General features: G+C 37.1%; 1 protein-coding gene and 1 long non-coding RNA gene across 2 annotated transcripts; both read right to left on the bottom strand.

Moving 5' to 3' along the window:
* Positions 1-14,789: 14,789 nt before the first annotated feature.
* Positions 14,790-19,434, bottom strand: LOC145559762 (protein TPX2-like). Its single transcript, XM_081621076.1, has 20 exons — positions 19,284-19,434; positions 18,831-18,913; positions 18,637-18,719; positions 18,430-18,549; positions 18,268-18,344; positions 17,925-18,096; positions 17,735-17,834; positions 17,504-17,611; positions 17,308-17,412; positions 17,037-17,189; positions 16,893-16,955; positions 16,729-16,809; positions 16,474-16,632; positions 16,274-16,408; positions 16,109-16,192; positions 15,901-16,020; positions 15,648-15,814; positions 15,371-15,539; positions 15,201-15,295; positions 14,790-15,098 (listed from the first exon to the last, which is right to left on the bottom strand). The coding sequence occupies exons 1-20, from the start codon at positions 19,426-19,428 to the stop codon at positions 14,972-14,974; spliced, it is 2,346 nt and encodes a 781-aa protein (XP_081477202.1). The 5' UTR covers positions 19,429-19,434; the 3' UTR covers positions 14,790-14,971.
* A 12,154-nt stretch (positions 19,435-31,588) lies between these two features.
* Positions 31,589-49,627, bottom strand: LOC145559761 (uncharacterized). The gene is made up of 3 exons (XR_014092933.1): positions 49,567-49,627; positions 31,704-31,759; positions 31,589-31,621 (listed from the first exon to the last, which is right to left on the bottom strand). It is a non-coding gene; the product is annotated as an uncharacterized LOC145559761 (long non-coding RNA).
* Positions 49,628-72,089: the final 22,462 nt, after the last annotated feature.

Genomic DNA, 72,089 nt, shown 5'->3' with positions numbered 1-72,089 from the left:
GGTTACCGTGACTGAGACACTGAAGCTACTCACACTCAAGATCGATGATCCCGTGAAGCAACAACAAATGAACCTCTTCCAAGAAAGTCTAAGCAAGCTATCTAGTGACTATAAATTTCAGGGCATGAGTTCACAAGGGGTCTCGATGGGCAAGGAACTTCTTCCGCATAAGTTCAACGCCACTGACATCCCTAAATTCAAGGCAATAGATAACCCTTACTTCCATCTAAGAGCTTTTGAAACTATAATGAGCATTAAGGGTATCGATACGAAGGTTTTCCCTTCTCTGTTCCCACTATCTCTCGAAACCGTTTGTCAACAATGGTTGTTTTATCTCGAGAATGAAAAAACCTCTTCTTGGGAGTCGAGAACAAACGCTATCATAGATAGATATAAGTACAACATCCAAGACGAAACAGACCACAGACAACTTTAGATGTTAAAACAAAAGGAAAACGAAGGGTTCACTTCTTTCTTCAATAAATGGAGGGAAACTTCCGCTAATATGGTCAAGGCTCCTACCGAAAAAGAATCTGTGAGGATGTTTATCAAGAATATCCAAGGGAAGTATTCAAAACACTTAAAGTACCTAACACAATTTAAATACTTTCAAGGCTGTGTATAATATAGGCATTGACATTGAAGATGACCTTCTGAAAGATAATAGTGCGAGAGGAAAGAAGAACGACCATCCTTCTTCTTCCTCCCCCATTAATGAAGTACATGCCACGAACGCCTCTAAACCACGAATCCAAAGATCGAAAAGGGTGTTCACTCCACTTGGTATGAGTTATGAAACAGCTTTCGAGAAATTATACCACAAAGGTCTAGTCATGCCCATAGGGCACATCAAAGATCCAGTTCCAGAAGCCAGGCCACCCAAGTGGGACCCTAATAAGCACTGCAAATATCACCAAGGAAAGGGTCACGACACTTGAGGAGTGATGTAAACTCAAAGAAGCTATTCAAGATCTGATCGATAACAATGAAACTTCCGAGATTCTAGCTATTGAAGAAAATCAAACATCCTTCGATCCATCACTTCTTATCACACCTGTAGGTGACCCCATGATCGAGACAGCTTATATAACCTCTCTCGATGAGGTGGCCATAATTGAGGAGGATGAAAGTTTTTTCTTAGATAATACCAGGGAAGACTCGTCAAGTCTAAAAGAGGACGTTCGAAAACTACAAGATGTCATTGCCATGCACTTGAATGTGGTAGAAGGACTAGCAAATCGGGTAATGGTCATTGAACAAAATTCTCTCCAAGAGTTTCATGAAGAACTCAATGCTCCTAAGCCACAGGAAAAACGGACCATTGAAGAATACACACCAATAGGAATGACTTACAATGAAGCTTTTGACTGTCTTCACGATCAAGGTCAAGACCCTCCACCTGAAAAGCGTTTTCCCAATTAGGATCCGAATTCCTATTGTCGATACCATAAAGGTCGCGGTCACACTACTGAAAAGTGTCTCGCCCTCAAGGATCGTGTTCAAGACTTCACTGATTCAAATCTCCTTCATGTTCCTCCTTGCGACAAGAAGGTCAAGATTAGTAACAATAGTAATAGTGGCTGTAAAGGGAAAAAGAACGACTATCCTTCTTCTTCCGGAAACACCTACTCTAGTAATAGTGTTGGTACTTTCGACCTTAGTGAGATCCTAGCCATGGGTAATCGACTGAGAAAGGATTTCACCCCTATTGGAATTAGCTACGATAATGCTTTCGATTGACTCCATGCCAAAGGACTCATTACTCCCATTGGACCTATTCAGGATCCCCTACTTGAGAAAAGATTGCTTAGTTGGAATCCAGACGAACACTGCAAGTACCACCAAGGTAGGGGTCATGCTACTGAGAGCTGTTGGAAGCTAAAGGAGGCTATCCAACATTTGATTGATAATAACAAGCTTACCATGCCTCCAGTTAACAAGAAGGGCGAGTGATGATAAAGGAAACAACACAAGACAAGAGGCGAGCTTTAACGACGAGATTTCATGACATCATTTTTTCTTTTTTCTTTATTTACCCTTTCCCTAACAAGTCTAGCATAGGAACCTTTTCTTTTCCTTTAGATTAATTTTGTAGTTTTTTTTTCCTTTTCCCCTTTTTTAAAATGAGCATTTATTTCCTTATATATGATCATTTCATTATATTGCATTAAACAAACAAAAAACAAAAAAAAAAAATCCATACCAATGATTTGAGGCACCCCTTGTAGCCACGTCATATCTCCTTTCACCTTTCAATTTTACAATCCTTTCTTCATAAACCACTCTGAGTCTCGTCTAACGATAGACCCTTTATTTTTTCAACCTACATTTACCTAACCTTGGGATGGGATGGTGTGTAACTTATGCAATTCTAAAAAAGAGCTTGAATAATTCAAAAGATTAAAATAGCAAAAATAGCAAAAAATAAATAAAAGTGTACAAAAGGGCAAGTGTTCCAATGTCTTTGATATGAAAATGTCTTCGATAAGAACACGTCTCAGATTGCGTCTCTTATCGAGTGCTCGGTACCGTGCCTGAGAAACATGAATGCCAAGTGAGTGATAGACCGCATGATCGGGATTGCCCACACTTAATGAAACAAATGCTAAAGCAAAAGAAAAAATAAGAGCTAAAAAAAGAGTAGAAACTCAAGCATAAAAATACAAATATTCAAAAGCAAAGTTGCACACCTTGGGGGCTTATCTAGGGTCTTGAGCCTTTTATCCCCTTCTTCTTCATCCTTTAGCCTAACCACGTTACAACCCTTAAAAAGCCCTTTTTGAGGTATACACATACTTGTGCGAGGTTCGGCTAGAGCTACGTTCGGCCTGATTCCTAACGGATACGTAGGCAACCTCACATCGAGGTGCAGCCGTAATAAAAATGCATTCATATTCACATTCACATACTCACACCATGATCATATCAAGGGATCTCCTATGCTCATCCCTATCTACTTAGAGCTAGACTTGGGGGCTTGATCCCTACATCATTAGCTTACCTAGCCTAAGAGTCACCACCATTTGACTCTTTTAAAAATAATATTTTCCCACACTTAGCCTCTGCGGCCTAACTTTAGTGTCACTTTCACACACTGCACAGATACATGACCAAATATACTTTCCCTTAGGAACCCTTTGTCATGAAATCTTAACACAACGCTGAAGCATGCTTTGTCTCATCAATCATAATCATCCTTGCATCACAAAGTATGAAGTACTTAGCCTCCGCGCCTAAGTTACCTAAATACTTTCGTTATCAAGTCAACTAGGATAGTTTAAGATGTTACAATCCTTGTACTGTGAGAGACGACGTTAACGGATTAAGCTCATTCAACATGCACCTTCAAAAACTTCGCTTCTTTCTTTTTCACATCTTTCTTTTTCGGGAGAAAGTCGGTACCGTCCACAAAAATGACGGAAAATTTTTGCTTTTTTGCATTTTCAAGTCGCACTATGCACACACGGGTCATGAGTCACATGTGTCAAACACTTCGAGTCGAGTCAACCTCGAGTCAATCACAGCGAGTCAATTTTATACCTTGAGTCATGTCAAGTCAATGAGTTGAGTCAACACTAAGTCTTAGGTCAGCCCTAAAGAAAGATAAGCAAAATCCTATAATCAACGATATAAATGCAGGTGCATCCCAGCAAGCGAGGACATTCCCGGATTTTTTTCTAAAAAATCGCGAATATGATACAAGAGATTCCTCCAAGATAAGAGAAGTTACATGGATCAGTAAATTACAGATGAAGAGCTTTAATTTACAAAAGATTTGAGCGGATTTGGTTGAAAGGAAACGACCAAGCTCAAAGTTCGGAGCAAAACCAAGCAACAGCGGCAGCAAGAGCAGGATAGGGAAGACCCGACTCCAGCACCAGACGACAAGGTTGTCGTCTTGCAACAACATCTGGCGTCTGGCAGCAGAGTTGAGCGCCTGACTCTAGATCCCAGCGTTTGGAGACGGAGTCAATTCTTGGCGCCAGAGATATTTCAGCAACGATAGAGCTCGAAGCCTCTCAGAAAAGTGATTTCGACCTCATATAGCAATTTCGGGTTCCTTGGTACGCCAGTTAGCCCCTATAAGAAATTTGACATGATTAAGTAGTCAGTTTGGTTAGAATCACAATAAGTGGTCGACCTGATGAAAGATCGTCTCACTTAGCTTAAAGTGCCTATGAATAGGCTCATCACGGAAACACCAACATATTGGTTTTAGCGGAAGCAAAGTTCAGGCAAGCTTTAGAGATCGACAAACGTTGGTCTTTGGAAATTTTTCTTTAGAATATTATCGCAACAAACGTTCAAGTACCGAAGCTCTATTGTTCAGAGACGCGTGAACATCTTCATTCAAGCTCTTTTGTTCCAGAGACGCGTGGACATATCATCAAAGATTTTTTATTATCAAGCTCTTTCGCTCAGAGACGCGTGGGCATCCTATTATCAAGCTCTTTTGTTCCAGAGACGCGTGGACACATCATTCAGAAGTTCATATTAAAAAAGAATATAATAAAGAAGCTCTTTGTTCAGAGACGCGTGAACATATAAAAAAGAAGCTCTTTGTTTAGAGACGCGTGAACATATCAAAAAGAAGCTCTTTGTTCATAGACGCATGAACATATAAAAAAGAAGCTCTTTGTTCAGAGACGCGTGAACATATCAAAAAGCAGCTCTTTGTTCAAAGACGCGTGAACATATCAAAAAGAAGCTCTTTGTTCAGAGACGAGTGAACACCGAAACGACAAGGTGGTGTTCCCTAGATTGTGGAGGGTTGTCACAAACAACTGAGGATTGTTTCAAGAGAAATAATCTTCGATAATATTCCCTTGGACGTGGAATATTATCAATGCGGATGGGGATTGTTTCAAGAGAAGCAATCTTCGATGGTATTCCCTTGGACGTGGAATATTATCATAGCGGAGGAGGATCGTTTCAGGCGAAGCAATCTTCTAATTTGGAAGCAGTTACAGGCGTAGCGGTTTTCAAGCGGGATGGCATTCTCTAGCTTGTAGGAGGTCATCAAAATAATCGGTTACTTTCAGAGACGTGTGCTCGACAGTGCAAGATACGCGTTTCTTAACTCTTTTATCTGTTTAACTAACGTTAGTTTGCAGTATCGGCGTTGCAAGAGTGATTTAGGATCGCATAACGTTCTGAATCATTCTCCGTCCCTATTGATACTTTGACTTTCGTTTTCGAAACTCGCGTTTCTCCAAACTCAGTCAAAGTGGGGGCTTCTGTAGATACCCATTTGTGTCTCCCCAAAACCAAACCCAGTGATGAGTACCTTTTGCGTCGAATCATAATCGAATGAAGTGAAAGTGTGGAAAGTTTAGTGTTGCGGATAGTTTTAATTTCTTTTCTCTTCTTTCTGTTTTTTTGAAAACTTATTTTAAGAAAACAGTCAATCCAGTTTGGTTGGTCCATGATATGGGTCCAATAATAGTGTAGTTGGATGGGGCTTGACAAGACCTTTCCAACAATATATTATAAGACCAATTCCGATGAATATTGAGGAAGTTATGGCCAATTTACTAAACTGGGCCGGTTTGAGCCTTATGTGCGGCCCAATGATCTAGGGGAGGGCCTAATATGATTTATCATTCCTAAAGAAATTAGGAATGGTTTTAGTCTTCTAGATTCTTCTAGAAGGTTCTTTTCATTCCTAATTCAATTAGCATTGATAAATTGACTTTTGTTGACTTTTCAGAGTTTTAATTAAAATCAAAGAGCATTTTTGAGGAAAATATATATACGATTTTATCCTCCTGTACGGCAAAATTTATCTAATTTGGAAAAGCGCGTCAAAAACAGTGTTAGCGCCAAACGCCAGGCATTGGCCGCCAATAGCCTAATGTTGGCGCCAGCTCTATTTCAGTTGCGCCAGATAAGGGTGTACATAAACAGGACTGGACCTGAAAACCGACCTGACCTGGACCTGTTCGGACCGGACCTGACCCGGACCTGTAGATTCAGGATCGGTCCCGGTCCTTGAAAATCAAGGTTCCTGGTCCCGGTCCGGATCAGGTCCAAACTCGGGGTTTTCAGGTCTGGACCTGAAACCCGGTAAAAATGCCTTTTTTATTAATAAAAAAAAATTCCAAATTTCAAAACAAGTTTGTTCATTTTTGTAACCCACTTACCCACTAACCCTAACTCACTCCTCACTTACGCACTCTCTCTCTCAACCGACACCGACACCATACCAACACTCACTCCCTCACGCAGCAGATCTGCACAGACACCAGTCGCCACCGCCCACCAGACCAGCAGCACGGAAACCTCTACACGCTGCATCAGCCAGACTACCATCTTGGTCCACCTGCACGAACTCCTTCACGGTGGGATTTGTAAGTTCTTTTTTTTTTTTTAATTAAATCGAATTATATTTGAATTGGGTATTTTGTATTTGAAATGTTGAATTAAATGTGAGGCATTCATATGTTTATTCATGTTTTAATTGCTTATAATGATTGTTTGATGTTTGCATGTTGAATTTCTGTTTTTTAGTTCATTTTTTTTGAATTCATGTTTTTTTTTTAGTTTTTTATTTATTTAAAGTAACTGTTTTTGAATTTTTTTAGTTCAATTGTTTCGAATTCATGTTGAATTTTGGTTTCTTTCGATTTGTGAGTTTAAAATCTGTTTATATTGTGAATTTGCTGGGAGTAGATTGATAAATCAGGGATAGGCTACTCTACTTGTTGTATAACTTATGGGGTATTGTGAAAATGGAATGGCTAGTGTACTATTCTGTGAAAATGGAATGGCTAGTGTACTATTCTGTGAAAATATCCTTGGATGTATATGCAGTGTAGTATTCTGTGAATTTGTTGTAAATTTGTTGGACATTGTACTAATCAAATGGTGTAGTGCATGGTTTGTACCACATGCTAGTGTATTGTATATTTTGTATGTATTCTGTTTATTTTGTGAATTCAATTTGAATTGTAATTGAATTCTATCGTTTTATATGTTTAGGATCAACAAGAACCACGGATTCTTACTCTTGCAATATAAGTTGTTCTCACATTTATTATTTCATTGTTATCATTCATTAATATAATCTATATTGTTTTTTTTATTTAGAGGTGCAACATGATGTATCTAACGATGGAGACGATGAAGTTGTTTTCGTGGACTCATTAGTGTGAATCACGCAATCAAAGGGAAAGCAACTCGCCAAAATTCAAGTTGTCTTTGGATAATTAATGTATTTCTAGTATTTGAGACTTAGAGACTTTATGTAATTTAATGAATTATTTGTTATATTTGAGACTTAGAGATTTTATGTGGTTTTTGTTATTGATATTTTCAGATTTTATGTAAACAGGTCCATAAACAGGTCTATAAACAAGTCCAACAGGTTATTTATTTTCTTTAAAAAAAAAAAAAAAAAACACACAAAACAGGTCTGTTCAGGTCTGGACCTGACCCGGGCCTGATTGCTCAGGTCTGGACCTGACCCGGACCTGCTGAATCAGGTCCGGTCCCCGGTCCTCAAAATTGGCTAATTCAGGTCCCGGTCCTAACAGGTCCGGTCCAGGTCCGGTTCGGTTTTGGACCGGTGTACAGCCCTAGCGCCAGATGCTCTGTTTTGATATTTTATCTTTTTGGCTGATTTTCTCTATAAATAATGTCGTAAAAACTCCGTTTTCATTCACCAATTCTCATCAACATTCATCTAGATTCACCTACAACCAGTTTTCAATTCTCTATCATTCTCTTTAATCATTTATTCATCTCTCTCTTCTCTTTTTCTAAACTAGTCTTTTACATACAAAATTCCGCATTCATTAGATCTAGAAACATCTAGCCATATTCGAAGTTGCCTTCGCCCTAGACGTGAAAGGTTTAATTTCTGAGGGTTTGGTCCCAAATCTCTCTTTCAATCTCTTAATTTAATTGTTGTTTATTACTTTCCTTGAAGTTACTAACGTGAGTATTTTGTTATTAGAAAGAGGTACGAGGCATCCAAGTAAATACTTTAATGGTTTTTTATTGATGTTATGATGTAGACATCATGTTTATATTGTTATTATGATATTCCTAGTATCATGTCTAGGGTAATTTTAATATTAAATATGATTGTTACGATGCTTCCTATGTTCTTCCTAATATTTATTCATGCATGTTAGTATCATGTTAGGGTTAAAGATTTGATTGTTATTGCTTAGTGACATGCTAGGGTTTGTTATTAATCTTGTTAGTATAATGCCTAGGATCTTGCAATTATTATGCTTTAATATTAACATGAACATGATTATGATTATAATTGTTATAATTTATGATGATGATGATGATTATTATTATTATTATTATTATTATTATTATTATTATTATTATTATTATTATTATTATTATTATTATTATTATTATTATTATTATTATTATTATTATTATTATTATTATTTTTATTATTATTATTTTGATGATGATTATTTTATTTATGATGATTATTATTATGATTATAATTTTATTTATCATGATTATTATTATGTTGCTTGATTTTTATATTTAATGCTTGATCACACCTTTTTATGCATATTTAAAGGGAATTGGTACTTGTAATCACGATTAATAAGATAACTAATAATCTTGTTAGGGTTAATGTGATTATAATTCAAGTGATCGCCAATAATAGTTTTGTTTGTGCATTAATATTCAACCAATATAGATAAACAAGTTTAGGGTTAATCCTATTGATTGCATGTTAGTCAGAAAGCGCACATGAATACGATCAGAATAAAGTAGAGGCCTATTATTAAGGCAGGTTCAATCTCTTTTAGGTTGGATTTGTACCTTCATCCCCGTACCCTTATTTGGTTCTAGACCTTATGGAGTTGACGATCTCTTGGATCGTTAAGGGGTATAACCTTGACCTCGTGAACGGTTTACAAGTTCCTAAAAAAACTTGTTGGCGACTCTTTTGCTCTATCTTCTTCCCTTTTGGACGCCGCCGTACTTTAGTGTATGACCACAGTGGGGTTCAAGCAAGGGGATTACCAAAAATAAATTAATTCCTGCACAAACTCATCTAATACCTGACTAAAATATTCTTATTCCTGATTCAGTAAATCTAATTTCTAACCTAACCAATCTTATTGCTTTCAAACATATTTTAATTCCTGACAAAAATATTTTAATTGCTGACAAAACTTACATAATAAATGACAAAATAAATCTAATTCCTGAAAAAATAAACATAAAAAATTACCTGATGCACATCATCAATGGGTGAATGATGTTCTTCTGTAACTTTACTCTGAATTACATCATCAGATTTAGTAAAAACCTAAAAACATATGTATAACAGAAATAAAAAATATATAAATTTATTTATATAAAATATCAAATTTAAACACAATAATTATTTTAATAAATTATTCAGATAAAATATACATATTAGACCTTAGATGTGCTGTTATCATCTTTGTCATTTTTCCTTTCTTTTTCATTAGTTATTGGAACTTCTTCTTCATTAACTTCTGCATTTTGTTCTTGGGATGCTTGAGGAGAAGGAGGAGTAGGAGTAATTAAATTAAACTTTGGCATAGAATAAGCTCCCATGGAAAAACTCCTACCTTCTTGCACAACCCTAGCTTGATTATCATTCAAACCAGCAGAATAAAATTCATTGAGTCCCCTAGATTTCCTTGGTGTCCTAGGAGGTGATGTTCAAAAACCAAGAACACCCTCCCCACCAACTAAACTAACCACATTTTCTGATGGTGCTGTGCCTGGTTTAGAATTTACAGCAGCAACTTCTACACTAACTGAAATAGCAACATCAGTTCCTTTGTCAATAAAAGCAGCTTCTACACCAAGTGAAACATCAACATCAGTTCCTTGGTGAACAGTCAAGACTTTGCCTTGATCTGTATTTTTCTCTGGTATCTGTTTAGGCATACTAGTTTCAGGTATATTAGTTTCTTCTTCTACATTGAATTCTTTTTCTTTATTTGCATCCTCTATTTTATCACTTTCAGGTATATCTTGACTTAGGACTTTCTCCAAATCAAGATCAGCAATAACATTATTCACCAATATAAAATCAACATTGATATCAAACATAAATCTTAAATTAATTTCATATAAAAAATAATGATAAAGGTAATTAAACTTACAATTTCATCAAGCTTAAGCTTAAGATCAAAGTTATCCAACTCAGTGGATAAATTTTTGCTCTGCATAGCAGCCGACACTATTTCATCAATGTTTGCTAATTTAAGAACTATGGATTGGAATATACATCATCTTCTCCTTGAGATTGAGATTCTTGTGAAGTTTTTATTCCTTCATCTTTCAAATCAATAGAAAAATGAATTTGGTTCTCTAATACGAACTTCAAGTCACGACCAAATTTCATCATTTTCTTCTTCACAGCCTAATAAAAAAACAGATTAAAGAGTGAATGAGTTAAATATAATAAAATGTCCTACCTGCAAGAGAATTATAACATTCTAATTCCTGATAAAAATAATATGATTTCTGACTAAAACAATATTATTCCTGAATCAGATAACTTATTTCCCGACTTAAAAAAATTCATTCCTGGTAAAAATTAACACATTCCTGACTAAAATGTTGTTATTCCTGATAAAAATAATCTAATTTCTGATTGAAACAATGTTATTCCTAATTGAGATATAAGTTATGTCCTGACTAAAAGAATTTCATCCATGACCAAAATTCTCATATTCTTGACCAAAAATCTCATATTCATAATGAAAGTAATCTAATTTCTGACTTACAATATTAATGCTGACTGAGATAATTTATTTCCTGATATTAAATTTCTTAATCCTGATAAAACTAAACTAATTTATGACTGCAATTAATCCTCATTCATATTATATTAATCACTAAATTACTGACAAAAAGAGTTAGTACATAACAACAGGTTATACAGTATGAATTCTTGAATCAAAAGCTTTAAAAAATTAATAAAAAGACGATATTTTAAACTTACATCAATATCCATTTTATCAATCTCATCATCAGTGGGGTACTCTTTAGGAATCATGTACATGACATATCTAGCTTGTCATCTTCAGCATTCAAATCAATGGGGGCAAATTGTACACCCTGACCATCCTTAATTTCACCAGAATCTTCATCATCATCAGTATTTTCAAGTTTAAACTCAATGTTATCCAACTGAAAAGATTTTAGAAGCTCATGTTCACTTTTCCCAGCATACTATAATGGTAATGTATGAGGATACAATTTCACAGTACCGTAATCAATATTTTCAGCAACGGCTTTAATCCTCTCATTCAGAGTTTCACATGACCAATTCATTACAAATGGCTTCCTATCTAAAGTGGTCCCAAACTCAAACTTTTGCAAAAAAGCAATTATAAAGGCAGCCAAACAGCCATTTACTTGTTTTGATTTAGTTTTCAATTCTTCTCCTGCCTTCTTCTTCAAAACAAAAGCCTGAAACTCTGCTATTGAATTACATAACCAATCCATCACATAACTAGCCCTGTTGTAAGTCTTTATGAAACGTACATCTTACAAAAACTTGATGATGTTAAAATTAGGCGACTTATCACCAATCGGTGCCAAAAAATTAGATACAACAAACATAACATAGAGTCTCTTGAATTCATAACTTCCCCCTCCCCTATATTTCTCAAACAATGCTTGATAAGTAAGAAAATTGACATATGTCTTCTTCTTCTTACTTTGAGCTGCGTTTTCAGATTTCTTCTTCTTACTTTGAATACCTTTTTCAGATTCATCAATAGTTTTCCTCTTCTTTTTCTTGTTAGTTTCAGAGTCATTTCCTTTTTCCAATTCATCTTCTATATCCAAACCCAAAAACTTCTTCCACTCTAACTTCAAACTGTCATCAGGATTAAAGTCTTTCTTTCACAGGTACATCAGTATAAGGAATACCCAAAACATCAGCAATATCAGAACTATCAACATGAATGACATGTTCCTTTTTACCAACAATCAGACTTCTTGCCTTGGGATTATAATGAGTTACTATATAACCATGCAACTGATGGCTCATATTATATATCCTTCAATTTCATATTTAGCAACCCACCAATACCAATTTCTTGTACATCCTTCTTTTGCTGATCACTTAAATCTTCCAGAATTTTACAACGATGATTAGTACCAGATTTATTACCAAGCTCTAAGTCTTCAATATCATCTTCAGTAAGAGAACTGAAAATTTAAAAAGTAAAAAATCACATTAAAATTGAGAGTTATTTAAAACATTCTTATTCATGATAATAATTATGTTATTCATGATAATAGTAATCTTATTTCTGAGAATAAATATCTTTTTGCTGACAAAAATAAATCATATTTGACCAAAATAATCTTATTCCTAATAATAAACATATCTTTATTTTAAATATCTTTATCCAAACCACAAAGTACCGACAACCACTCTAAGTAAAATCAAAGACTATTAAATATTTTTATGCTTGATAAACATACACCAATAACTGACTAAAACGTGCTAATTTCTGACTTTTAAATTGTTATTCTTGACTAAAATACACCAACACCTGAGATGAATTTTCTAACCATTCTAATTCCTGACTAATATTATTTAATTCCTTATTATATTAATCTTATTTCTGACTTGAACTTGCTAATTTCTGACTTTTAGAATGTTATGCCAGACTAAAAATACACCAATAACTTAATTGAATTATCTAATATCTGAATAAAGCATGCTAATTCTTGATTATAATAATTTTATTTATGGCTTAAAATTGTTAAATGCAAAACTCTAAGTACTCACATCATCAATTGAATATTTAATTTTTGTATGCCTGATAAACATAGATCAATCCCTGATATAAGTAAGCTAATATCTAACTTAAACTTGCTAATTTCTGACTTATAGAATAATATGTTAGACTAAAATACACCAATACCTGAAGTGAACTATCTAATATCTGGCTAAACCATCCTAATTCCTGGCTAATAATGTCTAATTCCTAAAAATAACAATCTTATTTATGACTTAAATATATTAAATGCAAAACACTTAAGTATTCACATCATGATATAGCATTATGCATAGTGAAACAACCATATCCATACCAAAGGGAAAAACAAGAACAAGATAATCCTACAAAAATAATCTATTATCAAATTACAATATAATAACCAGATATGTATGTTTCCTAAGAAAAATGATTCTATATGAAACAACAAGTATAGAATGCTATGTCTTTTTGCGAAATAAATAGAATTTTACACCTAACAGGTCGACTTCGTTTAGAACCAGGTTTAGGAACACGCTTTCTTCAATGGAGGTTCTGAATTGACCCTACAAAACAAAATAATAATTTATAAAAATGGATTTTTTTAAAAAAAAGAGTATAACCTAAAAAATAACTGAAATATAATAAACCTTTCAGCCATTGCAACTATCTTCTTCTGCTTTCGTGCTTGTTTAGTTCGATTAAGATAAAATTTTAACGGAGAAGAATCTTTAATCGACGGAATGTCAGAAATTAATGGAGTCAAAAATGACGAAAGTTAGGGTTTATATAGAAGAAGTAAAAATTAAATACATGCAAATAAATTTTTAAAGCTAGAAAATAAAGTAGTGATGCTAATAATTCGGAAACGTGAAGTTAAGTCGATAGTAATGGAGTATAACTGATAAAAATGGAGTGAGAATGCAAAAAACGTGGGTGAGAAGGAGGAAGGCGGAAAGTTGGGTTTGGTTTTTTTTTTTTTTTCATGGTTATTTAAAGTTCAGTCCGCGCGCGGGCTGAACATTAAATAAACGGGCCGAGCACGGGCCGATTAATATGAGTCCGTTCTACACAATATTTTTCGTTTAATAAGAGATTCTTATTCATCAATAAGTAAATAGGTTGATTTTTACAAAAATTCTTAACTAGTGCAACCATCACGTGATGGAAGTATGAATTTTATACGAGTTTTTTTTTTTTTTTTTTTTTTTTTTTTTTTTTTTTTTTTTTTGACACCGTATACGAGTATATCTTTGATAGAGCATGAAATTTGTTAATTTCCTAAGAAGTTGGTTGTGCCATTTAAAGCATTTCAATTCTCATTATAGTATCATCAGGACTCAGGAGCAAAACATTCCACTAAAGACATCAAAACTAAAACTAACGCTGCATTGTTCAGTCATTGCATTTGCTCGACTTGTAATTACATGTTTGTCACTTAAAAGAGCTTGAAGACACCGACAAACTGTGAAAGTTTTCCCATCTGCATCAATTGACCTGAGGTCCTGGAGCACGAAGCAACAAGAGTTAGGAGGATAGGGCATGTTTTCGTAGGTCAAGTAAGAGTAACAATCTTGCATGTCAAATGTGGTGCCGATAATGCATTGCTGGTTAGTTGGCACACCATTTTGTTGCATTGGTAGTTCTGGTGGTATTCGTAGGTCAGAAAATGACATAAGGCTGTAAGCAACCTAATATACTGTAACAAGTTTTTTAGGTTGTTAATATATTGTGACTTTTGAGGTGTGTAAGGCTGTAAGCAACCTAATATACCAAGTTGGATGGCTAAAAAAGTTTCTTTTGTTTGGCTTTACGATATATGTGAATAAAGGTTGGTTGGTTAGCTTCTTTAATCACGTAGAAATCATGTACCACAAATTTCTATAAAGCCTAGTTCTTCTAGGTCATCATTTAGTTTGGATGTTATGCTACAAGTATGGAGTAATAATTTCCATAATTTTTGCAAATGTTGCCTATTCGATAATTTAGTTCAGGCATCGGTTGGATGTCAGATCCATGAAAGGGTCACGCATATTACCCAAAGTAAGAAAGTTAGACTATTTTCACTTTGAAAAATTACTGCTTTCATCATTCCTCCACAAACCTTTACAACTTAGATTACAATATGTATAATGAATAACAGAATAAATGAATGTAAGTCTTGTTGTACACAAATCCCCTTGAGGGTTCAAAGAGTTCTTGAACAGGACAGCACCCACACCTGATCACCTCATTAGTGCAGCTGCAGCAGATTGAGCAGCCTTTATATTGGTGCCTGCTGATTCCTTTCTTTCCCTCCGTCTGAGAACATGCAATTTTGGGGATTTTGGCTTTGTTGGATCCTTAAAAGATCTGCATATAACCACCACCGTATAAGAAATTTATAGTCAATGGAATAAAGTAACACCAATTGATAAATATTGATAAAATTTTAAGAACAGTTTAAGGTCCTACTTTTGTGGTACGAATGGGTTAGCAAACTTGGGTAAAGGTCTGGCATGGGGCACCAAGGTCCTCCTTAGGTGCTTCAGGGCCTTCTCCTCCTCCATCTAACGGATAAAAAATGTCAGTATAATAACTACAAAATTGCATGTATCTTGTATGACAAACGGAAGTACATGCACCTGTTTTTCAGCCTCAGCCTCTTCTCTATATCTTTTATACATCATTTCTTTTTCCTTAATTTTCTTATCAAATTCTGCTCTATCAACAGCTCGATGTTGTACGTGGTGGTTAAACTCCTGAACCTCAGTGAGAGGCATACGTTCTTTCTCAGGAAGAGGGATAGGATCCCTGAAATTGCAAAGAAAGAGGCAAGGAATCAATGTTAGCAAGAGGCTCTTTGTAACAAATTTATCCAGCTGATGTTTGAAAATCTATTCAGCTTATGTTTATGCTTACTTGCTCAGGACTGGTTGAGCCTTGAAGATCCTCATTTGAGACTCTTCTCTTTCCTTTCTAAGTCTTTCCTCCATTTCTCTTCTCATTTCATTCTCATGCCTAATTAGACTCTCGAGTTGGAAAGGCTCAGGTTGAGTACATTCTTTAGGACCAGGTTTAGGAGGAACCTGCAACATCAGCAAAAAAAACATTAGAGGAGAAAAAGGCAGGACAAAGTAAAAATAGCATTAGAAGATTATATTAAATTGCATACCACAGGGAAATCAGTGGTGTAAGGATATGGGGTAGCCTTCGGAACTCTGGCTTTTTCCTCCTCTATCTGTTTTTGCACAAGTTCAGTGATCAATCTTCGTTCTTTCTCAGCTCCCCTTTCCTGGTTTTATGCAACAAATTCTGTAAGTTACCAATTGCAATTTGAAATATTATTCCAATATTCCACATTATGGGAAAAACAAATATACCTCAGTGTAAAGATGGAATGGATTAGGCTTTGTATTTCTTGGAAGATGTTTCTCATGGTTTGATGACTCTGAACATAAAGACAGCTGAAAGAAGACATGGAAGGTAAGGAAAAGCTAATTTCCAACAAGCAATTAATGTACAGCAGAAAAACTGTTATACCGTACCTTGTCAAATAGATCGACAACACTAGAAGAAGGTGGCGGAATCCTCTCATCAATTGCAAAATGAAATTCTTGGGGTTTTGTAACTTGCTTTTTGCTGTTGCAGAACAACCCCAATTCCCCCTTACTTTCAAATATCTACACAAGTTCAATTAAAATTATAACTCTGTAATCATGCTTTGTAAAAGTAAATTGTATGCTACCTTTTTACTCAAAGGCCGAGCCTTAAATTTTGGGATTTTCTCTAGCTCTTCTTGCTCAATCTCAAGTGTACTTTTTATCTTTGTTGGGCGTGCTCGCAAGGATGTTTGCAGCACTGGAGTTTTTGGTTCAGTTAGATGATTAGATTTCCACTGATTTTTCTGGCAATGCAAATGGACGACTCGTGTTAAGCTTAAGCATTTTAGATTATTCATCTAACAGTATAAACTGAATAGTATTCTCAGACTATTCAATACCTGATGACCAGATTCAGTCGAGACCACGGAGGATACTTCTGCATTCTTGTTGGCCCTTTCCAGAGTCTCCAAGTGGAATTCCTAAATAGAATGCATAGTCAGATATAAGCTCTCAATAATGAAACTTGACAAGATGACAGTTAAACAATGGAAAAATATCCCACCTGAAATTCTGGTTTTCGAGGAAGGCTCTTGGGTAAAGGAGGTAAAGTTGGGGCCTCAAGAATCTGACAAAATGGAGGATGTCATTTCATTACAGTGCAGAAATGGAGTAAGATGTTTAATTGAAAATAGATCATTAACAGTACCTTTTTGTTCAGCAGCCGAGCTTTGAATTTTGGCATTTTAGTCATCATTTCTTCCTCAAGCTCAGCAGAGCTCTTCACCTTTATTAAACGAACTCTTTGTGAAGATACAAAATCAGGTTCTTTAGGCCTTGTCAATTGCAGTTTAGGCTTCCCCTGCACAGAACCACCACCATCATACTGAAATTTAGAATCAAGATGATAAAAAAATAAAATAAAATAAAAAATTTAATGAAACCAAAAAAATATATGAAAAATTATCTTGTCACAGTACATTTTGAGGCAGTGAAGAATCTCTAGTGCTTGACTGAAACTTCTTCATCAGTTCTGCAGTAGAAACGAATGGCACCGGCGGCAGTGGAGGATCCCTAACATACATCTTTATATGCAATGAGAGTGTACAATTTAGTACTAGGATTGGAAACAAGATAATCCAATATGTACATAGGATTGTTGTAAGAAAATCTTACTTTTCTGTCTTCTTTGGAGGGTTTAGCTTTAGAGCACAAATTGGAATAACTAGTGGTGGCACCTGGTCTTATTTTGTGGAGCAGATTAGGAGGCTTAATGTTTAGGATCTGTTTTGGTAATAATAAAAAGGATAAAAAATAAATACATTTCAACCAAAGTAATACTTGTAAGAAGAAAATTAGTAACAAAATTTTAGCTTTGAAAGTTCTTCCCAATAATGAAACACTGACCTGCCTAGTTTTTCCATCATCCAGTTTCTGCCTCTTGATGGCTTGGTTTTCCTGGACAAAATTAGGAGTCCCAACAGAGCTGTTTAGGTTTCTTCTATCTCTGTTGATTAATTAAATTATGGTTAGCACCAAAATTTGAGCAACAAACCAATAAATCAAAGTATATCTTGACTCTAACTGAATGTTCTACCTCCTAAAACCGTCAGGTTTAGTACTTCTTGTGTGTGACTGAATTTTCGATTTCAATTCTGATGGATTCTTTAGTGCACTTGCAATCTTCATGGTCGTCTGCTTCTTCTTTTGCTCGGTCGTTGTTCGGCCTTCTTTACTAGTAAAGGCAGGCGGTTTTGGGGTGCAAACATCTGTCATATTCAGCAAAATGAAAAGGCAATAACAACCACAACAAAACCTTAGTCCCAAGATGATTTTGGTCCGCTAACATGAATAGCCCATAAGGAACATAAAAAAAGTTATAAGCAAAATATATATAAAAAGTAAATGCCAGTTCCATGAGCTTGCGCTAGAAAACCAACCTTGAGAAGGGCAGGTTGCAGATTCCACCATGATTTCTGGTTCAATTTTCACATCTGGAGCAACTACTGTCACAGTACTGAAAGTAACAGACTTGTTAAATTAGACAATGTCCGAAGAAATTTGAGAAATCAACAGAAAAAATCAAACAAACAGAAACACACCTACTATCTTCTTTGCAATTTTTCTCACAAGATACTTCAGCAGGTATACTTATTTGTTGGCTACTGATCAAGTTCGGGTCCGAGTTTTCGTTCCTTTCACCAGGCATCCCCGTATGTTGGCTAATCATACAGCATCACATGTTAATCAATAAACAAATTTGGTGTTTTCAAGGGCTGATGGTAATGTAAATCACATCAAATACTCACCCAGAAGAAATCTGATCTAGCTTTGATGAAAATACTTCTGATGAAACTGATGATTCAGTTGTAGGCTTAAGTGATTCAGAGGCCTGTGTCATACAAGATCACCAATTCAACAAAATTCTAAGTTTCTAGCAATTATTAATTGGAAAAATCGAATATTATAGTGTCGAAATCGAAAATTAGAAACTGAGATTAACCTGCGTTGTCGTTTGAGCATCGCCAAAATCGCAAAGGCTGCTAAGTTGAACTGATCTAGAAGCCTTAATTCTCAGCATAAACGCTGCAATTAATTGGAATAAAGAATCATCAAGTTCTAACTTTGCATACCCACTAATTCACCAAATTGCAACAATCGCAATGAAAAACCACAGAAATCATCCACAATTACAAGTTTGCAACCCAATTATACCAAATTTCTGAAAAATATATATTCCCTAATTGAACAATTCGATCAAAAATGTTTGTTCCCAATTACTACTGATACACCTTCCTTAATTGAGGAAATTATACAGAATAACAACAATTAATGAAATATATTCCCTAAAATGAACAGATTATAGCAATTTCCGAAACCATAAATAATCTTTCAAAACCCTAAGTCAAACTTCATGAATCAAGAAAAACAAAGAATTGAGGGTAGAAAAACATACGAGAAGGAGCATGACTAAGAGCAGACTGAAACCAAAGTTCAGCGTTTCGAGTATCCTCCTCTGATTCGCCATTGATGAAGTCATAAAACCTTGGAGCAGAGAATTCGTAAGTTTGGTCGATCACAATTGAAGTTGAATCTTCCATTTTCGTCGCTTTGTTGGGGGGGGGGGGGGGGGTGGGAGAGAGAGAGACAGAGAGAGAGAGAGAGAGAGAGAGAGAGAGAGAGAAGTGATGTGGTATGTAAGAGAAGAAATGAGGAATTTTCAGGGAAAAGAGGATATTTGGGTTGGATGGCGTTTAACGGTAAAATTTTACAACGGTCGGATTTGGAGAGGGAGGGGAAGGGGGAGGTTATGAGTTTGTGTATTCCCACTTTGCCGGATTTGTAACGGCTAGTTTGGAAAGAAGAGCGCTACGTTACTACGTCGTTTTACGTTCATCAAAAGTAATACTTGTACGATGGTATGATACAAGCTTTATTTATTTATTTTTTTTAGGAAAAGTGGGGGAATTAGATTTTTTCATCCGAGGACAAATTGTCCATAAATACACAGAGTAATGACATTAGGATAACAACTATACCATAGTTGCTCCACACCATACGGGGTGACCTAAGCTACATGGTAAGCAACAAAATTTCCTTAGCTTTACATGAGACCAAGAAATAAAATCAAAGAAATAGCAAGTATCTAAGACATCGTCAAGCAAAGAGTCCAAATCCGAGAGGTAAGTAGAGGTGTTAGTTGAGACGAACACTACAAGGGGGGGTGAATTGTATGTGAGTTCCTAATGACTATTTTTGCGGAATAATAAAAAAAAATGTAAAGGAACTTGCAATGCACACAGTATTTTACGAGGAAATCTTCCAGGGCCCAACAAAAAGTAAAACCTCGACCCTATAAGGGATTTCAAAACCAAACCAATCCACTATAATAGGACAAACTCTCAAGTTACAACCTATTAAACTCATACCTTTACTCACAAGTTCCAGACTGAACTTGCTACACAGTAGAACCCTATTCTACCCAAGCTAAGTCCCTGACTTAGATTTACTCATACTTCCTGAGTACTCTCACTCAGCTTCAAAACTGTATGCAAAGATATAAACCACGCACACACACCTAAGAACCCAACCAATATAAATAATTCAAATCTAGTATATGAAAGGTAAGATACACATGAAATTCGAAACTAATATGACAAACAATGAACTTGGCAAACTTACACTAAGCACTCTTTGAATTCTTTACGCATAACTCACAAAAAATATGAAATCTGATTTCTACAATTTATACAAGACTAGCTTGTATAGAAAGTAGGGTTTTCAAAAGATAATTTTGTTAATTTACCAAAATCACAAAACACGATTTTATGTAAATCTTTTTAGAAAAACTTATCTAAGATAATTATGAAAAGAATAATATCTTTTAGTAATCCAGATTTTATGAAATAACATCTTTTTGATGAATCTTGTCACAAAACTTATCTTCCGTAAAACTTTCCTAATTTAAGCTTGCCATGCTTTTGTCACGTTTCTAATAAAACTCATGTGTAAACCTGCCAAACATATTTACAGTAATTCTAAAGAATAAAAACTTAACAAAATTAAATTACTTCATTAATTAATGCATTCCAGGATACTTGGGCTTCACGCAATCCAGGACTAAGTTCCTACTGTCACTTGACTTCCAGTTCTCAACTGGAATTTCGCAGACCAAGTTCTTGTGAAACTTATTGTCTTTAACGCAGGCCAAGTTGAGCTTCTCAACTTGCTGTCTTCATGTTCCTGTTATGGAACCCAGGTACTTCCTGGTTGGAATTCTTCATCTACCTTGTTTAACTTTCCTTGAAATCTCCTCAAATCTTCATAGTTAGGCTACTCTTCTACTTTCGAAATCTACTTTGCCTGTTTTAATTACAACACTTAGAGAATTCTTATTAACTGAAGTTTGCTAGTTTATATTCATTATCATCAAACCCCTTAAGCTTCAACAATTTCCCCCTTTTTGATGATGACAAACTTTAGAAAACTACTAAGGAAAGTTGATTCACATAGACGGACATACTTTTGTATTTTTAGTTATTGACAGAAAGTAAAAACACATAGAAATAAAAAAACAAAAACAAAAATAACTATAACAGAACAAAAATAATAGAACACAATAAAAACTGAAACTATTAAAATATTTTATACACAACATTAGAGAAGCTTCTGATACTTTATCGACTAGAACCCAAAGTAACTTCAGCCTTCAAGTTTGCTTCTTCTTTTCCCCCTTTTAGCATCAACAAAAAGTCTTGTAAATTTAAGTTATTAAGCATCTATCCACAGCCCCACAAGCAATTCATCGAGTGTGGGAAACTGAAGGCAGTGCTGCTAAATTCCCTTTAGTTAATTCCACTTTCCTGCACATGCTTTCATAATATAAAAAACACACATGCATAAGCAAAGTTCCAAATTATCATTAAAAATCAAAATAACATCCTATTTAGCAAATTTACAAACCCAAAATAGTTCAAAGTTTTAAAAACAGAAACTGAAAATGTTCATGACTTAGACAGCAGGAAGAAAAGATGAAATTAAGGCTAGGCTAGGCTAAGATAGGCTAAGGTTAAGATAGGCTAGAGAGATGTAAGCTGGATTAACTCAAAAAGAACTCTATAATCTTCTTGTTGTCCTCCTTTTGGTGCCCAATGCTTGCTTCCAGTTTACCTTCCAAGTTCTTGATAGCCTTTTGAAACTCCTTCTTCCATTCCCAAGACTCTTCTCAAGACCATGTACTGCTCTCTCCAACTTCTGAATTTTTCCTATAGCCTCTTTGAGTTGCTTCTCAGCAATCTCAACTTTGTTTGAAAGTTCAGACACCTGCCCCTCAAGCACATTTTCATCAGAATCCAACTCTAGGGGTTTCTCCATACATGTTTGAGGGAAAGAGCTAACTTACAATCTTCTGCTCTTTCTCAGTGGTTCCCCTAAGGCATCCCCTTATTTCTTCTTTCCACTAGGAGTGGATTTCTTTTATTCCAACTTATGAATACTCCCATTCACAACTTCTAGGCTTATACCTAACAGAGTTTCTTCATTTATCACATTTTCTGCCTTCTCCTTCTATCCCCCATATTTCCCTTTGAGTTCAACTCTAAGTGATTCAAATACAATAAATAAAATAGCTCCATAACCCACTTTGTTCTTGCCAGGAACACATTAAGCTAAATGTTGATACATAAGGGAGGGAAAGTTTATTTTTATCTTTTTACATAGACAGGAAATAACAGTCATGTCCATCGAATAGGCTTCCCCCTTCTTTTGAGTTCTAGGCTAGATAGTCTTTTTCACCAAATTAAACAACAACTTATTCATAGGGCTCAGATCATTGTGACTCATTGTGTTCTCCCCCCTTTTTCCTCCTAGAAACTCAGCTATATCACCTTCTAGAAAATTTCCTACCTTCACACTAGATTTTCCCTTCACATACATCTTACATCCCTCAGTTGGAACTTTCAAGATAGTTCATAGGGTTTCTACATTAAACTTAATTTTAATTTAATTAACTACACTTGAAAATACCCCTTGTTTCACTTGAAATTTTTTGCAGAATTCATTTATATCAATTGGGAGTAGTTTTAGAGTCATTTTCGGGCTTGATTTATCCTATTTTCCCTTTTATTCTCTTATTTTCCTTTTAATAAAGTTTCTTTTTACTTTCGTTATTTTGGCTTGTTTAGTTGATTTTCTTTATTTTCATATTTTATTCTATTTTATTGCGTGTTAGCTTTATCGTTTTAGTGTTGTTTCTCTTTATTTAATTTGTTATATTTATTTTCATTTTATTTTCATTTTACTTCTCTTCTCGGTTTTCTTCATGTGTGTAGGTATGCGCTTGGGTCAAGGTTCGTGTTCTAATTTAAGGCCATGTTCGAAACTCTAATGTTTGAGGTTTAATTCAATCACTCATTTACTAGGCTGCTGCCATTTCCTATCCTTCACCCCACCTTCTTAACCTCCACCCCACCTTCTTAACCTCACCTACTGCAGCCACTCAATTGCAGCAGCCACCACCACCACACTACATCTGCCACACTAAAACCAAACAACAACATCAACTATCCAACAATCGCAACACCCCTGTTTAGCCGCAACAGCCCGCATACACCTTAATCTCTCACATCGCTGCGACTCTCACCACCCTCTGCAGTCCACCATTAACACCGCAATAACTGTTGCATTACCTCTCGCCACCAAGTCACAACCCCATCAATTGCAGCGGCAGCCGCAACACCTGACCACCGTCTCCATACACCCTTAATTACCACTTTTGAACCTCAATTTTCCAGCCCCAATTGCAGCAATATTGAATCAGACTGAAGACCCAACCAACAATGATACGGTATTGGAAAGCTCCATTTTCGGATTAGATTTCAATTTGGGCACGCAGCTCTATCAGAAGGCGCACAAATAGAGTCCAAAAACAGATTTTAGGCAGTAGCAATTGTTATGGGTAAAAATCTGCAAGGGTCAGTCAACGACAGTCAAGTAAGGTCAATGACGAAGACTCCTCTTGACGAAGGTGTAGGCTCGACGACACACCCTCGGCATTGACAGAAGACGAAGTTGAATAACAACTCCCTATTTTTTAGGAAGAGATAAATGAAGACTTAGTCCAAGCTTAGCCAATTTAGTCCGTTAGAAATCAAAACAGAAAAAGAATATTCACAGCAACTAAAGTCCGAAAATCATGGGAACAATTCTATCTACTGGCAACGACTAGAATTAAACCTAGCAACCATCTATATAAAGGGCAGAGCAATGACGAGTAGAGGGCAGATTCATCTAGCAATATACACACTACATCCCATCTTGTAAACTGATATCATTATTTTTTGCATAGTGAAAGTTTGGTAGATCCTCATTCCACCTGCGGTTTTTACCTTCATTGGGTTTTCCGCGTCACCAATTCCTCGTGTCGTTTATTCTTTTTCTTATTGTGTTTTACCTTTGATTTCGCTTAGTTGATTCGTAGCCTAGATTTTGATATTCAATCCCACTCAACAAAAATTAGCATAAATAATTTGGCGCCGACCGTGGGGCTACAACTAGGTAAAGTCTAAAAAACTCCCTATTAACCCTTCAATATGTCAGCCGACGAAATGACCCCTGAGCCGCTAAAAGCAGCTTATGAGAAGATTCAAGCCAATCTTGAAGCAGCCAGGGAATCCAATGAGCGTCTCAGCAAGGAAAAGGAAGCATCAGAATCTGACGCAGCTACCCTCCGTCAGCAATTGGAGTCCGCCCAGAGCAATCGTCGTCGTCGGCCAAGGCAGTTAGACCTGATCCAAAGGATGCCGCCGCTGGATGACGTTGAATCTCCGCATGACACTGATACTGAATCCAGTGACGGAGATATGAACTTGGACCCTCCAGTTAAGAATGCCGGGCAAAGAATTACTCGAACTTCAGGGGATGACCAGGACAACCCGCAGCCAAATCAGACAGAAATCCTGCTCCAAAGGTTGGCTGCCCTAGAAAAGCAGAACTCTAGGGTGCTGTCAATGATGAAGAAGATGCCCGGCGTGCCGATCCCTGTTAAGAGAGAAGCTCCAGATGGATTCGCGGCGACCCCGTTTTGCGACGAGCTGGCCATGGCCTGGATTCCCAGAAGGCTATCGCTCCCGACGTCCACGTCGCTCTATGATGGAACAACCTTTCCCGAGCAACATTTCGAGTACTACAAGCAACTGATGTGGCAAGCTTCGCTCCCGTTCGAGTGTTGGGAGGCATGCATGTGCAAATCGTTTGGCGCGACGCTGACTGGCCTCGCTCTCAAGTGGCTCGGCAAACTCGAACCAGGTAGTATCACTAGTTTTGCTATGTTAGTTGACAAATTCTATTCCCATTTTGAAAGTAGCAGGAAGTTCGACAAGCAGACGAGCGATCTATATCGGATCGTCCAGGGTCCTAAGGAAACCATCAGAACTTATTGGTCTCAATTCAAAAAGGAAAAAGTCTGAAACAAGAATGTCGACAACAGACTGCCATTGAAGCTTTTCTTAGCGGATTGCATACAGACTCGGACCTGTACAAAGATATGGTTAAGTATCCCTGTTCAACATTTGAAGAGGTCAGGACCAGAGCCGTGGCTCAAATGCGCTTCGACGAGGACATCGCTAACCGCAGCTCCTATCCAAGCTCCAGAAGTTCGTCCGACCGCAAGGCCCCAAGCAACCCAAGGGGATCATGGTGACACTAGCCCTACCTGGCATCAGGTAGATCACGCTCTGTTAATGCAGTGCAGGTCAAAGAAATCCTCGACGCCCCGCAATACCCAGAAATATCCGAGTATGGCTTCGACGTGAATATTGTGGCAGTGGTAAAGGAGTTGGAGCCCTTGGGAAGTAAAGTGCGCTGGCCGTCGAAGAGCAACAAGCCAGAGTCGGAGAAGGATATGAGCAAGTGGTGCGAATTTCATAGCGATCATGGCCACAAGACGGAAGACTGCTACGCCCTGCGAAGAGAAGTCGCCTTCCAGCTGAAGAGAGGCAACCTCAAGCATCTATTAGGGAAAAATAAAAGCAATGACTCTAGTCGTCATCAGCTAGAAGCGACGACAGTCGGACATCCGAATCACCCTGCACCTAAGGTAATAGTTAATGTTATCACTGGTGGTTCTGATATTTGTGGACTAACCTATTCTGCAGCAAAGAGGATCACAAAGTCGACGATAGATGATGCTGATGTCCCGAAAGAAATCAGAGACCCCCTAGAAAAGAAGTTGGAGGAAATTTCAATTACCTTCGATGACGACGACGTCAACAACATGAATAGAGAGCATGAGGACTCCTTAGTAATTTCTTTGGTCGTCGGGAATTGTCTGCTTCGAAGGGTGCTGGTTGATGGAGGAAGCTCCGCAAATGTCCTGTTCAGAAAAGAGCCATGGAAGACATGGGGTTGAAAGATAGCGACATCACCAGAAGGTCAACGACTCTGGTCGGTTTCAGTGGTGAAAGCATGTCAACTCTCGGAGACATAACCCTTCTAACCTATGCAGGAGGCCTTAACCCTCAAACCAAATTTAACATCTTCGACTGCCCATCAGCCTATAATGCCATATTAGGACGACCCTGGATCCACCGATTAAAAGCTATTCCTTCTACCTACCATCAATCAATCAAGTTTCCTACCCCATGGGGAGTATAAGAAATTAAAAGAGAACCCGTGAAGCCAAACACTGCTACAAAACAACCCTTAAACCAACCATGAGAACCGCATAGCAATTACAGCATGGCCCGACACCAGACAATCCCAACGACCTTGAAATTGATGAGATACCCTTAGATCCCGAAAAACCAGATCAAACCGTCCGTGTCGGAGCCAACTTAACGCCTGAACTCAAAAATACTATCCTAGCCTTTCTCCGAGAGAATAAAGATTGTTTTGCTTGGTCTCACGAAGACATGACTAGTATAGACCCGAGCATCATCTCGCATAAGCTGAACGTCGACCCAAATCACAAGCCCGTCAAGCAGAAGCGTCGAAAGTTTGCTCCGGAGCGAAACAAGATCATCAACGACGAAGTGTAGCAGCTGATCGACACTGGAAAGATAAGAGAGGTCAAGTATCCAGACTGGCTCGCGAATGTCGTCGTCGTCAGCAAGAAGAACGTCAAGTGGAGAGTATGCATTGACTTCACCGATCTCAACAAAGCATGCCCTAAAGATCCGTTCCCGCTCCCGCACATCGACGCCATGGTAGACGCAACAGCAGGTCATGAGCTCTTAACATTCATGGACGCCTACTCCGGATACAACCAGATCCTGATGCATCCCGACGATCAGGAGAAGACGGCCTTCAAGACCGACAAAGGTATATATTGTTATAAAGTCATGCCATTCGGACTAAAAAATGCAAGTTCGACGTACCAGAGGCTAGTCAACAGGATGTTCAAAGATCAGCTAGGAGATACGATGGAGGTATACATCGACGATATGCTGGTGAAATCTAAGAAGTCTAAGGACCACGTCGACCACCTCCGTCAGACCTTTGAGGTATTGCGAAGATATGGTATGAAACTTAACCCTACTAAATGCTCATTTGGAGTATCTGTTGGAAAATTTTTGGGCTACGTAGTAACACAAAGAGGAATTGAAGCCAGCCCCGACCAAGTCAGGGCCCTAATAAATATTCAATCCCCCCGAAATGTTAAAGAAACCAAGAAATTGACAAGACGAGTGGCAGCATTAAATCGCTTCATCTCTCGATTGTCAGACAAATGTCATCTATTCTATAATGTTTTAAGGAAAAATAAAGGTTTTGAATGGACTGACGATCATGAGAAAGCTTTGCAAGATTTAAAGAAATATCCAATGACGCCACCCCTCCTGTCGAAACCAAAAATAACAAACCTTTGCAGCTTTATATTGCCGTCAGCGCTGTGGCTGTCAGCGCAGTCCTGACGAGAGAAGACGACGAAGCTGGGCAGCTCCCGGTTTACTATGTAAGTAAAACTCTACTCCCAGCCGAGGTAAGATATACATCCCTAGAAAAATTAGCCCTCGCTTTGATCACTGCTGTTAAGAAGCTAAGGCATTATTTTGAAACTCACCACGTAGTGGTGATGACTAATTACCCACTTAAGTCTGTTTTGAGAAAACCAGATCTGACAGGACGTCTGGGCAAGTGGAGCATTTCGTTAAGCACGATGGACATCGAGTACTAACCCAGAAAAGCAATAAAATCCCAAGCCCTAGAAGATTTTGTAGCTGACTTCAGCCCTGACTTACAGGCCATAGCTAACAAAGAGGTATAAGAAATCAACAACGTCCAAAGCGAAAGCAAGTGGATCTTGTTCGTCGATGGCTCGTCCAACCAACGAGGAGCTGGCCTGGGAATGGTGCTAAAGTCGCCACAGGGGGACATGATAGTAAGGTCTATATCTTGGGATTTTAAAGCAACTAACAATGAAGCAGAGTATGAAGCTTTGATTGCAGGAATGACCGTTGCAAAAGATTTAGGCGCCACAGCCTTAGATGTATACAGTGATTCCCTCCTCGTCGTCAGCCAGATAACAGGTGACTTCGCAGCAAAAGATTCCAAAATGACAGCATGCCTCGACATAGCCAAAGAAAAAGCCAAACACTTTGATCCTTTCACTATCTCGCAAATCCCAAGAACCAAAATGCCCAAGCCGACGCACTTGAAAACCTAGCTTCTGCTCTCAAAAAGACCACCTTCACAAACATTCCCTTAGTCCATTTGCAAAAGCCATCTGTATCCTTCAAAGAAATCCTACCAGTCGATGACGTCAACAACGACGACAACTGGACCAAACCCATCATAGACTACCAGACCAAGGATATCCTCCCCAATGACAAAGCGGAATCACGAAAACTTAAATATAAAGCCTCCCGATACCACATCATTGACGGAGTCCTGTTCCACAAATCGGCGTTAGGGTTATCCCAAAGATTCATCCAAAAAAATGAACAACAATCCATCCTTCCACTTACACGATGGAATATGCAGTAGTCACGTCGGAGGAAGGAGATTAGCCAAAATCGCAAAAAGACAAGGATATTTCACTAGTAGAAAATAAGTGATGGGAAGACCTAAATGGCAAGTGGTTTTAAAAATCCGCTTGCCATTTACCCATTTTTTTAAAATAAACCTGTAATATTAAATGGCAAGCGGTTTGGGGTTGAACTGCTTGCCAATATATCTAATGGCAAGCGGTTTGAGGTTGAACCGCTTGCCATTAGATATCACTAGAAGAAAATTGTTATTTGGCAACGAGGAAAGTCGTTGCCAAATATATTATTGGCAACAATTTTGGATTTTTTGCAACGACTTCTGTTTGTTATGTGAGATGCTGTTACTAAAAGTATTTGCAACGAGTTCTTCCGTAGCTAAAAATCGTCTTTTTTGCAACAACATTTTTGTAGCAAAAAACAGTTTGTTGCCATATATTCAAATCCAGGGTGAATGTAAATCTTATTATTAGCTACGACATTGGTCGTTACAAAATATATTGGTTTTGCTACAAATTTTATTGTTACTAAATATCAATTTTCGCAACGAGTATCTTGTTGTAAAAATTTTAATATTGTTATCAAATCTTGATAATATTTATAATATGATTCACTTTTTTGCAACATAAATGGATTGTTACAAATAATATTCATTTAAAATAACAATAATCGTTGTTGCAAAAAAATAAATGCAAATTCATTTAATCATAATAAATTACATTGATAGTATTGCCTGTCCATACAAATCAAACAAATGTAAAATAAATACTTATTTTGTACCCATGACAAAACTATCATTTATAAAAAGTTCTACTTTGATAAATTGTTCACAAAATACAATTAGCATACATATACCAATTACAAATATGTTTCTTACATAACCCATCAATAATTGGGTAATTGCCCAAAAACCATCACCACATTCTCCCAAAAATATATACCCAAGAGCCATCACCACATTCTCCTAAAATTATATACCCCAAAACCATCACTACATAGTCTGCATTCTCCAAAAATATGTGCCTAAGCCAATATCCATTACCACAATATCCTACAAATATATACAACTATTAAGTGTAACTCTAAGAGTTTGTCAAACAAAATATGGTTACACAAATTTTTAAGCTATACTTAGAATTGTTATCTGCCATCACATAGTTGTCTTCTAATACGACTTTTCACTCCATATCATTGTCATTACTATTTAAACCCATCCTGAAAAAAGGAAAAGAAATAAGTTAGCAAAAAAACACTAGCAAGGGAACAGCAAGAGACAGTTGTTAAAGTAAGTCACGATTATCCCAACGTAAACCCTGCAGCCAGCAGGAGCTAACTCTTACTATGTGAAACATTTACACCATACAGTGTGAATTTTGTTCATGGAGGATAGAACAAGTGATAATTCAGTAAGATAGAACACAATTTACCGGCAAACAAGCATCGTGGTAAAACGATGGCTTGACAACAATTTTTTTTTTACTCTCTGCCTACTTAGTCCAAAGCATGAAGAAACTCTTAAAATTCAACTTGATCTATAACACTTGCTTCTGACATTATTTATAATTTTTCATCAGTTAGCAGCATTAATCAATGATTATGTACAAGCAAAGATGGGCTAATTTATGACGGTTCACAGTGCACAAAAGTGTGCAGCTTATAGGGGAAAAATCAGGAGGGATAAATTAATTAGTTGTACAAGCAAAGAACATAACATGCTCACAGGTGTTAAAAGTCATATATGTGAGGAAAGCCGAATCAGAAAGTATCATACCTATTCATGTTGCTATTTATCATCTGCATGAATCGCTTCTCCATTTCTGCCATAATACGCTTCTGTTCTTCTTTGTATTCATCCATATCCTTCTTACTCGCCTCAAGCTCAGTTTTTAAATGAGTTATCTGGTCTTGTTGTTTAAGCATTATCATTTGTTGCTCTTCTTGAAGTCTTGCTTTAGTTAAACCTCTATACCCGTTACCTTTGCCTCAAAAGTACCCAGATTTTGCCCCAAGCACCTGAACCAACATTTCTTCCTGTGTCTGGGGGCACATTTGATCTCCTTCAGGTTCTTTATCTTTATCTTGCACGAGTTGATGGAGTTGCGCCTGCAAAAATAAATTAGAAATTCATACACAAGTAGTATCGCTGTCCTTTGAATAATACACAAGGTTTTTAAAGGATTTTCTCACATGTATTTCTTTAGAACGAGCATCATTAGTCCATCGTAAAACTCCTCCATCATCTGTTGTTGTGTGTTGGGTTAGCCATACTACATAAGCAGGAGGTAAAACCCCATCGTTCTTCTCAGTTTAAACATTAGTAGGATGTGTTAACGTCATAATAAAAAATATTTTACAATAGGTACACATTGTAATCTTACACTATAGGTACACATTGTAATCTTACCAGGATGTACTCTGTCTCAGGGAAAGATAAGTTCCCTGTTGAGTGTTTGATCCATTTATCAGACCTTCGATTCTTACTGTTTTGCATGCTTCTTTTCTAGATTTAAGATATAAGATCATCAATAGTATTAATTTGAAGGTATGACAACATAAGCATGATTATTTATATAAATAGGAAGAGAGTGTTTACCTTAAACTTATCAGAATTAAATGTCTCACAGCATGCTGTCCAGCTTGAAAGTGGAAAATCAGTAGGAGGATTTTCAAGTCTCTCCTCATGCGTATCTCCACATTCCTTGTAATAAGCATGCAAACGAGCTTTCCAAAATCGATATAAGCGTTGCATTGCATCAATTACAAAAGCTTGAAGTCGAGATAGCTGGGTAGAGGAGTCTTTAATGTTGAACTTGTTCTGGTTTTAAAATAAAATTATGACGCAGAGAGGAAAACTAATGTAAATATTATTAGAATGTATGAAAAATGCTAAAGTCTACCTTCACTTGCAACCACATTGAAGAACCATGTTTAGCAAAAACTTTAGACCAATCTCCTGCATCCATTAAAGCTGTTGTTCTAACAACATATCCACAAAAGTTAACTAGTGAGCGGGCATTTTCTCCAACAGCTTGCAGAACATACGGGGGTATTTCAATATCCAACTTAAATTGACCGCCCTTGGTTTTCTTTTCAAGAGCAAAACTTCTGTACTTGCCTCTCTGACCTCTTTTTTTAATAACACTTGTAGTAGTGGCTACAGTAATGCCTCCAAACGCAATAAAATACAGTAAGCTACAAAGCTGCATAAACAAGCAATTTAGAAAAATCATAGTATCATTGTTACCTTGGCTGCTATTAGGATCATTACGTTGGGCTTCATCCAACATGTGTCTTTCATGCATGTACTTAGTTCTCAACTTTTTAGGTCGATTACCATTATCTTCATGAGGAGTAGGATCCGCTGCCTGGTATGTAGTTAACACAACATCAAGTCTCCTCATAAAATTGCTAGCATATACACGCTTTGTTCCCCCTAAAAAATTAAATTTAATGAGATAAATTCATTAGATGAATAAACTTGTTGTGAAGTTCAAAAAACTGAAAGTGGTTTGTATTTCATCATTACCTATGTTTGAAAAACCTTGATCTCCACCTGGATTTTCTTCATTAGTAGGACTAATTGTATTAGATACAATGTCATCCATAACAAAATCATCTCCAAATACATATTGAAGGCGTCGTTGGGACTCTTCAGCAAAGTTTACAGTTTTTCTATTTCCAATGCTTCCAAATTTTCGTAGCTTAACTTGTCCTCTTCCTGCCATATCTTCAATATTTTAAAACATATATTTAAGAGCTTTGGAACACTATATTTTCTATACGCAACTATTAAATCATATAACCATATAACATAATCATAAGGGGTATTAAATAAAATACGAAGAATACTTACCAGGCTTTTATAGTTGGAAAATGATTGAACATAATAATTATTATCATATGAAAAATATAATGGAAAAAAAAAACTAGTTTCATAAATTAGCTTTTGAAAATAACAGTTCAAGTTAGATATGAAAGTTGATTGATGATAAATTTTGCAACCTAACACAGGAAACTAAATAACTATCTAAGATAACAGAAGTGACATAAAGATAGATGTTTAAACTTCAACATCATCATCAACAATGAAACCATCCATATCATTATTTTTCTTCTTTTTTTTCGTTTGTTTCCCATGCTTTTGTTGCTTAATCCTCTCCATTTCTTTGGTTACCCATTTTACGACTCAAGGATCACTTTCCACTGTAAAATGTTTAGTAGCCAAATACTGATTCTCTCCATTTCCATATGAAGTTTGGACATTTGAAGTCCTAATCTCCTCTTGCTGCACAGCTTCTTCATCAATAACTTGAGCAAGTGCAGCTTCAACAGTCTCTATTTCAGGAATGTTGTACAAATCTCGAGGCTCTGTCTTTATAACAGCTAGCCACTTATTTTCCCTAGGTTCTGGAACATAAAACACCTGTTCCACTTGTGATTCTAATACAAAGGGTTCTTGAGTTGATAAAGATAAGTCACTACAGACACTGGTTATATCAAATTCATCCACTTTATACCCTCTACCCTTATGTTGAACATCATACCAATCACACTTAAAAACGAACACATGATTTCCACCGGGATATTGAAGCTCGTAAATGTCTCTTAGAACACCATAATACTCCTTATCCATTAGATCATCTCCGCGAACCATAACCCCACTATTTTGGGTTTTTCTATTTTCTTGGCGATCAAGAGTTTGGAACCTAAACCCGTTCACAATGTAGCCACTATAACGCCTTACAGTGCGTAAAGGACCACAAACTAAGTAATATAATTCTTCATCAACCAATCCTTCCTTATACATATGCTCCACCTATAAATAAAATGAAATCATTATAATATTATTGATGAACCATAATATTGCTAATATGTATAAGTAAAATAGACAGATAACTTACATGATTGCGAACCCATTCAGAAAATTGAGCTTTATGTCTTTTCTCGATACTTCTAGGAGTTGGATTTTCAGCAGCAAGTAACTCTCTATGCTGCCTGAAGTTAGGGAAAAAAAAAAAAAACCAACCCTTAAAATATCTAGATGAAAAATGTTAAATTTCTTACAAAAACTATTTTATTATTTACTTACTTACTTAGCAAGTTCCATGAGGTCATCACAATTATTAAGGGTATAAAAGTGGACTTGTTCAAACTCCTCTACAGTAAGATGATGAGGCGTTGACTTTCCTAAAGGACGACCACGTGGGATAAATAAGTCCAGATCCCTTTTACTAGTCTCCTGACTATTGCCATCCTTATCTTCATTTCGAGAGTGGCGACTAAATTTTGTGGTCATGTCATCCATGTATCTAGAGCAAAATGTTAAACATTCATCAGCCAAGTAACCTCTTGCAATCGAACCTTCTGGCCGTGCTTTATTGCGAACATAAGATTTTAATGTACGCAGGTACCTGATATATGAAAATAAAATATGTAACAGAAAAATAAAATATATTATTATGAAAAAAAAATTAAAAATTGCGTTATACACATACCTCTCTATTGGATACATCCATCGATATCTCACTGGACCACCAATCTTAGCTTCTGCCACCAGATGAACAACTAAGTGTAACATGACAGAAAAGAAAGAAGGTGGAAAAATCATTTCCAATTTGCACATGGTGTAGGGAATTTTGTTTTCAAGCTTATCAAGTTCCTTCATTGTCAAAATTTTTGAGCACAAGTTCTTAAAGAACAAGCTTAGTTCAATTAATGGCTCACAAACGTGTTTTGGAAGGAGTCCACGAACAGCTATTGGAAGTAATTTCTCCAAAAAAACATGATGATCGTGACTTTTCATGCATGAAATTTTGTTTCCATTGTCTTTCACACACCGAGAGATGTTTGAACAATATCCATCAGGAATCCTCAAGTTTTGAAACATCTCACAAAATGCAGATTTTTCATGACCTCTCAGTGTATAACATGCCACAGGTATGCGCACCTTATCTTCATCAACAATGGGATGAAGTTCTTGCCTTATACCAATTTTAACCAAATCCAATCTAGACTTTATATTGTCTTTAGTCTTCTCCTTTATATTCATCAGTGTTCCAATGATATTTTCAGAAATATTCTTTTCAATATGCATAACGTCCAAGTTATGACGTAATTTCAATTTGCTCCAATATGGCAATTGAAAAAAAATGCTCTTCTTTCTCCATCCATACAAGCTATTTGTCTCATCCCATTTCCTTTTTGAACCGACCTTGCCAAATGGAACTTGAGAAAATTGGTTGCATTGCCTTACTACATCATCGCCAGATAGTGGGAGGGGGGCTATTTCTTTTTCAATTGTTTTATCAAATGCATTTCGCAACTTTCTCCATTTATGATTCAATGGCAGCAAACGTCTATTCCTTACATAAGCAGTCCTGCTTTTTATAGAACATGATGAGGGTTTGTTATGACAAGAAGGACAAGCAAAGAAACCTTTTGTACACCACCCAGACAAGTCTCCATATGCTGGGAAATCACTGATTTTCCACAATAGACTTGCATGCATCACAAAATTTTGTTTAGAATATGCATCGTAAGTTTCAGCCCCAACCTCCCATAACTCTTTCAACTCTTCAATCAAAGGTTGAAGGTAGACATCCAAATCCATTCCTGGAGAATGAGGGCCGTCAATAAGTAACGATAACATCATATACTGAGGCTTCATGCACATCCACGGAGGCAAATTATAAGGAACCAGAACAACTGGCCAAATACTATGAGAGGTTCCTCCAAAATTGTTAAAAGGTTGGAAACCATCAGCAGCTAAACCAAGCCTAACACTTCTAGGGTCAGCTGCAAATGACTTGTATTCCTCATCAAATGACTTCCATGCTGGAGAATCTGTTGGATGTCTCATAGTATCATCATTAGTTCTTTCCTCTTTGTGCCAACGCATTTCTTTTGCAGTATTTGATGACATAAATAACCTTTGCAGTCTAGGTTTAACTGGGAAATAACGTAACACCTTATTTGGTACATTTTTACCCTTCGCCTTCCACCTAGAAGTTTTACATTTTGGACACTCTTGAGCCTCACTATTTTCACGCCAATAGATTATGCAATCATTTGGACATGCATCAATTTTGACATAATCTAGGCCAGGCCTAGTTCACTAATAATTTTGCGACATGCATCATATGAATTAGGCAGGTCAAAACCTAATGTTTCATTTTGAAATTTCAATAATTGAGTAAAAGAGGTATCTGTCCAATGGTTCAAGCACTTAAGATGTAATAATTTCATTATGTAAACTAACTTTGACACTTTTTTCCCATCTACAACCAAAGGCTCTTTATAGTCCTCTAATAAGCGGTAGAATTTAGCTGCTTCTTTAGAGGGTTCTTGAGCTTCGTCAATATTACTATCCTCAAGCAATCCCATTCCAGCCACCCCACATCCTACTTGTAACATGTCGAGCATATCATCATTATCATTAAAAGTATTCTCACTTTCAAGGATCATGTCGCCATGTCTTTCACCATGTTTATCCCATACTGTGTAGCATGGCAAAAAGCCATTTTTTAGCAAATCAACTCGAACTTCAGTTCTAGTTTTGAAATGCACGTTAGCGCATCTGCAACATGGACATTTAATTGCAGTGCCATTTCTGCAACGCTCATTAGCATTAGTATTAGTAAATGCAAAGTCTAGAAAGCCATCTATTCCTTTCAGATATCCTGTTGAACCACGGTCAGTTAGTTTCATCCATTCTTTATCCAGTGTCATCTCCTAATTTCAATTTACAACCTAACACATGTTGGTTAAACCATGTAAAAAATTACTAACTTTTATACACTAAAAAAAAAAAAAAAAAAATACTGACCTAAAAAAGGGCATTTGAATATTCTTTTTAGTATGCAAAGAACAATACATTAATATGCTAAGTATAAACAAGTAGTTTTATTTTATACACACTACATCCCATCTTGTAAACTGATATCATTATTTTTTGCATAGTGAAAGTTTGGTAGATCCTCATTCTACCCGCGGTTTTTACCTTCATTGGGTTTTCCGCGTCACCAATTCCTCGTGTCGTTTATTCTTTTTCTTATTGTGTTTTACCTTTGATTTTGCTTAGTTGATTCGTAGCCTAGATTTTGATATTCAATCCCACTCAACAAAAATTAGCATAAACAGCAACTGCGCGGCTTCTTCACGGACGCACAATTCTGGGCACAATCACGAGCTTCTCACGTGGTTATTAATGAAGATCAACGGCGTAAATTGATGCTCGATGAATGCTGTTGAGGAAGAACGATGGTAATTTAATGATGATGATTGATGATGGTGTTTTATGGGATGCAAATCTTGGGATTAAAACCCCATTTTAGAGCAGCTTAATTCAAAAAGAAGAAGAGGAAGTAGTGGTATGACGTTTTGGGGGATTTGTGGGTTTTTCTATTTTTCCTCTTTTATTTTTATTTTACTTTTTTCCTTTCTTTTCTTTATTATTTTCCTTCTTTTTATTTTTCTATTTTCTTTAGCTTTGTATAAATACCCATTTTTGGGGTAATTATTTAATTCCATAAAAAAAAATCAAATTATTATTCTATTTTCTTAATTAGTTTTAGGAGAGCTTATCTCTCTAGGTTTAGCTTAGGATTAGAGTAGTTTAGGGAGAGAAAGTGAGGGTTTCACCATTGTTGAACTTGGATTTTGAAGAAGAAAATTGATCATCTTGTTTATAGACTTTCATCTTCAATCAATGAGAATCTCTAACTCTCTATCCTTTATTTTATATGCTTATTATTATTATTATTATTATTATTATTATTATTATTATTATTATTATTATTATTATTATTATTATTATTATTATTATTATTATTATTATTATTATTATTATTATTATTATTATTATTATTATTATTGTTTTAGTTGTTAGTGTTGCATGTTAATCATGTTTATTCTTGGTTATTTGTTAATTAATCTTGTTATTATCATGACTAGTGAGTAATTCCCCCATTAAGGGGATGATTGTGGTGTAGTTGGATCTTGAGCATGTTCTAGGGTTTGAAATTGATTTATTTGTGATTAAATTCTTTATATGCTTGTTATTCTTCAATCTACTTGCAAATTCATGTTGTTAGTTGATTGGGAGTTAATTATTATTAGAAGATGCGATAACGGACCTAGCAAGATGCATTTGTAGTGATCGTTATTTGACAGCACCTCCTAGTATATGGATCTAATGTGGAACCATAGAGGCTATGTTAGGAGAAGCCAATGAGCCCCGACAGGTGGCTAGATTGGACCTCTTATATCGATATTCATGCATGTTTAGTTCATGATTAATTCAACTTCTATGCCTTTTTTATGTTTGCGTGAATGGTATACCTAAACCATTTCCCTTAGTATTTTTTTTCCTTCTTGTTTTAGCATCTTTAGACTTTAGTTTACTTACCTCCTATTCCGGACTAGCTTAGGTGTTGATAACATTTGGTGGTGTTTATTTGTTCCCTGTGGTTCGACCCCTATGCTTGCCTTATACTCGCATTAGGTTTGTTTAGGTTGTATAAATTGTATTTGATCAAGGGATAGACATTTGACGACGCGTTTATCCTGTTGTCAAATTGGCGCCGTTGCCGGGGAACGACTTCCATTACCATTGTGTTATCTTATTGAGACTAGCCCTTTGTGTATAATCTTCTTTTTATTTGTTTGTTTTTATTTTTGTTGTTTTTGTTGAAAAAATGGCTTATATTTCTATTCCTCAATTTGATAATGAACTGTTTTGTGTATATTTCAATAGACTTAAGGATTTCCTAGACGGTGTTAAAGGTTTTAAGAAGGGTGATTATTGTGAATAGATCAAAATCATTGATTTGGGACTAAATGAGCATTTTAGAGGAGTGGATGACAATATAGTAAATGGTGGATTTCAATCTATGTCTTTGGATGAAGCTTGAGATTTCTATTCATGGTTAGCTAAGGATAATTATGATTGGGAGAGGGCCAATCACCAGACTTATGTTCGGGATTCTCATGCTTTTAATGTTGATGCTAATTGTAATGATTTGTCTAATATGAATTCCCATGATGTGCTTGATGCTCCCCATAGTGACCATGTAATGCATGATTTCAACTCCTCTCCATCTATAGCTTAATGTAATGATCTACATTCTAATGATGATGAAGTGCATGTTCTTTCTCATATTGCATCCAATTTTTGCATGAATTCTAAAGGTGTGCCCCATAGTCCCATAGATGATTTCAATGAGCAGGCTTTTAACTCGTCTATCCATGATAATTTGGACTCATTTGAGATTATGGCCTAAATATTCCTTGAGTTTCAAAAGAAAGCCCATAACCTTTTGAGTGAGTTCTTTGATAAGGATTCATTAGAAAGAGATGACTTTAAGAGAAAATTTCCCCCATTTACTCTTGATTTTGAGATGGTAAGCTTTGAGAAATTTATGGGAGATGTTGTTCAAGGTTGTGAAAAGGATGTTGAGGTTAAATCCTTTGGAGTTTTTGAGCTTGAGGGAGATGTAGATCGTGAGGTTTCTTCATTTGAGGATTCCAAGATTGATTTCCATTCCCTCATTAGTGATGTGAGACCTTGTGGTAAGGGAGTAGCTACCCCTTTTCCCACTACTAAAATTCGGCTAAATTACGACCGTTTTTCTACGACTGTCAAGAAAACGGTCGCAAAATATGAAATCTGCGACCGTTTTTGAAATAGTCGCAATATTACGACCGTTTTTGGCTTTTTAAATGGTCGTAAAGATGTTTGAACAATTAAAAATAATTCTAAAATAAAATAACCCTTTTGCGACCGCCAAAATGGTTGTAAAAATAATCCAATTGCGACCGCTATAAGCGGTTGCAAAAGGTTTTTTTTTTAATTTTTTTAAAGCACTGTATAAATTAAATGCCTCATGTTCCCAAACCCTATCTTCTTTACACGCAGCCGCTTATGTCTTTCTCTTTCCTCTGCATCCCCTTCTCTTTCCATTCTCTCTCCTCCTTCCCCTCCAGCTCTCCTTTCTTCCTTACCTTTCTCACAGCCCCTCCATCTCGTTTTGTTTCCTTTTCTTTTCTTTCTCCTTCTTCTCTTCCGTTATTGCAGCACCATTTCCTCCATTTTCGTTCTCTTTTTCTTCTTCATTCAATTTTTTTTCTTTGAGTTTTTGTTACCAAACGGTTTTGGGTGTTTGGTTCTTGTTGAACAAACGAAGAATTACTGTGTTTATGGTCAAATTCGAACATAAAAATTTCAGATCTGAAGTTTTTATGGTCGAATTTGACCATATAAACTCAAAGAGGAAGAAATATTGGGAAAGGTAAGTGGTTTATTGCATTTTTTATTTGATTTTACTTGTTCGAAATTTTTTGGGTTAATTAATGTGGGTTTGATTTTCTTGTTGTTTTTTTTTTTAATTTCCTTGTTCGAATTCTTTTTCTGGTATAATTTGTTTTGCTTGATATTTATGGGTTTAATTTTCTGGATTTTTTTTGCTTGATTTTCTTGATTTTTTGCTTGATTTCCTAGGTTTTTTTTTATGCTTGGTTTTCTGGATTTTGTTTGTGGGTTTGAATTTCTCTGTTCGATTTTTTTGCTTGTTTTAATTTTTTATTTAGTTAATTTTTGTGGGTGATTTGATTTAAGTTTGCTATATATTGTTAGATTTCTAGTTTGTTTTCGTTTGATTTAATTCGTTATTGTAGTTTTTATTAATTTTGTTTGATTTCTGCTAATGTTTTTTTTTTCAGTTTTATTTTTTTATTTTACTAGGTGCATTTATGAGGGTGGCTAGGTTAGATTAAGGGGTGTGCTAGTGTTTTTGAGAAGGTTGGGTGGTGGTGTTTTAGAGTGGGCATGGGTGGTGGGGCTGGCTGTGAAGTACAGGGGAGGCAGGTGCTTTTTTTTTTTTAAAACAAAAACTTTTAGCGACGGCTTTAGGCGGTCGCTAATATCCAGTTTTGCGACCGCCGCTTAAAACGGTCGCAATTATTATTATTTGCGACCGTCCCCTTAACGGTCGTTGAAGATATTAAAAGCCGTCGCAAAATATCTGCGACAGTCAAACGATTGTAATTTTATTTTCTGAGACCACGTAAATAACAACCACAATGTTACGACCGTTGACGGTCGCAATTTGTTTTAGCGACCGTTTTTGCTATTTTTTACGACCGTAAGAGACGGTCGCTATTTGGCCTAATTTTAGTAGTGTCCCCTTTCTCATACACCTTTCTCCCAAAGGTTTAACCATATCCAATACTATCCTATATTCCTCCCTTCTTTTCTCAACGAACCTCTAAGGGATCCTTTTCCTATTCATGCTTCCGAAGCCCCCAACTCTTTCGTTGTTGATGAGGAAAAGAATTACAATGCGAACCAAAAGATTTTTGTGAGGAGAGTTTGCCACCCTATCTTTATTTTTCTTCTTATTTTCTTGATTTTTCTTTTGGTTCTTTTACTTTTTCTTTTCCCCCTTCTCTCAAGCATAAAGTCTCCTTGTACTTTGTGTTTGCTTGTCATATGAGCATCGCGTATGCTCTATTTCTTGATATTTTTGCCGGTGCATATGACAAGCTTTTGCATTATTTGTTGGGTTATTTACTAGATTAGTCATGCTTGGACGTTAAGCAAGCCTTTCTCTGGAAGTAACCTGTGTTTTATTGCTTTCTTTCTTTTCTTTCTTTTACGTTTCTCATTTTTGTTTATCTTCTTGTCTTTGTGTATAGGTACTTGATGCATATACTCATGTGCAAGGATTTAGGATTGAGAACCATGAGAAGAACCACACCAATGATTGCTTGCATTTGGAAAAGAACAAAGATGAGGAATTAGATGAGAATGTGGACAATGTGCTCAATTGCGGGTTTCAACACCCACCTCACATTTGGTTTACTCTTTCCTTCTTCCCTCATCTTAGATTTTCTTTCTTATTTGCATGTGGATTGAATGAATATGATTTGTTGGGTGGATGTGGTTCATTTCTTCCCTTCCCTCCCAGCCTTTGTGCCTTTATTTTGAGCATTGAGGACAATGCTCTATTCTAGCTTGGGGGAGTATCTATTCGCTAGCTTTGGGGGGGGGGTTATCTATATCTCTTGGTGGTTTCTTAATACATAGTCTGTTGATTGCTTGATTTATTTCTCCCATACTTGCCAAAGTCTATTATTGAGATTGGTTTTCTATGTTTGGATGGCCATGAACGCCTTATTGAGTTGACTTTTGGTATATGTAACTTTGATTGATCATGCTTTCATCTTGCAATTGTATATGTATTCATGAGTATAGTTGGTTTTGTGAATATGTGTGTGTATAGTGTCTTTCCATGGTATTGGACCCATATCATGGACCAACCAAACTAGATTGGCTGTTCTCTTAAAAATGGGTTTTAAAAAACAGAGAGAAGAGAAAAGAAATTAAAACTATCCGCAACACTAAACTTTTCACACTTTCACTTCATTCGATTATTATTCGACGTGAAAGGTACTCATCACTGGGTTTGGTTTTGGGGAGACACAAATGGGTGTCTACAGAAGCCCACACTTTGACTGAGTTTGGAGAAACGCAAGTTTTGAAAACAAAAGTCAAAGTAGCGATAGGGACGGAAAATGATCCAGAACGTTCTGCCATCCTAAATCACTCTTGTAACACCGATACCTGCAAACTAGCATTAGTTAAAACAGATAAGAGAGTTAAGAAACACGTATCTTGCACTGTCGAGCACATGTCTCTGGAAGTAACCGATTTGCTGCCGTATTACTGTTGTTGTGATAATAATTCGCAAGCTAGGGAACGCCATCCTGCTGTTTGTTTCGACGATCTTCTGCAAGCTAGAGAATACCGCCTGAAGATTGCTACACCTGTAACTGCCTCCAATTGCCGCCGTGAAAGTCTTCGAAAAGACCACTGCTTGTTGATCCTTAATGCTGCCATGCCAGTATGTCGACGCTTTGCTGCTTGTGAACCAGTATGTCGGTGCTTTTTCTATGATGACAATCCTCTTTTCCTTGGGAATAGTTGCCAACACAACTCTTGTATGATGCATGACAATCCGATTTAGGGAAAATTGTCAATTCTTCGTAACAATCCATCCTTGGAAATGTTGCCACGATGAAGCGACAATCCGTATCTTGGAAAATTTGCCAAAATCCATTTTTGGGAAAAGTTGCTAATGCTTCGTAACAATCTGTCATAAGAATTTTGCTACGATCATCAATCCACATCTTGGAATATAACTCTTGAAAGCTATCCACCTTGGAAATTAGCCAACGCTATGCGACACTCTTTTTAGGAAAATATTGCCACAATTGACAATCCGCGTCTTGGAACATTTGCAAAAAAGAGTCGATCGACAATCCACTTCGGGAAAATTTGCCACTTACTGAAATGAATGACAATCCACGTTGAGGAACCTTTGCCGATATTTATGATGAATAGAAAGCTACTACAATCCTTTGGGAAATTTTGCCATAGCGAACTGGGTGTATGACAATCCAATCTCGGAAAACTTGCCAATAAGTCGATGAATGTATGACAATCCGAACTTGGAAAAACTTGCCAAACAAAGAAGGAACATGACAATCCACGCTTGGAAACTTTGCCAGAGATGACAATCCAATCTTGAAAAAGTTGTCGTTGAAGAAGATGCACGACACTCCATTTTTGGAAATATTGTCAGTTGGGGATGACAATCAAATTTTTGGAAAAATTGTCGTTTAAGAAGAATGCGCGACAATCCATATTTGGAAATATTGTCGTTTAAGAAGAATGCGCGACAATCCGTATTTGGAAATATTGTCGTTTAAGAAGAATGCGCGACAATCCGTATTTGGAAATACTGTTGTTTAAGTGCTTGCTTTTAAACCGATACGTTGGTGCTTGTAATGAGCCAGTGTTTTAGGCGCTTAAGCTAAGTGAGACGATTTTTTGTCAGGTCAATTAATTACTATGATTGTAATCGAGCTGACTACTAATCATGTCAAATTGCTTATAGGGGTTAACTGGCGTACCAAGGAACCCGAAATTGCTGTATGAAGTCAAAATAACCGTTATGAGAGGCTTCGAGCTCTGTCGCTGCTGAAATATCTCTAGCGTCAAGAATTGGCTTTGTCGCCAGACTCTGGGATCTAGCGCCAGGCGCTGAAATCTGTTGCCAGACGCCTGATATTGTTGCCAGACGACAGCCTTGTCGTCTGGTGTTGGAGTCGAGTCTTCCCTACTCTGCTCTTGCTGCTGCTGTTGCTTGGTTTTGCTCTGAACTTTGAGCTTGGTCGTTTCCTTTTAACCAAATCCGCTCAAATCTTTTGTAAATTAAAGCTCTTAATCTCTAATTTACTGATCTATGTAACTCCTCTTATCTTGGAGGAATCTCCTGTGTCATATTCGCGGTTTTTTTTTCGAAAAAAATCCGGGAATGTCCTCGCTTGCTGGAATGCACCTGCATTTATTTTTGACTATAGGACTTTGCTTATCTTTCTTTAGGGTTGACCTAAGACTTAGTGTTGAGTCAATGTGATAACACGACATGACTCAATGTGTACATGACTCGTGTGTGCATTGTAATGTGATCGTGCGACTCTAAAATGCAAAGAAGCAAAAATTTTCCGTCATTTTTGTGGAGGGTACCGACTTTCTCCCGAAAAAGATGGACGAGAAAAAGAATCGAAGTTATTGAAGGTGCATGTTGAATGAGCTTAATCCGTTAACGTTGTCTCTCATAGCATAAGGATTGTAACATCTTAGACTATCCTAGTTGGCTCGATAATGAAAGTATTTAGGTAACTTAGGCGCGGAGGCTAAGCACTTCATACTTCGATGCAATGATGATTATGATTGATGAGTGATTTTGATATGACAATACATGCTTCAACGTTGTGTTAAGATTTCATGAGAATGGGTTCCTAAGGGAAAGTATATTTGGTCATGTATCTGTGCAGCGTGTGAAAGTGACACTAAAGTTAGGTCGCAAGGGTTAAGTGTGTGGAAAGATATTATTTTTTAAAAGAGTCAAATGGTGGTGACTCTTAGGCTAGGTAAGCTAATGATGTAAGGATCAATCCCCCAAGTCTAGCTCTAAGTAGATAGGAATGAGCATAGGGGATCCCTTGATATGATCATGATGTGTGAATGTGAATGTGAATATGAATGCATGTTTATTACGGCCGCACCTCGATGTGAGGTTGCCTACGTATCCGTTAGGAATCAGGCCGAACGTAGCTCTAGCCGAACCTCGCACAAGTGTGTGTATACCTCAAAAAGGTATTTTTAAGGGTTGTAACGTGGTTAGGCTAAAGGTTGAAGAAGAAAGGGACAAAGACTCAAGACCCTCGATATGCCCCTAAGGTGTGCAACTTTGCATTTGAATCTCTATATTTTTATGCTTGAGGATTTATACTCTTTTTTAGCTCTCTTTTCTTTTTTGCTTTAGCATCTATTTATTTTTATAAGTGTGGGCAATCCCGATCATGCGGTCTATCACTCACTTGGCATTCATGTTTCTCAAACACGGTACCGAGCACTCGATAAGAGACGCAATCTGAGACGTGTTCTTATCAAAGACATTTTCATATCAAAGGCATTGGAACACTTGCCCTTTTGTACTCTTTTATTTATTTATTTTTTACTTATTTTTTTATTTTGATCTTTTGAAATCACTCAAGCTGTTTTTTTTTAAATTGCATAAGTTGCACACTGCCCCATCCCAAGGTTAGATAGATGTAGGTTGAAGAAAGAAAGGTCTATTGTTAGACGAGACTCAAAGTGGTTTATCAAAAAAGGATTGTAAATTTGAAGGGTGAAAGGTGATATGATGTGGCTACAAGGGGTGCCTCAAATCATTGGTATACCTTGCGCTTAGTTTGACATGGATTTTTTATTTTTTATTTTTAAATGCAATTTAATGAAATGATCATATGTAAGGAAATAAATGCTCATTTTATTGAAGGAAAAATTAATAATGATCCTACAAAATTAATCTAAGAGAAAATAAAGAATCTACAAAAATAATCTAAGGGAAGAGAAAGGTGCCTATACTAGACTTATTAGGGAAAGGAAAAAATGAAAAAGAAACAGAAAAAGAGGACATGAAATCTTGTCGTTGAAGCTCGCCTCTTGTCTTGTGTCGTTTGCTCCGACATCATCCAGTCTTCTCGCTAGCTAGAGGCAATGGGATCTTGTTTGCTTCTATGAGTTCTTGAATGAGATTTTGAAACCTGTAGCATTCGTCAGTGGTATGACCGTTTCCTCGATGGTACTTGCAATAGAAGTTGGGATTCCATCTCGAAGATCGATTTTCTGGCGTTAAATCTTCGGTAGGGCCTATAGGTTTGATTAATACTTGATCGTAAAGACGGTCGAAAGCAACATTGTAGGTCATTCCAATGGGTGTGAGTTCTCTCCTGGGTTTCTTTTTATATCCTTGATTGTCAATGGCTAAGACACCATTATGGTCAAAGGTACTAACATTGTTACTAGAGTGGGCGTTTTTAGAAGAAGAAGGATTGTCATTCTTCTTTCTTTTCCAGCCACCGTGGTTACTATTGTTAGTAGCTTTTTGTTTTGCGAGGTCATCTTCCATTTCAATTCCGATGTCATAAACGGCCTTGAAAGTATTCAGATTGTGTTGATATTTTAAATGCTTCGAATACTTCTCTTGGAGATTCTTGATAAACATCCTCACAGATTCTTTTTCAGTGGGCACCTCAATCATCTTAGCGGAAGTTTCCCTCCATTTATTAAAGAAAGAGGTAAAGCCTTTATTTTCTTTTTGTCTTAGTATCTCAAGTTGTCTTTCAACTTGAATATTGCACTTATATCTATCTATGAAAGCGTTTGTTATTGACTCCTAAGAACAGGTTTTCTCTTTGCCAAGGGAAAAGAGCCATTGTTGGCAAACGGTCTCAAGGGATAAAGAAAACAAAGAATGAAAGACTTTTTTATCGATCCCCTTAATGTTTATTATAGTTTCAACAGCTCTTAAATGAAAGTAAGGGTTATCTGTTGCCTTGAATTTTGGGATGTCGTTGGCATTGAACTTATGCGGAAGAAGTTCCTTGTCCAGCGAGACCCCTTGTGAACTAATGCCCTGAAATTTATAGTCACTAGATAGCTTGCTCAAGCTTTATTGCATGAGGTTCATTTGTTGTTGCTTCACAAGGTCATCATTTTTGAGGGTTAAAGCCTTTAACACCTCAGTCACGTCAGTCAATTAACTCCTAAGTTCATTAACTTCCTCATGAGTTGCCATTATCTTTTTAGCCTTCCTCTTTTGACGAATCGGTTTATCAAAAAGTAAGACTTGAATAAAGAGGTTATCCTTGATTAATCGCCCTTCTCTCCTCGACCAAGTACTCTGGAAAAGGAATTTGGGATATTCATTGTTAATTGTTTGACTCAAACTTTATTCAACATGCAATGTATAAAAGAAGGTAGAAAAATGAGGGTGGTGATATGGAGAAAGCATGTAGATGGAGAGATGTGGAAAATTAGGAATAGAATGTACCCCCAACTCGAACGACGGAAAAAACCGACTCATGCATGAACCTAAGACATGGTCATGGTGACATATACTCAAAGTGTGTGCTAAGACTAGTGAGTGTAGGTGACATGTTAAGACTCGTGTCATGACCATTTGGCTAGACTATGTGACTAGACTCAATTAATGACTTAACATGGTATAATTAACAGAATAAATTAGCAAACTGTTTAATCAGACACAAAGTGATGACTCGAGCAATATACCGAACTATCGCCAAAACGACAGGACTGGCGCCGCACTGTGTAGTGTAGTGCTAGACGACAGAGCTGTCGCCAGGCGCTACACTCCACAGAGTGGCGCTGCAGTCCAAATCTAGGCGTCAGTGCTGGAACGTTTATCTCGAACTGCTTTCGGTATTTTTACTCTACAGGGTATGCCTAAAGTCGTACTATGTCAACTCTGATTAGATTATTAGACTCTAATTACCAAGATTAATTAATTAATTAATTAAGCAAAGTACTTTTTAGCCATTAAGCAGTTTATTTTGTTCTTAATGCAAGTCAAACAACGGTTAGGAAAAATCACATAGAGTATGCACAACAAATAATGCGCAATTAGTCAAGTAGGCACAATAAGATGCAATGAGTTTGCAACCTAACCATGGCTCTAGTTCTCTAAAGTTCGGGATATGGGTTAGTCAATAGAGGGTCAATGGTTAATTGTCTGGATGCACCGCACAGAAGCTTAACCGTGAAGGGTTGGCGCGAGTGGATGGGACACCGCAAATTTTAGAAAAAACTCGCTTCCATGGTTTGGTGAATTAAACATTTTCGGATGTACCCTTTGTTGCTCAGAGCGTTCAATCAGGTAGACGGAGCATGAATTCCCAGGGGGTTATGTCCATATGTATAACACATATGGGTTTCAGAAAAGTGAGAAAAACTCAAGCAGAAAGTAGGATCAAGCAAACAATGCTAAAAACTGGTCGAAATTAGAACGCATATTTCTGGCTCGGTATTGGAAGAATTTGGCGCCAGCAAACAGAGATTAGCGCCCGCTTTTGGCTTTAGCGCCTGGCGACAAAGCTTTCGTCTTGCGCTACAGTCAAAATTCTAGCGCTAACTTCTGTTCGCTGACGCTAATTCCTACATGCCTCAGCAGCTTTCTGTGCTCGATAAAATTTTCCAGTTTCGCGCAGTGTTATTTCGGTCATAGTTGTGAAAGATATTCCTCAAATTTCCTACGTGTAAAAATCCTATGTTTTAACTCATTACGGATGGTCTTTCCAATCAGATCTTTTTTATGCATATGACAATAATGTTAATCAAAATTACGCACATGAAATACTTAGAACTTTTCGTGTCTCATCCACTCTTTCTAAATCATTGCCGAAATATATTTCAAGAATTAAAATAGAAATCCTCCCCAGTGTAGTCGCCAAAAAACTGTAGGGAATATTTCAAGCATTATCCCTAGCTTGAACCCCACTGTGATCATACACTAAAGTATGGTGGCGTCCAAAGGGAAAGAAGATAGAGAAAAAGAGTCGCCAACAAGTTTTTAGGAACTTGTAAACCGTTCACAGGGTGAAGGTTACACCCCTTAACAATCCAGGAGATCGTCAACTCCAATAGGTCTTGAACCATGACTGGTAGTTCGGGGATGAAGGTACAAATCCAACCTAAAAGAGATTGAAACTGCCCTAATAATAGGCCTCTACTTTATTCTAATCGTATTCATGTGCGCTTTCTGACTAACATACAATCAATAGGATTACCCTAAACATGTTTATCTATGTTAGTTGAATTTAAATGCACAAATAAAACTATTATTGGCGATCACTTGAATTATAATCATATTAACCCTAAACAAGATTATTAATTATCTTATTAAGCGTGATTACAAGTACAAATTCCCTTTAAACATGCATAAAAAGGCGTGATCAAGCAATAAAAATAAATATAATCAAGCAACATAATAATAATCATAAATTATAATTATAACAATTATAATAATCATCATAAACATGTTAAAGCATAATAATAGCAAGATCCTAGGCATGATACTAACAAGATTAATAACAAACTCTTGCATGTCACTAAGCATAAAAATCAAAGCTTTAACCCTAACATGATACTATTAATCATGAATATTAGGAAAGAAAATAAAAGACATCATACTTTTAATCATACTTGATATTAAAGTTACCCTAGACATGATACTAGGAATCAAAACACCCTAACATAACATTAGGAATCATAATATCAATCTAAACATGATTTCCATATCATAATATCAATTAAACCATTAAAGTACTTACTTGGATGCCTCGTACCTCTTTCTAATAACAAAATACACATGTTAGTAACTTCAAGGAAAATAATAAACAAAACAACTAAATTAAATATTTTTAAAAGAGAGATTTGGGACCAAACCCTCAGAAATTAAAACCTTTCACGTCTAGGGTGAAGGAAACTTCGAATATGGCTAGGTGTATCTAAGTCTTGCGAATGCGGAATTTTGTATTTGAGAAAATGCTAGTTTAGAAAAGAGAGAGAGAGTGAGAGAATAATCAAGAAAATCTTGATGAGAGTTGGTGAGTGAAAATGGAGTTTTTAGAAGACTATTTATAGAGAAAATCAGCCAAAAAGATAAAAAATCAAAACAGAGTTCTGACGCGTAAAACGAGGTTAGCGCTAGACGCTAACATTGGCGCCAGGTGCTAACGCTAGCGCCAGGCGCCAAGCTTAGCGTCAGGCACTAATGTTGGCATTTGGCGCTGACTAAGTTATTGACGCGTTTTCTAAAATCATATAGAAATTGCCGTACAGGAGGATAAAATCGTATTTTCCTCAAAAACATTCTTTTATTCTAATTAAAACTCTAAAAAGTCAACAAAAGTCAATTTATCAATGCTAATTGAATTAGGAATGATAATTCTATATTAGGCCCTCCTCTAGATCATTGGGCCGCATATAAGGCTCAAACCGGGCCCAGTTTAGTAATTTGGCCATAACTTCCTCAATATTCATCGGAATTGGGCTTATAATATTTATATCGTTGGAAAGCTCTTTTCAAGCCCTATGCAACTACACCACTATTGGACCCATGTCATGGACCAACTAAACTGGATTGGCTGTTCTCTTAAAAATGGGTGTTCAAAAACAGAGAGAAGAGAAAAGAAATAAAATTATTCGCAACACTAAACTTTCCACACTTTCACTTCATTCGATTATGATTCGACGTGAAAGGTACTCATCACTGGGTTTGGTTTTGGGGAGACACAAATGGGTGTCTACACATGGCATTCAAGGCAAGGTTTCAAAATGTTTTGTTTCAAAGTTGGACATATTTGGGCTTTAGCACCTAGAATACTCTCTTTCCTAGTTGTTAGAGGTTTTCATGCACTTGGATGTCGGAGTTGGTTCACACATATAACATTGCCAAGGTAGTAGAACTTAAGGGCTATGAGACCTTAGCTCACTTGGTTTGTGGTAAGATGGTTGTCGCTCTCTAGCAAGTTGAAGGTGATTTTTGCTATTCCACTACCGTCATTCTTTTGAGGATGTATCTATATTGTTCTAGCCTTCCACATTTCTTGCATGTGTGGCATTTGGATCCTTGGCATTGCTATCTTATATCGAGAATTTGGATTGATTCTACCCGAGATCGAGACCGAACTAACCAAGGGGAAGACGAAGGCAATTAGGATTCATGGTTTTGTTTTATTATTTTCCATTCTCTTTTTTTTCTTTTGCACTTGCTCATTTAGTAACCCAATTTGAGCCATTTTCCTTTCTTTGGCATAACCACATTACAAACAAATGGACCTTTGCTTTATTTTCACCTTTATTAGCTTTTGTGAAGCATACTTGGGACTTGATTTGTATGTTTGGTTAATAATAGTGAGAAAAGAATGAAAAAAAAGTGAAAAACTCAAATTTTGGTACTTGTGACTATCTTTGTTATGATAAATAGTTAGAACAAATGAGAAGAAAAGAAAGCAAAAGAAAGAAAAAGCCGCTCAAAGTTAAAAGAGTCGAGAGCAAAGAATAAAAAAAAAAAAAGAAAAGAAAAAAAAGTGAAAAAATATTGTGAAAATACTAAAATATTTTTGTTTGGTTGAAAAAGAATAAGCTTGGGGGAGGAGTTACTTTGTGATCTATTGTTAGAATTTTTGATTTGAAAGTTGGTAATTTATTGAGTTTGAATTGAGGAATAATGATCAATCTTGCTTCACTTCTAAGTTCACCACCAATTTCCAAATTTATTTTCATACCCTTTACCCTAGCCTAAATGTTTTAACCCTTTTAAAACCTTTTGACCTTAGTGAGGTTTAGTTATTACCGGTGGAGGGTAATCAAGCCAAGCCTATTGAGCGAGCTATCAATGCCAAGATGTCGGGTAGCCTAAATGTTTTTCATTGTTTATTTCTTCCGGTTCCTTTGAGGAATCTCGAGATATCACCTTAAGAGTTGATGCAAAACAAGTGAGGACGCGGAAGTTTGTTTGGATTTAAGGAGGAATGTAAGTCCCTCCAAGTTCTCTATCTTTTGCATGCTTTATGTGTGCACCAACCTTAGCTATTCTTTTGCTTAGCTACCTTTAATGTCTAGAAAAGGTTGTATTCTTGTGCACTCATCCTGTAGTTTGTGTTTGGTTTGAAATATCAAAACTTGAGTTTTCTTGATTTCACCTTTGCCTTAATTGTTATGTGTTGCCAAGAGTTGTGGGTTAAACCTCTTAGTAAACCCTCATGAGAGCTTACGCGTCCTCTTTGGCGACATGGGGTTTAAAGGGCTTGATGCATACTGTAGACACCCATTTGTGTCTCCCCAAAACCAAACCCAGTGATGAGTACCTTTCACGTCGAACCATAATCAAATGAAGTGAAAGTGTGGATAGTCTAGTGTTGCGGATAGTTTTAATTATTTTCTTTCTCTTTGTTTTTGAAAACATTTTTTAAGAAAACAGCCAATCCAGCTTGTTTTGGTCCATGGCAAGGGTCCAATAATAGTGTAGTTGGATGGGGCTTGAAAAGAGCTTTCCAACGATATATTATAAGCCCAATTCCGATGAATAATGAGGTAGTTATGGCCAAATTACTAAACTGGGCCCGGTTTGATCTTTATATGGTCCAATGATCTAGAGGAGGTCCTAATATTGATTTATCGTTCCTAATGCAATTAGAATTGATTTTAGTCTTCTAGATTCTGCTAGAAGGTTCTTTTCATTCCTAATTCAATTAGCATTGATAAATTGACTTTGGTTGACTTTTTAGAGTTACAATTAGAATAAAAGAGTGTTTTTAAGGAAAATATGATTTGTCCCTTCCGTACGGCTAAATTTTATCAAAACTAAGAAAATGTGTGAAATTAATTACTAGCGCCTTACGACAGGGATTAGCGCCTAGCGTTAGCCTTAGCGCCTGGCGCTAATGTTCAGCGTCTGGCGTTAATCGTGTTTTATTCTCTTCGAAACTCTGATTTGTTTTTCTATGCCTCCGGCTGATTTTCTATATAAATAGCCTCCTAAAACCTCCGTTTTCCATCATCAAGTATCAACAACAATTATTTTTCTTATTCTCTCTAGTTTTTAAGATTTCTTCTCTCTCTAGATTTTTGCATACAAAATTGCGCATTCACAAGACCAAGAATCACCTAGCCAAGTTCGAAGTTGCCTTCGCCCTAGACGTGAAAGGTTTTAATTTCTGAGGGTTTGGTCCCAAATCTCTCTTTCAATTATATAATTTAATTGTTTGATTTGATATTTTCCTTGAAGTTACTAACGCGTGTATTTTGTTATTAGAAAGAGATACGAGGCATCCAAGTAAGTGCTTTAAATGATTTGTTGATATTATGATATAGAAATCATGTCTAGGTTTTTATTATGATTCCTAGTGTCATGTTAGGGCGTTTTTATCTTCCAAGTATCATGTTTAGGGTAACAACTATTATTTCTAATATCACATATGACAATTGTAATTCCTACGATGCTTCCTATGTTCTTGCTAATATATATTCATGTTAGTATCATGTTAGGGTTACAGCTTTGATCCTTATTGTTTAGTGACATGCTAGGGTTTGTTATTAATCTTCTTAGTATCATGCCTAGGATCTTACTATTATTATGCTTTAACATGATTATTTTAATTATTATTATTATGATTATAATTATTATTTTGATGATTCTGATTATTATTGTTATTATGTTGCTTGATATTTATTGTTATTACTTTATCACGCCTTTTATGCATGTTTAAAGGGAATTGTTACTTGTAATCATGCTTAATAAGATAATTAATAATCTTGTTTAGGGTTAATATAGTTATAATTCAAGTGAACGCTAATAATAGTTTTATTTGTGCATTAAATTCAACCAACATAGATAAAAGGTTTAGGGCTAAACCTATTGATTACATGTTCGTCAGAAAGCGCACATGAATACGAGAAGAATAAAGTAGAGGCCTATTATTAGAGCAGGTTCAATCTCTTTTAGGTTGGATTTGTACCTTCATCCCCGAACTACTAGTCACGGTTCAAGACCTATTGGAGTTGACGATCTCCTGGATCGTTAAGGGGTGTAACCTTCACCTCGTCAACGGTTTACAAATTCCTAAAACTTGTTGGCGACTCTTTTGATCTATCTTCTTTCCCTTTCGACGCCACCGTACTTTAGAGTATGGTCATAGTGGGGTTCAAGCTAGGGTTAATTCTTGAAATATTCCCTAAAGTTTTTTAGCGACTCCACTGGGGAGGATTTCTATTTTAATTCCTAATATTTATGTTGGCAATGATTTAGAATGAGTGGATGAGACTCGAAAAGTTCTAAGTATTTCATGTGCGTAATTTTGATTAACATTATTTTCATATGCATAGAAAAGATCTCATTGGAAAGACCATCCGTAATGAGTTAAAAACTTAGGATTTTTACACGTAGGAAATTTGAGGAATATCTTTCACAACTAGGGTCAAAATAATGCTGCGCGAAACTGGAAAATTTTATCGAGCATAGAAAGCTGCTGAGGCATGTAGGAACTACCATCAGAAAACAGAGTCTAGCGCCACTGATTTGACTTTAGCTCCAGGCGACAGCTTCTATCGCCTGGCGCTAAAGCCAAATCGTTGGCGCCAGCTTCTGTCGCCTGGCGCTAACCTTTAGCGTCTAGTGCTAATGACCAGCGTCTGGCGCTAATCGTGTTTTTCTCGTTGAAACTCTGATTCATTTTTTTTATCCATCCGACTGATTTTCTCTATAAATAGACTCTTAAAATTCTGTTTTCAATCATCAATTTTCATCACTTCTTATCAACTCTCCAATTCTCTCTCTTACCAACTCTCATCAAGAATTTCTTGATTCTCTCTCTCTTTCTAAACCAACTCTTTTACAAACACAATTCCTCATACATTAGCACTAGACACACATAGCATAGTTTGAAGTTGTCTTCTCCCTAGACGTGAAAGGTTTTAATTTCCGAGGGGTTGGTCCCAAATCTCTATTTCAATTATTTAATTTAATTTTTTATTTATTATTTTCCTTGAAATTACTAACGCGTGTATTTTTTTTATTAGAAAGAGGTACGAGACATCCAAGTAAGTGCTTTAGTTGTTTACATTGATATTATAATATAGAAATCATGTATAAGTTGTTATTATGATTCCTAGTGTCATGTTAGAGCGTTTTGATCTTCCTAGTATCATGTCTAGGGTAATTTCTAATATCAAATATGACAATTGTGTTTCCTGCGATGCTTCTTATTTTCTTCCTAATATTCATATTAGTATCATGTTAGGGTTAAATCTTTGATTTTTATTGCTTAGTGACATGCTAGGGTTTGTTATTAATCTTGTTAGTATCATGCCTAGGATCTTGCTATTATTATGCTTTAACATGATTATGATAAATATGATTATATTATGATTATTATTATGTTTCTTGATTATATTTATTTTTATTGCTTGATAACACCTTTTATGCATGTTTAAAGGGAATTTGTACTTGTAATCACGCTTAATAAGAAAACTAATAATCTTGTTTTGGGTTAATTTGATTATAATTCAAGTGATCGCCAATAATAGATTTATTTGTGCATTAATATTCAACCAACATAGATAAACAGGTTAAGGGTTAATCCTATTGATTGCATGTTAGTCAGAAAGCGCACATGAATACGATCAGAATAAAGTAGAGGCCTATTATTAGGGCAGGTTCAATATCTTTTTGGTTGGATTTGTACCTTCATCGCTGAACTACCAGTCGTGATTCCAGACCTATTGGAATTGACGATCTTCTGGATCGTTAAGGGGTGTAACCTTCACCTCGTGAACGGTTTACAAGTTCCTAAAACTTGTTGGTGACTTTTTTGCTCTATCTTATTTCCCTCTGGACGCCACCGTACTTTAGTGTATGATCACAGTGGGGTTAATCTAGGGATAATGCTTGAAATATTCCCTATAGTTTTTGGCGACTCAGCTGGGGAGGATTTCTATTTTAATTCCTGAAATTTATTTCGGCAATGGTTTAGAATTAGTGGATGAGACTCGAAAAGTTCTAAGTATTTCATGTGCGTAATTTAGATTAACATTATTGTCATATGCATAAAAAAAGATCTCGTTGGAAAGACCATCCGTAATGAGTTAAAAACATAGGATTTTTACACGTAGGAAATTTGAGGAACATCTTTCACAACTAGGACCGAAATAATGCTGCGTGAAACTGGAAAATTTTATCGAGCATAGAAAGCTGCTGAGGCATGTAGGAACTAGTGTCAGGAAACAAAGTCTAGCGCCACTTATTTGACTTTAGCGCCAGACGACAGCTTCAGTCGCCAAGCGCTAAAGCTAAATTGTGGCGTCGGCCTCTGTTTGCTGGCGCCAAGTGATATGTCCAATTTATATAGTGTTTTACCCCCGTCCTATGGTCATAATTAGTAGTGTTTTTGGCTCTTTAGGGCCACTTTTATTACTAATTTGTGTTTTCTAGTGTTTTTGTAGTTTTGCTTGAGTTTTGTAGGAAATTTCACACTTGGAGCGTTTTCCAGGTTTTTCACGAAGTGACTACGAGCATTAGGAGGAAACGACCATCCTTGAAGCCCATGACCGGTGAGAGCCGGTGATTAAGGGCTCAATATGGGATACCGGGGAAATTGGATCAAATAATCAAGACCAGAAGAGGAAATCCAGATTGGGCCGAGGAATCGAGCCTAATCGAAATCCAACCCTCGAAGAAGAAGCCGGGCCCGATCGAACAAGCATACGCCCGATCGGGCGGGCGCACGCAAAGCAGCATCAAGAAAGAAGTCGCGCCCGATCGGGTTAGCATAGGCTCGATCGGGCGCAGCACACCAGCAAGGGCGTAGAAAAAAAGGCGGGCCCGATCGGGCGGCCCTTCGCCTGATCGGGCGTGTGTTTTATAGGGACCTGATTAGTTTTCGTTTAAGGATTTGTTTTAGGGATGTTTAAATACGATTTTTGTACGTAATTTTTTATTACATTCTCTTTTAGATTTTCTCTCTCTACTTAGAATATTTTCTCTCTCTTAAACTCTCTCAACATTGTTCTTAATTATATTCATTAATCAAGATTTCTTTTGGTAACAATTTCTTCTCTTTTAATTTCAGTTATTTTATTTAATTCATTCATTATGTCTTGCTTTATTGACTTGATTAGTTTAGATTTAATTATGATTGAGTAGTTTTATTTCTAGGGTTTATGGGGATCTAATAAATAATATGAAGGGATAAATTTGTGATTGTTGATTATCAATGCTTGGTTAATTTCCTTTTGATTGATTTAATGCTATGCAATTAGGTTTGGCCAGATTTAATTGTATGAGTTTAGCAATATTAATTCAAGATTCGACAGATGAGAATTGATGTTTAGGCTAAGTTTCAATAGGCAAACTAATTTATAAATGGTTAATTCGAGATTCGACAGATGAGATTTTATACCGGTAAATTAACTCTGTGATTATAATACGTAGCGAAAGCCCTTTATAATCTGATTAATCGATGCTTGATGATTGCTTAGTATGATTTGCCCTGGAATATAGTTTATTAGTGAACCTATGCCCTAGGACTTTTAATATTTAATTTCTCTCTACTTTATTTTCCCTGATCATATTCTTAGTAGTATAGTCTTTAATTACAACAACATTGGTTACCTTGATAATTTAGATTATAATAATTAATTAGGAGTCGAAATACTTGTTTCCCTACGGATTCGACCCTACTTCCCTATCAACATTAGTTAGAGGATTTAGGTAATACTTTTGATTAGGGGATACGACTTTACCCTGTCAAAATTTAGCGCCGTTGCCGGGGAAACGGTTCTATTTTTATTTTCTGATTATTTTTTTTTGTAGTCTAGATTATCCCCTCTTGTCTCAGAGAACGTTAGTTCTTTGAGGCAATTCTCATATTTGTCTTTTAGTTCCTTATTTATGCCCAGGTGTTGCAGATCAGGTTACATTCCATTCGATCCTGAGATCGAGCACTCGTTTCATAGGCAAAGGAAAATTTATAGACAAATTTTGGCGGGTTCTGAGGAGGACAACAATCGAAGAGACCCTCCCTCTGATTCTAGTGACACAGAAATTCCTTCAGATTCAGAATCAGAGATGACGGCCCAAAAGAAACTCAGTGACTACTCGCAGCCGATGTTCACAGATTTCCCGCACCTCACTCCCACTCCGGCTCTAGATGGAGTTCAATTTGAAATCAAGCCAAAATTTATCACTATGATAGAGAGGAAGCAATTCATTGGAGCTAAGGGTGAAGATCCTAATCTTCACATTGCAAATTTCTGCCAGTATTGCAACACCATTAGACAAGCCGGGGTCACGCAGGACCAAATCAGGGAGGTTCTTTTTCCCTTTTCATTATGTGGCAAAGCTAAATTATGGTTTAATGGTTTGAATAGAACTACACTTGGTATTACTGACTGGAAAACTCTTGCTTTGAATTTCTATAATAAATATTATCCTGCAGAGAGAAAAGCGGTACTAAGGAGTGCTATTCAGAACTTCGCTCAAGAGGCCGACAAAACGCTATATGAGGCTTGGGAGAGGTTCAAGGATCTACTGAGAGAATGCCGCCACCACAATCTAGCACAATGGCAATTGATCCAAGCTTTCTACAATGGACTTGGAAATTCTTCTAGATCAGTTCTAGATTCTGCAGCCAGTGGGAGATACATGAATTTAAATATGGACGATGCAGGACAGGTTATCAAAGACATGTCAATACACAATTCCCAATATGGGAATCCGAGAGGGTTTGCAAATAAAGGAAAACATAATGTCGATTCCGTATCCTTTTTGCAAGCTCAATTAAAGTCTGTTTGTCAAAAATTAGATAATCTTACTACTACTCCTAACTCTGTAGCTAATGTTTCTGTTGTTGCTAACAATGAAGCTTTTTGTGAAAATTGTGGAATTGTAGGGCATTGGGAGCAAGATTGTAGGAGTTCCATGGAACAAGTTAATGCCTTTCAAACCTATAGGCAGAATAACCCATATTCCAACTCTTATAATCCTGGTTACCGGAACCATCCATATCTTTCGTACCGGAGTACCAATGTACAAAACCCTCCACCTCCACAACAACCACAACAGCAACCCCCACCACAGCAAAAATATTACCATCCAAATTATGGCCAGAAAAGCCAAGCATTACCCTCATCATCTTCTGACCCTGCCATGACAGAAATTAGAGCAATGCTTACTAATATGCAAAAGCATTTGGAGAGTAGGGATGTGCAAATTGATTATATTTTAGCCCACAATAAAATCATGGATAATCAAATTGCACAACTTTCATCTACCCTACAAACCCGTCACCAGGGAGCTCTACCATCACAACCTATCCATCCTACAGATCATGCCAATGCAATCACTCTAAGGAGTGGTTCACATTATGATGGACCTCCTATGCCGAAGGAAGATAGACCAGTCCCTGATCTAGATTCCTCCATACCAAACGCTAATCCTGCAGGGGTACAAACGGATACTAAACCTTCTAATGTTTCTGTGCAGGGCAAATATAAGGATAAGGGAGGAGATGTGCAGAGCCCAGTTATCAAACTACCGTTCCCTAATAGACAATTGAAGAGTAAGTTTGATAAACAATTTGGTAAGTTCTTAGAGGTTGTGAAAAACCTATAGGTAACAGTTCCTTTCACTGATTTAATCACTCAGGTTCCTGCATATGCTAAATTTATGAAAGACATTCTGACTAGTTAAAGGGCCTTTAATGAAGTAGAAACTGTAGCTTTCACAGAGGAGTGTAGCGCCTTATTGCAAAATAAATCCCCTCCTAAATTAAAGGATCTTGGTAGTTTTTCTATCCCTTGTCATATAGGGAATGTTTTTATTGATAAAGCTTTGTGTGATTTGGGTGCCAGTGTCAGTGTTATGCCATCGTCTGTCTATGCTAAACTTAATATGGGAGAATTAAAAGTTACTAATATAACTTTGCAAATGGCAGATCGTTCTGTAAAATACCCCTTAGGTATTTTAGAGAATGTCCCTGTCAGAGTTGGTAAATTTTTTATTCCTGTTGATTTTGTTGTTTTAGACATGGCAGAGGATACACAAATACCCATTATATTAGGTAGGCCTTTTCTCCATACTACAGGAGCCATTATTAATGTTAAAAATGGCAAACTAACCCTTTCTGTTGGTGATGATAATGTTACTTTTAATCTAGGGAAAGTTTTGAAAGGGCCTATGCTAGAGGAAAATTGTTGTTATATTGATATAATTGGTATAATGGACAATATTTGTGATGATAGCTTGCCACAGGTTCTTGCAAGGGATCCCCTGGAGGAAACTCTTTATGGGAATTTATCTACAGACAATGCAAGCATTTGGGGTAATGAGGTACAGGATATTGAAAGAGCTCTTTCCTTAAAAGAGTTAGACCCTAAGGAAACAATGAAGGTAGTAAATTTAGTTCAGGAATCGAAACCTGAAGAGGTCAAGAAACTTGAACTAAAACCTTTCCCTTCTCATTTGAAATATATTTTTCTGGATGAACAGGAACTATACCCCGTGATCATCAGTACTGCACTTATAGACCTACAAACTTCCCAACTTCTAGGGGTTCTTCAAACCCATAAGAAAGCTATTGGGTACAATATTGATGATCTCAAGGGTATTAACCCTGATTTTTGTATGCACAAGATACATCTAGAGGATAACTATAAGCCCTGCATTCAACCCCAAAGAAGAGTGAATCCTAACATGCAGGAAGTAGTCAAGAAAGAGGTTGTGAAATTACTTGATGCGAGGATTATCTATCCTATTTTTTACTCCAAGTGGGTAACTCCTGTGCAAGTAGTGCCAAAAAAAGGTGGGATGACTGTGATCACTAATGAAAAAAATGAATTAATTCCCACTAGAACTTTAACAGGGTGGCGTATGTGTATTGATTATCATAGACTGAATATCGCCACTAAAAAGGACCACTTCTCCCTCCCCTTTATAGATCAAATGCTTGAGAGGTTAGATAACCATAAATTCTTTTGCTATTTTGATGGGTATTCGGGATTTTTCCAAATTCCTATTCACCTTGAAAATCAGGAAAAGACAACCTTTACATGCCCTTGTGGCACTTTTGCATATTGTAGAATGCCCTTCGGTTTATGTAATGCTCCCGCTACCTTTCAACGTTGTATGATGAGCATTTTTTCAGATTTCATAGAGTCTATTATGGAAGTCTTTATGGATTATTTTAGCGTGTATGGTTCTTCATTTGATTCATGTCTAATTAATCTTGCTAAAATTTTAAAACGATGTGAAGAATGCAACTTAGTTCTAAACTGGGAGAAATGTCACTTTATGGTGATAGAGGGAGTAGTTCTAGGTCACATTGTATCTGATAAGGGCATACAAGTAGACAAAGCTAAGATTTCAGTGATTGAGCAGTTACCTCCCCTAGTTAATGTTAAGGGAGTTAGAAGTTTCTTGGGTCATGCGGGATTTTATCGTCGCTTTATCAAAGATTTTTCTAAAATTGCTAAACCACTGACTCACCTTTTCCTCAAGGATGCTCCTTTTATTTTTACTGACGAGTGTCTTGAGGATTTTAACAGGATTAAGCAGGCATTGATATCGGCACCCATCATATGTGCTTTCGATTGGAATCTTCCTTTCGAGATCATGTGTGATGCAAGTGACTTTGCACTAGGATCCGTGCTCGGACAAAGAAAGAACAAGGTTTTGCATGCTATTTATTATGCAAGCAAAACTTTGGACGAAGCCCAAGTCAACTATGCCACTACGGAGAAGGAGTTTCTTGCTGTTTTATATGCTTTAGAAAAATTTAGATCATATCTTGTTGGTTCTAAAGTCATTGTTTTTACTGACCATGCAGCGTTGAAGTACTTGATATCTAAGGCGGAATCAAAACCAAGGCTACTCCGATGGGTTCTTTTGCTCCAAGATTTTAACATCGAAATAAAAGATAAAAAGGAAGCAGAGAACGTAGTGGCAGACCACTTGTCATGTATCAGGTATGATGAGGGTAAGGATTCTCTTCCTATAGATGATTCTTTCCCTGATGACAATTTATATGAAGTTGTAGAGCAACACCCATGGTATGCCGACTTTCCTAACTATTTAGTGGGTGGTACTCTACCTCCTGACTTGTCCTACCAACAAAAAAAGAAATTCCTTTTTGATGTTAAACATTATTTTTGGGATGATCATTTTTTGTTTCGTGAGTGTGCAGATGGATTATTTCGCAGGTGTGTTCCCGAATGGGAAGTCCAAAGTGTGCTTACTAGTTGCCATACCTCACCATATGGAGGACATCATGTCCCCACTAAAACGGCGGCCAAGATTAATGAGTCGAGTTTTTATTGGCCTACAATGTTTAAGGATGCTAACACTTTTGTGCAGGCTTGTGACTCTTGCCAGAGGACTGGCAACATCTCGCGGCGGCATGAGATGCCTCAAACCGGAATTTTGGAATTTGAAATTTTTGATGTTTGGGGCGTTGGAAGATGAAACCTAAGAAGGCGGTTGGCCCTGATGGGGTACCGATAGAGGTGTGGAGGTGTTTGGGTAATATTGGTATTGATTGGTTAACAAACCTTTTCAACAAGATATGGACGGCTACAAGGATCCCACAAGATTGGAGGAAGAGCACCTTGGTCCCGGTTTATAAAAACAAAGGAGACGCTCAAGATTGTTCTAACTATCGAGGAATTAAGCTTATGAGCCATACTATGAAGTTGTGGGAAAGGGTGATTGAACAAAGGTTGAGGGCATGCACAAGCATTTCAGATAACCAATTTGGTTTTATGCCTGGGAGATCTACTATGGAGGCAATCCATTTGATAAGACAAATGATGGAGTTTTATAGGGTAAAGAAGAAAGATCTTCATATGGTCTTTATTGATTTAGAGAAGGCATATGACAAGGTGCCAAGAGAGATACTTTGGTGGGCAATGTTGAAGAAAGGTATCCCACGAAGGTATGTAGACCTAGTTAAGGATATGTATCGGGATGTGTCAACAAATGTGAGGACATGCGGAGGGTTGACAAAAGATTTCCCTATTACAATCGGATTGCATCAAGGGTCTGCATTAAGCCCTTTTCTTTTTGCAACGGTTCTAGACGAATTAACTAGACCAATTCAAGATGAGGTTCCATGGTGTATGCTGTTCGCAGATGATATCGTTTTGGTGGATGAGACTAAGGATGGGGTTAATGTCAAGTTGGAGCAATGGAGGCAAAGGTTGGAATCTAGAGGGTTTAAGCTAAGTCGGAGTAAGACTGAATATTTGGTATGTCGTTTTGGCACTCAGAGGGGGACAAGCAATGAAGTGGTGAGTTTGGATGGAAAGGATTTGACCATGAGTGAATGTTTTAAGTACCTAGGGTCGATCATCCAGAAGAATGGTGACATTGATCAAGACGTGACCCACAGGATTAAGTCAGGGTGGCTTAAATGGAGAGCGGCCACGGGAGTGCTATGCGACCGCAGCATTCCCTTAAAGTTGAAGGGAAAATTCTACAGGACTGCCATAAGACCAGTGTTGCTCTATGGTACAGAATGTTGGGCTTCTAAGAAAGAGCATATTAAAAAGATGGAGGTTACGGAAATGCGCATGTTAAGGTGGATGTGTGGAAACACTTTAAGAGATAGAATCAGAAATGAGGTTATTCGCAAGAAAGTAGGTGTGGCGGGCATTGTAGATAAATTAAGGGAAAATCGTCTGCGTTGGTTTGGACATGTAAGACGGAGACCCGAGGGTGCACCGGTGCGAAGAGTGGAAGAGTGGGACCATGGAGGGATTAAACGAGGAAGAGGGAGACCAAAGATGACTTGGTTGGAAGGAGTGAGGAAGGATATGAAGTGCATGGATTTACGTGAGGATGAAGTTTTGGATCGTAAGGGATGGAGGAGAAAGATTTATGTTGATGACTACACGGAATAATCAAATTTGGTTCATGTTAGCCGACCCCACTTTTGGGATTAAGGCTTTGATTGATTGATTGATTGATTGATTGGGGCGTTGATTACATGGGACCGTTCCCTTCTTTAAAAGGGAACCGCTATATACTTGTCGCCGTCAACTATGTATCCAAGTGGGTTGAGGCCATCGCTACTCCTACTAATGATGCCAAGGTGGTCCATAGACTTTTCAAGAAGACCATCTTTCCAAGATTTGGCGTGCCTAAAACGATAATCAGTGACGGAGGATCTCACTTTCATGACCGGAAGTTAGACACCCTCCTCAAAAAGTATGGTGTCTACCATAGGACAGGTTTATCCTACCACCCCCAAACTAGTGGCCAAGTTGAAGTTTCTAACCGTGAGATCAAGGCCATTTTAGAAAAAGTGGTAGCAAAGTCAAGGAAAGATCGGAGCGATAAGTTGGATGACACCCTTTGGGCGTACAGAACTGCATTCAAGACCCCTATAGGTACTACTTCATATAGACTCGTGTACGGTAAAGCATGTCATATCCCGGTCGAATTAGAATACAAGGCATATTGGGCTATTAAGGAGCTCCATTTGGATGCCAAATTAGCGGCAGAAAAGAGGTTACTTCAACTTAACTTACTCGATGAGTTTAGGTTGACGACCTATGATATTGCTTGTGTCTACAAGGAGAAGACAAAGAGATGGCATGACAAGATGATCCTTCCTAGAGAATTCAAAGAGGGTGATAAAGTGTTGTTGTTCAACTCTCGACTTAAACTATTCCCAGGAAAGTTGAGGTCAAGGTGGTCGGGTCCTTTTATCGTAAAAAGGGTCAGTAAATTTGGTTCTGTGGAGGTTTTCGATGAACATGGTAACGAGTTCAAGGTTAATGGCCAAAGACTCAAGCTATATCATGAGGGGGCTACGATTGGTGCAGTTGAATTACTTCACCTAAGCGGTTCCGATTCATTTTGAGCTTCAATGTGGTAAGAGGGTCGTGCGGGACCTAGATAAACCAGCGCTTTGCGGGAGGCAACCCGTATTTATTGCTTTCTATACTAGTTTTTCGTTATTTTTTTTTTTATCTTTTTGTTAAAGAGGTGAGGAGAGTGAAATTTTACCTTTCATGAGTGTTTTGTACAGGTTTTAGAACATAAAATACGGAGTTTTCAAGACAAAAAGGCGAAGAAAAGAGAAACTCCAGAGTGGGTACGAGCCCGATCGGGCGCGCACCTGAGGGTCAGAATCGAGCATAATTTCGCCCGATCGGGCAAGGAGTCCCGATCGGGCACGAAATATGGATTTTATCGGAGCATAAAATTGCCCAATCGGGCAGGGCACGCCCTATCGTGCGCGCAAGTAAGGAAAAAAAACAAGGGAAATTTCGCCCGATCGGGCGGAAATTTGGAGAAATCGAGTGCCACGAAAAGAAATATTGGGCGAAGCTCGCCTGATCGGGCGAGCAATCTGGCGATTTTTAGGTTCGTGTTCACGCCCGATCGGGCGTGCATTTCACACATCGAGCAAACTTATATTCGCCCGATCGGGCAAGGCTTGCCCAATCGGGCGCGTCTATATTCCGGAGGATGAAATCCTCCTTCTCCCCCTTTCTTTTCTTTTTCTTTCTTACTTCTTCTTCTTTATTCACACTTTTTCTCTCTAAAACCTCCATTTTCCAACCTTCAACCTCACTTTCTTTCCAAGATCTCCTCAAATTCATCTATCAAAACCTTAAAATTTTTACATATTCTTAATCCTCACACCTTCCTCTACATTTTCCACCCACTGTCTCCCACTTTCTCTCATAATTTCTTAAAGCCCTTACAGAAAGAAAGCTTCATTACCCAAATTTCTCACTACAAATGGCTTCCAAACGATCTAGACAACAAAGGGGCGAAAGTTCGAGGCAACAACAACCAATGGTGGACCCAGAGCTTCAAATACTGGGATGGGAGGAGGTTTTTATCACCTCAACGGAACAACGGGCAAGGATGCTCAACCTCATCGAGAGGCAGGTAAACTCCACTCGTTTTGTTCATCATCCTACATTATCTAGATTAGGTCTTGATAAACATGTAGAGAAATTATTTAAGGGTATAGGCATGAGTGGTTTCTTCCAAATGCATCATGATACTTATGATTACTTGACATTAGAATTTATTTCTAGTTTTAATGTTATTAAAATGAATGCTTTGATCACTCATGTACAATTTCGATTGCTAAACAATGATATGCAATTAACTCTAAAAGAATTTGGTAAATTGTTTGAGCTGAAATTGGACAAACCTATCGAACCCTCCTAAGACCACATTGCCGTAGTCTACAAGAGACTCACCGGGGAGGGTTTGATTAACCTCCAACACGCCAAAGGGACGTGGATTCAACATCCCGTCCCAATGTTTTGGCAAAGGTTTGTCGGCCTCACAATTTTTGGGTGGCATGAACCGGCAAACGTGAGGAGAGATGAACTTGAATTGTTGGCATCCTATATGATCCCTAATGCTAAGAAAGTAAACATAGCACATAGGATTGCCCAACACTTTCAAAGGGCGGCCAATGTAGCCGAAACGGGTAGGTCTAGGGCGCCTATCTATTTTAGGGGGTTGGTGAGCCATATTGCTATTAAACACCGAGGATAGAACCCAAATGGACATAGGAAAGTAGTGGGTTCAACCCTCATGCACCTAGCTTACTTAGGGAGCCTAAACTGGGTGTAACCCATGGGAGGTGAGACTTGGTGGATAGTCCACCGGGAATCGGGTAGGAGAGACCAAGTTTTTACCCTACCCAACCCCGCCTTGACCAAATTTGAAAAGGGGGAGCCTTCTTACACATTTGAGATAAACGGTCAAGGCGAGGTTCAAGAACCTCACCTTTCACCACAACCCCACCATTCCCCCAACACCATTCACCACACTACCCCCAACCACCACCCCAACCTTTTACCTATGGCATGCCCACCTCCTCCGTCGATTATAACATTGACCCCAATGCCCCTTATGAATTTTCGGCTTTTCGTAGCCAACTCGACCATATAGAGATGGGGCAAGGGAGAATAGAGGGCATGGTGCAAAACCTAGATTCTAGGTTAGGCACTTTGTACAGTCGGGTGGGTCATATAGAGAGGAACCTCGGTAGGGGTTTATACCCGATGTACGTTGAATATAAACGCCGAGGGGATATTCCCCCAGAGGCATTAGTTCCCGATTGGTTCCAATACCCCCAAGGAGGGTATTCCATCCCCGGAGCTTTTGGTACTTAGGTGGACTACTCTTTAGTCCATGGATATGGGGGTGATGCTCCTTTTGGGGGTATGGGGGGAAATGTGAACCCTAAATACTTTGCAGGTGGTTTGAGCTATGGTAGTGCTGGAACGAGCCAGGGTGGTGTCGGCTCGAGCTATGGAGGAGGGTACGAGAGGATGGATGATGATGAGGAGTAGCTTCTCCTAGCTACCTTCCCAAGTCAATGAGGGAATTGCTTGATTTGGCTTGGGGGGAGATTTCTTGTATATATGGTAACGCTCTCTCTCTTTTCTCTATTTATTGCTTTTCTAGTGTAGTTTTTATTGCTTTCCTTTATGAAAAAAAATACAAAAAAAATTTGAAAAATAAAAAAATTTAAAAATACGTTCCAATGAATTGTAAATCATGCTTCCCTGTGTCCCATACTTAGATAATATTGTTTTGATTCTTGGTATATGATAATGAGCTCTGTGAATTCGTTAATCATGATTTGAAGCTTAATTGTTTGGATTCCTAAACATGCGTCAATTTTGCCAACTGCTTGTGAATATAGTGCTTGACTAGTTTATTTGGTTAGGAATGTGTGTTAGTTCCTGGTATGTCAATGAATTTGAGTATTGGTTTGCAACTATTATTAATGTTTATATGGCTCAATATTATGCACTTTGAGGAGGACGAAGGCATTTGTTCCCTTAGGAAGCCTTTAGACGATATTAGATACATTTGTTCCCTTCTTGTTACCCATGTTGTTGCTTGTGCCCTTTTATTGTTTTTTTAGCCATATTACAAGCTTTTATGAGCCCCATTGGTTACTAGTCCCAAGCTTGGCTTGGGGGAGCTATTAGTTGGTGAGGTGAGGGAGTTGTGGTGTGCTTATCATTTGCACAATGTGGGAATAAAAGAAGAGTGATTGTTCTTTGATATTATGATTGGAAAATATTGATGTTTTGTGTTTCAAAGTTGAAAATTTCCAATATGAGGTAAGCAAAAGAGAAAAGAGAAGAGCAAAGAAAAAAAAAAGTTGTTTCATATGTTCAAATGTTCTATTTGAAGGTTGCTCAAAGAAAAAAGGAAAAAATTCAAAAGAGAAAAAAAAAGTTTAAGATTGAAAAAAAAGAAAGAAAAAGAATAAGTAGTTCAAAGTTTGTTTTAATTCACTCTATTTCATATTATTATATTTCATGAGTGAATATGTAAGTGTTGGGATTGTGTTGTGTATATCATTGTTTGGTGAACTTTTGTGGAGTTGAGTTGTGATTGGAGATGTTTTGGTCATCACTTGTTGTGACCTTGGGTTTTATTAAGATATGGCTCCCTTAAGCATGGCTTTACTCTCACATTTTCCTAAATTTATCCTACCCTTTACCCTAGTTTTACATTACAAGCTTTAAAGATCTTCCGACCGCATAAGAGTTGTATGAATGTGAAAGTGTTTTTTATCAATGCAAGTTATGATTTGACATATTTCGAGACGACTAGTAGGTTGAGCGTTCGTTGTTTTAAACACACGAGAGTATGAGTTGGGAGGGCATTGTTCACAAATAAAGGGGTTGGTTGGAGAGCGATCGAGTACATCTTTTACTCGCCGCATAAATGAGAGTTGAGTGTGAGCACTAGTCTTGAATTCTATATGCTCATGTGGTTTTCTCTACTTGACAATTGTTGGGGAGGAAGGGTGATTAGATGAATGAGATTGATTAACATTGAAGCATGTTCATTAGATTTATTTTGAATCGTTTGTCCTTGATTTTGTTTATGGGGATGAAGCATGTTTTATATGTTCACTGATGAGCTCTTTGCTTAGGGACAAGCAAAGGTTTGGCTTGGGGGAGTTTGATATGTCCAATTTATATAGTGTTTTACTCCCTCCAATGGTCATAATTAGGGTTGGCAATACCTGACCTGACCCGATAACCCGAACGAACCTGACCCAAAGTTACTGAGAGAAACCCGAACCCGACCCGATCCAAACCCGAATAACCCGAATTTGACCCGATTTGACCAAAATTTCATATTTCGTAATAATATTAAGTTTTACACTATTTTTGATTGTTTCTAAGCATAACTCAAAATTTACCCAAAATCTGACATGAACCCGACCCACTGACCCGAATTGCCACCCCTAGTCATAATTAGTAGTGTTTTTGGCTCTTTAGGGCCACTTTATTACTAATTTGTGTTTTTTAGTGTTTTTTTAGTTTTGCTTGAGTTTTGTAGGAAATTTCACACTTGGAGCGTTTTCCAGGTTTTTCACGAAGCGACTACGAGCATTAGGAGGACACGACCATCCTTGAAGCCCAGGACAGGTGAGAGCCGGTGATTAAGGGCTCGGTATGTGATACCGGGGCAATTGGATCAAGTAATCAAGACCCGAAGAGGAAATCCAGATTGGGCCGAGGAATCGAGCCCAATCGAAATCCAAGCCTCGAAGAAGAAGCCGGGCCCGATCGGGCAAGCATACGCCCGATCGAGCAGGCGCGCGCAAAGCAGCATCAAGAAAGAAGCCGCGCCCAATCGGGTGAGCCCTTCGCCCCATCGGGCGCGTGTTTTTTAGGGACATGATTAGTTTTCATTTAAGGATTTGTTTTAGGGATGTTTAAATACGATTTTTGTACGTAATTTTTTATTACCTTCTCTTTTAGATTTTCTCTCTCTACTTAGAATATTTTCTCTCTCTTAAACTCTCTCAACATTGTTCTTAATTATATTCATTAATCTAGATTTCTTTTGGTAACAATTTCTTCTCTTTTAATTTCAGTTATTTAATTTAAATCATTCATTATGTCTTGCTTTATTGATTTGATTAGTTTAGATTTAATTATGCTTGAGTAGTTTTATTTCTAGGGTTTACGGGGATCTAATAAATAATATGAAGGGGTAAATTTGTGATTGTTGATTATCAATGCTTGGCTAATTTCCTATTGAGTGATTTAAAGCTATGCAATTAGGTTTGGCCAAATTTAATTGTATGAGTTTAGCAATATTAATTTAAGATTCGACAGATGAGAATTGATGTTTAGGCTTAGTTTCAATAGGCGGACTAATTTATAAATGGTTAATTCGAGATTCGACAGATGAGATTTAATATCGGTAAATTAACTATGTGATTATAATACGTAGCGAAAGCCCTTTATAATCTGATTAATCGATGCTTGATGATTTCTTATTATGATTTGCCCTGGAATATTGTTTATTAGTGAACCTATGCCCTAGGCCTTTTAATATTTAATTTCTCTCTACTTTATTTTCCCTGTTCATATTCTTCGTAGTATAGTCTTTAATTACAACAACATTAGTTACCTTGATAATTTAGATGATAATAATTAATTAGGAGTAGAAAGACTTGTTTCCCTGCGGATTCGACCCTCCTTCCATATCTGCATTAGTTAGAGGATTTAGGTAATACTTTTGATTAGGGGTACGTCTTTACCCTGTCACCAAGTTCTTCCAATACCGAGCCAGAAATATGCGTTTTAATTTTGACCTGTTTTTAGCACTGTTTGCTCAATCCTACTTCCTGATTGAGTTTTTCTCACTTTTCTGAAACCCATATGTGTTCTACATATGGACATAACCCTCTGGGAATTCATGCTCCATCTACCTGATTGAACGCTCTGTGCAACAAAGGGTACATCCGAGAATGTTGAATTCGCTTAACCATGGAAGCGAGTTTTTTCCTAACTCGCGGTGTCCCATCCACTCGCGCCAACCCTTCACGGTTAGAATTCCGCGCGGTGCATCCGGACAATTAACCATGGACCTTCTTTGACTAAACCATATCCCGAACTTTAGAGAACTAGAGCCACGGTTTGGTTGCAAACTCATTCCATCATATTGTGCCTACTTGCCTAATTGTACATTATTTGTTGTGCATACTCTATGTGATTTTTCCTAACCGTTTGTTTGACTTGTGTTAAGACTAAATAAACTAATTAATGACTAAAAGACTTTTTTTAATTATTTAATTAATTAATTAGAGCTAATAAATATGTATAAAATCGAGTCATAGTTCCTTTAAGTGAACCCGAATTTTTATTCCCGTATACTGCACAAGCATCAACTTGTTTTGGTCATAGCCGGAGTTCTAGGAAGAACTAAGCGTCTTAGAACTATGGATCTGTAGCCCCAAGTTTTATCTTTAATTTGGAATTGTTTTGATCCCAATCAGAGTCACAGATCAAAAGTTATGACTAAAATACCACAGCCTATCTAGTTTAATGCATATACTCGAGGTCTTAACTTAGTCTTTGTTCGAGTCTAGTCACATAGTCAAGCAACATGGTCATGACACGAGTCTTAACATGTCACCTACACTCACTAGTCTTAGCAAGCACTTTGAGTATATGTCACCATGACCATGTTTTAGGTTCATGCGGAAGTCGGTTTTTTCCGTCATTTGAGTTGGGGATACATTCTATTCCTAATTTTTTCATATCTCTCCATATACATCATCTTTCCATTTTCTACATGCTTTCCCCATATCACAACTTTCATTCTTCCTACCTTCTTCCATCCATGCATGTTGAATCGAGTTTGAGTCATGTGATTGACAAACGAAAAAAAATGAGGGTAATGATGAAAAAAATGCACGTACAAGGAAAGCTTCTCACCAAGATTTTATGCTTTCTTCTTCTTTTTTTCAAACCCTTTCCCCAATAAGTCTAGCATAGGCACCCTTCATCCTCCTTGAATTTTTTTCTTAGAGTTTGATTTTTACCCTTCACTTTTTAAATAAAATGAGCATTTATTTCCTTACATATGATCATAGCATTGTAAAAAAAAAAAAAAAAAAAAAAAGCACAAGGTATACCAATGATTTGAGGCACCCCTTGTAGCCACATCATATTACCTTTCACCCTTCAAATATGCAATCCTTTTTTGATAAACCACTTTGAGCCTCGTCTAACGATAGACCTTTCATTTTTCAACCCATATCTACCTAATCTTGGGATGGGATGGTGTGCAACTTATTCAATTTTCAATTTCATAAAGAGCTTGAGTGACTTCAAAAGATTAAAATAGCAAACAATAAGCAAAAAAAAAAAAAAAAAAAAGTGTACAAAAGGGCAAGTGTTCCAATGTCTTTAACATGAACATGTCTTTGATACGAACACGTCTCAGATTGCGTCTCTTATCGAGTGTCGGTACCGTGCCTGAGAAACA

The sequence above is a fragment of the Chenopodium album genome, chromosome 9 (genome assembly GCF_948465745.1).
Source record: "Chenopodium album chromosome 9, dcCheAlbu1.1, whole genome shotgun sequence".
Classification (NCBI taxonomy): Eukaryota; Viridiplantae; Streptophyta; class Magnoliopsida; order Caryophyllales; family Amaranthaceae; genus Chenopodium; species Chenopodium album.
This window is presented reverse-complemented; position numbering and strand designations above follow the sequence as displayed.

Coding starts and splice junctions, on each gene's coding strand:
- LOC145559762 (XM_081621076.1), bottom strand. CDS start 19,428: ATGGAAGATTCAACTTCAATTGTGATCGACCAAACTTACGAATTCTCT. Junction 18,550..18,636: donor CTAGATCAGATTTCTTCTGG/GTGAGTATTTGA, acceptor CTGTATGATTAG/CCAACATACGGGGATGCCTG. Junction 16,956..17,036: donor CTCGGCTGCTGAACAAAAAG/GTACTGTTAATG, acceptor CCATTTTGTCAG/ATTCTTGAGGCCCCAACTTT.